This window comes from Typopeltis vanoorti, chromosome 5, assembly GCF_054136105.1.
Source record: "Typopeltis vanoorti isolate ZY-2024b chromosome 5, IOZ_Tvanoo_1.0, whole genome shotgun sequence".
NCBI lineage: Eukaryota > Metazoa > Arthropoda > Arachnida > Uropygi > Thelyphonidae > Typopeltis > Typopeltis vanoorti.
The window spans coordinates 121,521,172-121,593,260 of record NC_143553.1 but is presented as its reverse complement, the minus strand read 5'-3'; the positions used below and the strand labels follow the sequence as shown (position 1 = coordinate 121,593,260).

The window sequence follows — 72,089 nt, the reverse complement described above, 5'->3', positions numbered from 1 at the left end:
CCGGCCCGGTTGGCCGAGTGGTTAGCGTATCCGCTCTACAGCCAAAAGGCTGCGGTTCGAATCCTGCCATGGGCATGGATGTTTGTGATCATTTGTGAAAATACTAGTGGTGGTGATCGGCAGTAGATAGCGTTGGTGTAGATGATGGACGTAGTTGTTGCTGGATTGAATGGTTTAGACGGAAAGTTGTGGAATAAGTGTCCTCCATCGATGAGTCTTTGGACTCCCTGGAGGGATTATGTAATAATAATTTAAAGAGGATAAAACGAGATCAAATCCCTAGTAATCACTCAGGTTTTTAAACCTGCACTTCAAACATTGATTGTAGAACTAGCATTGTTAGATAGTGATAAGAGTATTAGGTGTTCATGATAGCAGCTGCTGCCACGAAATGGCTGTATTTTTTTTTAATTTCCAAAACTCCAAAATTAAATAATAATTAAGTTTTGTGTGTGTTTCTTTTAAAAGCAGCAACCAGAGGAGTTTCACTGATAAGAGCAATTTACTCTTAAAACTTCTACATTTGAATTTCATTTTCATAAAAATCGTATTCCAAAATATTCCAGAGAAGATAAGCAGGTAAATCAAGTAAAGAAATCTTTAACGATGACAATCCTCAAATTTTAATACATTGTCATGCATAGTATGAAAGTTGGAGTTATCAAGAAAGCTGAAACATGCTAATGTAAAAACTCACAACAACAGTGTTTCTGAGTCATTTAGTTTCTTGTAAAATTCAATGTGCTGAAGTCTTTAGAGATTCAATAACATTTCCAGCAACTCCACTTTAGTAAAGCAGTGGCAAGGAAACATTTTTGGGATTTTAGGACCTCAATCGAAAAGTAAAGGATTTAGAATAAAACAATGTGTTCACACTTTTAACCAGAAAAGCCAATTTTGAAGAATATAATGGCTAGGTTTTAAAAAATACTGATTATATTAACAATTTTACCCCAAGGATAACATAGGTTTTTGGAAACATAAATTCCTTAATACAGTAAAAAGTTAATAATAACATAGTCATATGTTATCATTAACTATATATATATATATATATATATAGACATTCTCCCTCTTTGTAACCTGTCGCATGTTCGCTGCAGAAAAGAAAATTTCGTTGTAAAAAATGCCTTGACTGATATTGCAGCGTATATTTGATAATTTATTTAAATCTCCCCGATCAAATTTGGTAACGTGGATTTCATTTCACGAAGTACTTTATTACTCATTTTATGAGTTACAAGAAACGAGCCTGCCATTCTATGTTTCGTCAATATAATTGTGTTGTCTGTCTTATGGTTTTTCGTAGCGAGAAAATTCCCTCATGAGCAATAAAAATAATGGCACCATTCGATAGTTTACTCCAATGTCGTATATCTCCAATGTCGTATCGTTGTGAAACAAAAAATAATTGCAGCTGTTAAAGTGGTACAGGAATAAAAACAAAGATAGCAAAAGCAATATATTTTGTGTACGTATCCATGTGTATGTATTAGTATGTGTATGTATTTAAATACCTTAAAATAATTTAAACCAATAAAAATAATATAATATAAATATATTAATCTAACATACATAAAAATAATGTAGGAATAATAATAATAATTTTGAAACTACTAATAAATTTGTTTTATGATTATCGGATTTAAATACACCGAAATATTTTTATAATACACATGCACAACCCATAACATAACACAAGTTCAAATTTGAACCTTAAGCCAGTCCTTATAAGGACTTATAAGGGTCAAATAAAAAAAAACAAAATTAGGAAAGAGATAGAGTCGAAGAGTCCTTTTTAGGACTTCCAGGGTAACAAATGACAATGCTGTAGCCAATGAAGTTATCGTTACCCAGCCATGACTAGAGCTTTTAGCTCAATAACACCCCATCCATATAGATTTTCCTCATTCAGATGAGGATAAAGAGTCAAGGACTCAGTCCATCGTCCAGTTCTTTTAAGAACTTAAGAACTTCAAGTAAAACATAAAAAGTATCCTGAATGTGTTGTGTTTTTTTCATATATTTTTATTTTTTTCATAAAAGCTGGCAAATGGCAATTGATTGGGAAACATAATCGAAAAAAAAAATAATTCTAAAAGCATGTCATATTATTTGTAAATGACTCCTCTTTATATTTCATCGAAATACTTATTTTCTTGCAAACTATCATTTTAACGTTTTCCTTTTTCCAGTTTATCTAAAAGGAAGATCATAACGTGATTAGGCAGTCACTGATAATTTTAGTAAGCATTTTGTTTGGTTTTACATTATTGTGCATTGTGATTTCGAAAAATCACAATGATTTGTTAAATATGTTTCAAAAAACCTGCCAAATTTAGGCATTTTTCTTTTCTTTCTTTTCTTTTTCTGTAAAATAACAATTTACTCTTATGACGACAGGCATGATTTTAGATCTCAAATAATCAATATTTTAATGAAATTACTTTTTATTTTATTTTTTGATGAACCTAGTCCTTTGATGATTTTCTCTTTGGATGAATTGAGAATTTTTGAAGAAAATCGATATTCAGAGAATTTGGATAAAATGAAATGATTTCTGAGAATTTTGATGTATTGCTTTTTTTCCATTAATATGTTCTCCATTTTTTTCTCTTCTTTTCTCTCTTTTGTTATATATTGATGTGTGATGAATTGAGTTTTTAGGTTAATTTCCATACGATTAACTTCTTTTGATGACGTTTTTATGTGAATGTTCTACGTACAACATTCCTAACTCCTTAGTTAACTGATATTTTATTTTTAGTTTGTTCCAAAACTCAAGAAAGGGAGGATTGGAAAATTGTTTAAAACTACTAGAAAGCTAGAGGAGAAGACGATCGATTCAAAACGATGCTATCTTTTGAAAAATCAACAAAGATTTTCAGAGAGTAGAGAAATTCAGGAAGACAAAGTTTTTCTTACACTTCTCAGGAAAGTTCTTTTAAATAAGCATTAAAATAAATCTAAGACGTCTTTACGAATAAAATAATTTAAAGTCGCAATGCAATCTTGAAAGAAAATTAAACAAAGTAAGGGGGGGGGGAATACTAAAAATACGTTTAACTATATATTTTGGTACTAAAATTTGATGTTTCCCCATATCAAGTTTTCATTCATCAAGTCATAAACTCTTGAACTACGTTTTGCAGTTGAGGAGATGAATTTACTTGGTTTTATTTTAAAAAAATGGAAATAAACTTATAAACGACTTTGGTTTAAACAAATAATCAAACGTCTTTTATTTTCCAAAGCAAGTATATAAAGTTCCTTTAGCCATAATGTTTCAAAAAGAGGCAGGCAGTTTATCTCCATTCTTCAAACCTTGATCGAATGTGAACCCAGATTATCCATTAATGAAAGCTTTTCAGGACGTTCCATCCCTGTAGTGGTTCTCAATGAGATCTGCAAAGTACCCCTCTACAGCTACAATCACTTCTTGATTCGAAGAAAAGCGCTGACCAGCGAAGAAGAGTTTTAGATTTGGGAAGAGATAGAAGTTATAAGGAGACAAATCTGCGGAACAAGGTGGATGTTCCAGCAATTCATCGTGCAGATCCCTTAATTTTCCCATTACCAAAAGACCCTTTTGAGCAGGTGCATTGTCCTGTTGAAAGATGATTTTTTTCTTCTGCAAACCGGGTCTTTTCTCACGAATGTTTTCGTCTAGTCTTGTTAAATGATCGCAGTAATATTCACCTGCTATTGTTTTAACCTTTTCAAGATAAGTAATAAACAAATGCCTTTTGCATCCCAAAACACCGATGGCTTGACCGTTCCTGCTGAAAGAACCGACTTTGTCTCCTTATGGTGAACAACCGGTTTCTGTCCACTACTTCTGACTCCTGTTTGGATTCTGGTGTGTAATGGTGAATACTAGTCTCATTCATAGTTATAAATCGACGCGCAATATCAGTTTTATTCTTGTTAAAACGCTCCAAGCACTGTTCAGAGATTTTCATGCGAGAGTGCGTTTTTGATCTGCTGTGAGCTAGCTTTTGCGAAAAGCATTTTCATTTAAAATTCTTCATGCAAAATATATCGAACACGTTCTTTTTAAATGCCTACAGTCTCAGCAATATCGCGCACTTTGACTCGCCGGTCATCTAATATCATATCGTGTATCTGATCAATGATTTCTGGTGTTGTTACACTTTTTGGACGTCCTTCACGTGTATCATCTTCAAGTCTGGTATAGCGACATTTAAACTCGGTAGCCCATTTCTTAATTGTCGAGAACGAAGAAGAAGGGTGTCCATAAACTTTCATGAACTTGGAGTGAATTTCGCTTGACGTTAAACCTTATTTTAGGAAGAATTCTATAACCGATCGATACTCAGTTTTATCCATTTCAAGAGATACAGGCAAAAATTTTGCTTCAGACAGCTGTATAAAACAAACTACTTTATACAATGACTTGCAAGTTCACATAGATTCTTACTACAGATGCATCAACGTAGAAGAACAAAATCTTGCCGATAGTGTTGCCATCTATGGCAGAGACCGAGATCGTTTCAAATCACCCTGGTATGCATCTTACTGGAGTTTTGGAAACAATCATAAGAAGATGCCAATACTTTTTCATTCATCTCTTGATGGGAAAAGTGCCTTTTTACTGTAGGAATTCAGCAACAATATCATATCAATTTTTAATTCTGTTAGAAATCATCACGTTATTCCTGATTACTGTTTAAGTTATTTCTAATCAAAAAGTCTATTATACTACAGTTATTAAGAATAACGTATACAGATGGTATCTGCAAACGTAACAGTAGTGCGGCTTCCAAAGGTCAATTAAGAAAATTGGGTTCTCTTTTCCGACAAGTAACATAAATATGACGTGTTATTATTTAATGTTATGAAATTTCGGTTTCATCCTATGGAAGATCAGAGATAAAATGCTTTTCAAACAAGAACAGAAAGATGTCCATGATGTACTCATCAGTATTCATACTGCGTTGTTTTATTATCGAAGACTTCAATAAAATAAAGCAGCACGAACACTGTTTTGTGGTATTAAAATGTAGACTTTTTCCAAGGTGTGTGTGTGTGTGTGTGTGTGTGTGTGTGTGTGTGTGTGTGTGTGTGTGTGTGTGTGTGTGTGTGTGTGTGTGTGTGTGTGTGTGTGTGTGTGTGTGTGTGTGTGTGTGTGTGTGTGTGTGTGTGTGTGTGTGTGAGAGAGAGAGAGAGAGAGAGAGAGAGAGAGAGAGAGAGAGAGAGGAGCCTGTGGTAGTAATCATTCCGCATTGAGTGGGAAAATGAAATATTAAGGGTGACTTGGAAATAATGTCTGGAATGTTATCGAAGTTGCTTTTGAACATAAGACAATAAAAAAGTGATAGTTTAACCTGTGAGTTTGGAATTCAATGGAGTATATGCTAATAGTAAATAATGGAAGGCTTCTAAGGATATTTTACATACAAATGTTTGTTTGTTATGAGAAAAAAAAAGAAATTAAAGTGAATACCGAAATGATGTTATGTGGATTTCTATAGTGACACTATATTTAATTACGATGTCATTTATGGTTACTGATGACGAATTGTAAGATAAAAGTACAGGAGTACACTTCGGGCACTGCAAGATTACCAAATAGGCAGAGTAGGCACCGGCCTATTTGCCCTCGCCGTTTAGGGACCCTGCGACAAGGAATATTGATTTGATCTTGAAAGAAAATTATAATTAAGCTTTCTTAAATTGTTTCAAAAGATATAAAAATGAATCAATTCAAAGAAACGAAAACTTTCCTTTAAAGACTATAGAGAAAATATTGTTAATACATTAATACCGTATTAATATTGTATTAATGTAAGATAAAACTAAATATAATTTATTACTCCCACATATTTCGCTCAATATATCAAGAGCTTCTCTCAAGGAGAAGCAGAAAAACTGGTAACAACATTTAAATTCTGAATACAAGAACGAGTAATAGCATGCATATAATATCATGTATCGGTCGCAGCTATCCAGTAGAAGGAAACTCTATTAGAGTTCAGAGACGTTGGAATAGATTTTTGTATTAAATAATGAATTTAAAATAATAAGTAAATAAAAACATAAACATTTATAAACAATTAACATCAATTTCTTCAAAAAAAAACAACAACATAGAAATAGGCATACAGTAAGGTTTCACACGATTCAAAAACTAGACAATCTGCAGTGCAGCATCTTGGTAGAGTTCCAATCAACTCTGTATCTAGTGTGAATGGCATGAGAAGCAAGGCCTGACCCTTCCGAATCCAAAATTCCTATATAATCTTGATGTTCTTCGATTCTAATAGTATCATAACGGTCACTCTATTCAACGTTGCAAAGATTACAAGAACAGGGTATTTGATAAACCCCAGGCAAAGACAAAGGCGATAATGTATCTTTGATAGGTAATAAGAAAGATGAAAACTTTCTGGCTGGGTTGAAGTTGGTGTACAAATTATATCTGCGAAAGATCCTTGCTATTTGATAAAATGTTCCTTTTCGGTAGGGTATGCGGATCCTTTTAACATCAAATTGCAATCTATAAGAGAGATGATAATTATCAAATATTTTCTGTATCAAGGTCTCGCTATATCCAGTAAGTAACAGAATAAGTTTTATTTTATTTAATTCATCTAATAGAAGAGATGCGAAAGAACAACGTCTTTCTCATACATATGGTATTCCTTTCATATCAAGCCATGTCTTCTTAAGATTTTCTTTGTTAATATTTTTCATTAAATTTAATCCTACCCTATTATCCTTTGAGCTAGATACGCTTTTCAATACTGCATCATTTAAGTATTTTTCAAAATCCCATCCAGAAACTATTCCATTGACAGAATCGAGTATACTCCTCAAGTGTTCATAATTTCCTTCTCTGTCATTCAGCATGTGACTACCTTTTACTGCTTTCCATGTCAGTACAGCTTGATCACTCTCATTAACCAGAGGCAGAACAGTCATGTCTGTAATTTAGCTTCAACATTATTTGACCTCGAGTTCCTTCTGTTACTTGCCACTTGAATAAGTTATCTCAAAACTTCTAAATAAATTCGGCTTCATTTTTTCGTAAAATTTCACTGCTATTCACTCACTTTTCGAATAAATAATGTCTCTTGAAGATTATTCTTTTATCACCATTCAGCTTGTTTTAGCAATGTATGTCATCATCATCATCACTAGAAAATGATCCACTAAGTTTTTTAAAGCACAATATTGCATAATTGATCTTATATTGATCTTATTAGAATCTACTTCTCACCAGGTAGCTTCAAACTCACTGCTGCATGGACAGTTGTCACAAATAATACATTCCCAGCTCTCTCCCCTAAATGGACTCAAATCAATCGATATCTCCTCCTCCCCCATCCCACCGTCATCTCATAACTTGGCAATGCTATCTAAAATACTAGCAATTACACTCGATACAAGTTAATATATAGATCACACCAATTCCTCAAATGTGAGGAATTGGTGAGATCGATCAAACACGCATTCACTAAGGGAACAAACTCTTTGTTACCGACACTCCTGGCATTTTTGTACAGATACAATATGTTACGAAAGAACATATTTTAAAGCCCTTTAACCTCATATTTCACTAAAGTGTAATAATTTGTTCTTTTCGTTTCAGGATATATAATAAGAGTTGCCAGTTGTCATATGGGCGTCCAAGTTTAAAACTGGGCATCCTTAGACAACACAACCCAAGACCAGGAAGACCGTCCACACTGATCATACCCACAACCATGGATACAATGCATGCCATGATCCTTGATGATAGACGAATACCATCCAAAAACATTGAAAAAGACTCTGAGGATACATAGGAACCGTGGAGACATTATCCATTAATATCTAAAGACGCAGAAGCTCTCAACAAAGTGAGTGCCCAAATCTTTTAATGCCAAACAAAAGAAAGAAGGTGTGCTCAAGAGATTTGGGGTCCTTTTGAGAAATCAGGTGCAAATGTTTGGCTCTTATTTTGACGGTTGCTGAAACATGGCTACATCTCTATGACCCAGGGACCAAACAATAGTCAGTGGAGTGGAGACAGAAAAGTTCTCCGCGGTTAAAGAAGTTCTGTACCTCAAAAATCAGCAGGGAAGGTTCTTGCCATTGCCATTTGGGATATGGATATGTAATCCTTAGCAAGTACCTTAAAAAAAGGTGAAACTGTTATAGAAGCAGTTTATTCAACGGCTCTGATGGAATTGAAGGAGGTGGCGAAGGAAAAACTCCCCGGGAAACTAAGCAGAGACATGTTGCAGGACAACATGCCTCTATTTAGTTTCAGGGTAAGAAGGTGAGTTTCAGGACAACTTATCTGCTTACACTGCTCATGAAACCCAAAATACAATACACGACCTGGACGTTCATCTGCGTCACTTACCCTATTCGCTAGACCCGGCCATATCTGACTATTTCCTAGTTCTAAATTTAAAGCAACACTTGGAAGGAACATAATTTACCACAGATGATGTAGTCATATCAAGGGAAGATGTTTTTCTCAGAAAACTACAAATGATTCAGCATCGTTGTAATAAGTGAATAACACGTCTTGGGGAATATGAGGAATAATGTGTAAGTTACATGATTCTACATTAATTCCTTAATGGAGATTATCACTTTTTAGCACGCCCTCGTACCTCCAGGTTTTATTCTATATTCACCACTCTAGTCTGCATGACAAAGGTGTATAATTGGCTTTTTTCTATTTGTATATATCGTAATTATCATAATGATCCTTTCATTATAATCACTCTCTGATAGTCTCTTTTATGGGTAGATTCTCCTCATCCCTCTCATCATGATCTAGCTTCCCTGCCGCTCTGTATTAGGTCTCACATCAAAAAATTATTTCTCCAGACTACTGATATCGAACACATTCGCGTGCTAGCCGTCCCTCTAGTTTGTATAAATCCATAATTCTCTACACATCCAAAAACTCGCAACCATTCTTTTTACATGGAATATCCATCGAATTATTTACCATCGTAGTCCTTCGTACTTCAGTGTTATCATATCGTAGTAAGAGGACAGTGATTTTCACTCTTATATATGAGTAGTGATATGAAAAGACCGCTTCGTCCAGCAATCTTTTCATATAACTAAATATTGCTGGACGAAACGGGAGTGAATATTATACTGTTACCAAGATATGATAAAACTGAATTAAGAAGAAGAAAAAGAGTTAAGTAGATTATTATATGCAGTAAAATCACGTTATGTATATTACATAACGTGATTCTTATGGGAATTTTACATTCCGTAAAAGCGAATTGAAGAATAATTTATTTTTAAGAATATTAATTATGCATGAATCCTATACATAAATCAGTGAACATTTCTGTAAAATTCGAAATAAGTTATCAAGAGTAGTAATCAAAAAATAAATAATATTTAACACATAACACATCAAAAAATTCATTTTTTATTTAATTTATTAATAATTCAATTGCAATTTTTCTCTCATCAGTCACTGTCCACATAACTCAATTTAGTTATTAATGACTACTTTCTTTGTTTTAAACCAAAACGCAACACTATGTAGTATTTATTCAGAATCATTTAATTTTAACACGTGTGGAAAAATGTAAATGTAGATGACTGTAGTCATAATATGGAATCAATGCAATGCTACATTGAAATACAAGAAAATTAAAACACTTGATACTACATAGAATCATTTGCTTTTAACAGGACTAAGGATAAACTGTCTTTAACAATATCATAACCATATTGTGACAATTATTCGGTAAATCGTAGATTTATTTTAATATTTAATACCATAATGTTTAGGAACTAGGAGATAAATGAAAATCAGAGAACAATATCGCTCTGAGAATCATATTCTCAAATGTACACAAGACACTTGAATTATACTGTTACCTTATTTTTCGAAAATTTGAGAGTTCAGAATAAACAATAATCGTTAGTCAAATGATAACACAATTGAATTTATTATAGCGAAAACATGGCCAGAATAAAAAAAAAAATCTTTGTATTGTAAAACTGCCGCTACCATCAAATTGGACAGCATGTAGACGAAAGAAGGGAAATGGTCCACATCAACATTGTGTTTAGAAGTTAAGAAAGAGATGAACTGAATGCCAAAAAGAACATGTCAAAGATAAGTGACGCACGAAAGATATTTCACACTTTATTTTGTATGCAGTTACGTGATTTGATTTTATTTAGTATACGACAAGAAAATGAAGTTGCCATAGCAACGCAATGGAAAGAAGCCGAATAGACGACCATAATTAACTTCAAGAAAACATTTTTGATGTGGTTCCTACCCACCAAATGTTATTAGTAAACTTATAGTACATTTCTACCGTAGGTGGGCTAAGGATTGTTTTCCCATTTTTATCAGTATTGTATAATTTTGTAATTTTTCTTTATTTTTACCTAAATACATTTTATATTTAAAACATAGTAATTTTATAAATTAAAGATACCTAGAAATTATATACATGGTTTAATCCTTTATCCAAGTGTAAGCAAATAAAGTTTGCGCCTGAAGTATATTCAGGATTGGGGCAACTCATGGTTAAGGTGGAATGACTTCACATCACTTGCCTTAGTATCCCATAATGCAAAGTACATCTGCTGGCGTACATGTATAATGCTATGCATTATAGGAAGGGTCACTACCCAGACCGGTTTGACCTTTATTGAGGTCTCTCCAGTGGTGATGCCAAGGTCGAAGTAATGCAGAAGGCATAACTGAAGAGACCTCAATAAAAGTAAACCGGTATTCTGTAAAAGTTTCTTAAAGTTTGGGAGGTTTTTGTGTTTCTGGATTATTTTTCTATTTCGGAAAGATTCCAGCTTACTGTCAGATTTATGAGAGGGTTCATCTCGAAACAGTTCGGTCTCCTTGTTCAAAAATCTGTATGAAAGCTAAACGTTGACCTGCGAATAATCAGAAAACTTACATTTCTTTCTCTATAAACTTAATATGTTTATAAATTAATTAATAAAAAATAATTAAATTAATTAACAACTAAAATTAACTAAATTAATTAATAATTAAATTCACGAATAATTAACAAAGAACCTAAATGTTTCCTTTCATGGGAAACATGTGTTCAGTTCGCGTTGAGAATGCGAACAACCTTTATCAGGGTTTTCAATTGAAGGTGCGTTAGCCGGTCTCATATGCAGGTAGCAGGGTTTGTTCTCCCAGAAACTCGAATTTTTCATCTCGCGAATAGACAAACCGTCCCCGTGAACACACCTATCTATAGATGTAAATACTTATTTTTAGGAAAGCAAGAAAACGGTAAACAATCATGTTCTTAATTGTTATTTCATATTAAAATGCGACTTTTGTTTCTATTATTATAGGTGTTGAACAGAAGGTGTTTTATAATTAAAAAAATTGTTAATACAAATATTTTTGAAGGTACGTTAGTTGGTCTCATGTGAAGGTAGCAGGTTTTTTTTCTCCCAGAAACTCGGGTTTTTCATCTCGCAAACAGACAAACCATGAACACACTTATCTGTAGACGTAAACATTAAAGCGCAATAAAATAGATTGTGCATTATGTTGTTGATAAAACAACTTAAGATATAACAACTTAAGTTGATAAAACAACTTAAGCATTCAGAGAAGACGAAAATCTTCTCTGAATGCTTAAGGTTAAGGTTATGGTTTTAATCGATGTTATGGTTATCATAACATCGATTAAAAGGCGGAATAATTAAACTTGTAATCCAATATTAGCTTGGTCAAAGGCATGTTAGAGCATTATAACTTCCTAAATCCTAAGCGCAAGCTTAGGAATTAGGAAGTTCTAATGCTCTAACCAATAATCTGTGTAAACCAATAATCGTCAGAACTCCAAGATTTCCTAATCCTTTTAGATATAATTCCTGAAATTAACATCGTTAGCAACTATAATATTTGAATTTGTATATTCAGTTACTTACAAAGATTTTCCATTTACTTCTGTCAATCCAATGTTGCCGCTCAGCATCCCTTTTTTATATCTTTGCATTAAACAATATCCCTTACTTCCCTGTTTACTTTTTTAAAGCATCCTGAACATAACTGAAGTCACGCAACTGGTTTTCTTGACCTCATTAAGTGCATTAAGTGCATTATATTTGAATGTAAGGCATTGAGAAATATATTAAAATTAATCACATTAAAACTATATTCTGAGGGGCACGTCCTCATATCTCCCTACTGCTGAAGTAACACTCCTTTAAACTACTTGTTGTCTGTCAACCACTTTTCTAGTACGCAGTCGCCATGGCGTTCTTTTAATCAGAATCATATGAAGAACAATCAAAAGCTGTGCTAAATCTAAATGATTCATATCATACCAATTACCATTTTATTTTTCAATCAGATATTCTTTAAAATTTAACAACATAAAAAATAGTTTGCCCATGCTATTTTCTACTTGGCTTACTAAGCAGCCTCCCATCAGCGATATGCTGAATGCATATAATGTATATCCAAATCAATCTAATTTAATGTGCTAAAAGTACTAATAAACTAATTGGCCTCAAAAATATACATAGCTGTCTCAAGAGCAACATGAACCACAAGTTCTGAAAATTCTAAATGAATAAATATTGGCCTATAATTCTCGATTTTATGTCAATGTCTCAAACACGAACTCCTTATTGTTTTCTGCTATGGTGTTTACAAACACGCAAACTTTTATACTACTAGCACACACTCCTGTCTTATTTGTTGCAAAAATATCTCTAACTTACACAAATGGGACATTGGGACGGCAAAAAGGGGAAGGGGTTATCTCATATTCTGTATTCATGAAAAAGTAAAACGATAAAAAAGTTTTACTTTGCTCAATATGTATGGTGATAAAACGTTGGTAATTACTGTTTTGATTTCGTACGTGCTGAAGAAAATTTTGGTTCATAAATTTTATTTATCAATGTCGACAAGCAGTCATTTCCCCGAAAATTTGGCACATGCATAAGCAGTATGTAATATTGCAATATGATAAGCAATATGACTTCACTTGCTGCAATATTATCGCTTTCACTATCACCATCACGTCTCACCATAAAGGAGCTGATGTTTATAACTGAAGCCAGAGTCTTTTCAGCATCCTTATGTTTCTGGCTATGTCGCATCTACTTCCATGCGCAACGAGATGATGGACATTACAATGTTGGTATACCACTATTGTTCTATCACTACCCAGCTTGTCCAGTTTAATAAATTTGAATTCTTTCTGAAGATCGTCATTAAAAATTCAGTTTTTAATGACGATATTCCCTTAGTAAACTCATGATGTTTATTGGAAAGTAGAGATTCACTGCCAGTCTATTTCTAAATGCCAGCTCTAACCATTTTTTTCGCAATCTTCACCATCACCACCACTCCTGAGATACTCGTTGGTCAATAGTTGGATCTATTGGTCTTTGCACAACCCTTGTGCAATGGGATTACCATAAATTTATTTTTCATTTCTATGAAATTCCCTGTCCTGAAACTCAAATTATATAGCCTAGTGAAAGCCAATTCCGCTGAACTCTGGTTTAGCACTCGTGCTGATATCCCATCAGTCCCTATTCCTGAATTCATTCAGTTTGTGCAACAACTCTAGTACCTCCTCATCATACAGCTAAGTTTCTTCATCAAGTGAAGAGATTCAATGAACTCAACGTTACATAAACAAGGTTGATAGCTTTTAGCAAAATGAGCACTCATTATTTGCATAGCTTCATCTACATCTGTCACCGTCACACCATCTGCATTCAGTACAGTCATTCTTTCATATTCATACTTTCTTTTACTTGCAGTATATCAACAGAATTTTGTGGGTTGTCTTTAGCTTGCAGAGCCAGTTTCTTTTCATACTCTGACTTAGCTTTCAGTACAACACTTGAGACTCTTCTAGCCTACTGCTTCTTATAATTTTCATAAAGGAAATCAAACTTATGCATACGATATTCCTTCCATATCATAATTTTCTTACGAATCGCTTGCGTGATAATATCACACATCTTATGCCTACAATCTTAGGTCCCAACATATTTCCCATGGCAATTCTGACCCTATTTATTCTTTGAACCCACAGGACATATTCTAATATTGCATAAATGGTGTCCAGCAAACGACACCATTGCACTGAACTCCGAATACTCCTCAGAGGGTCATCATTTCTTGCTTTGTATTCCAATATAGTTCAGCATGTCACTTTTTCTTAATGGAACATTCATAAACTTAGTCACTTCGCAAGTGAGTACCGCATGAGCACTCTCACCAACCAGAGGCAGAATAGTTAAGATTTTAACTGAAATTTCCTCTGACACTATACTAAAATGTAAGGCTTTTTGACCTCGAGTTCCTTCTGTCACATGCTGCTTGAGGAAGTTGTCTTCCTACAGCTCAATAGTTTCAGTTTCATTCTTCTCATGAGATTTTACTGCTACCCAATCAACGTTTGAATAATTAAAGTCTACCATTATTATTACTATTTTTGCGTTCATCGTCTTTATTTGGTGATGGATTTTTTTCATTGCTAGCAATCGATCTATCATTATCACACCCTACTATATATTTCATCTTGTTAGATTCCACCTCACACCAGATGGTTTCCAACTTACTGCCACGTGATGTACTGTTAATAGTAACACTACAGTCATAGGTCTCAACACAAACGGGATTCAGGTCATCCGATATCATTATCAGCATGCCCCCCCTCCTCTCTAACTTTCCTAAAATACTGAACCCTTTACACTCGACACCAGTTAGTATGTCTGAATCTGACAGCCAGGTCTAATTAATGCCTAAATCTGAGGTCCCAACATATCGACCAAGGCAACAAAGTCTATCCGTTTGTTTCTAATACTCCTAGCATTATGTATAAACATAATACTCTACCTGCATATTCTTTTGTATACTATTGTCTGCAGACAAACCGACACAGTCGAATAACTTGCAGATCTCTGTTCTTCTAGTGCCTTATATATATAGTGCCTTATATATATAGGCATCTTTGTACACGTTTGATGGCCCCTAACCGGACGAACACAAATTCCATATCGTTCTCTATTCGTCAACATTTCGATGAAAAAGCCCATTCCCGTCATTAACACAGTTAATGACGGAAATGTTTTATCAGAATTAAAACTAGTGTTCTTTTACCTGAAATTAAAATAAAAATAACTTTAGAGCTCTAATGTTAATAGAATAAAGTGTTCAGCAAACGTATTGAATATAATTGATTCAAGTATATGAATTCAACGATTTTTTCACATGTATAATTCTCTCTCTCTCTCTCTCTCTTATTTTCTCCTTTCTTTTCTTTTGAGAGATGAATGAAGGCAATATTCAGATACACATTTTGTTTTTAAATTTATGAATTGACATTGTAGGTCTTGTTAGTCCATCGTAAGGGAACGGAGGCGCCACCTATTCTCTGCATCGGTATAAGAAAATTTATCTGGCATCGATCAGCAGAAACCTGCAAACTCGGAAACAATGCAATTTAGCTTAATAGTTTGTCAGAATTACCAAAGTATCTGCTATGGGTACAGGATTTAGAAATTTTCAATGACATTTAGAATTATTTCCACTTTATTTCATAAATGTGATAGCAGATAAATTCCGTTAATTTTGGAAAACAAATTTTTGCGCCAGTACACTTAACAGCTAAAGATTAAGCCGTGTATAACAAACAAATTAATGTTAGTTTCATGTGGATGGCTGCGATTTAATAATTTCGTTTCATTAACAGGACAGATCTTAAATAGAAATAACAAAGCTAATTACTGGTGGCAAGCATCCAAAGGAATCCTTTTGCACCATCTACAGATTCATCAATGTCAAATTTTTAAATTGATATGAATGGGAGTTTTTCTGTACTAAAGAAAATGCAATCTTTCAATACAAATATTGAAATATGAAGGAAAACATTCATTATTTATAAAGAAATACCCAACATACTTTGAAAGATTTCTGTTTACTTTGTCCTTTGCACACACCATTGGTTCATAAACTGGTATTGGCTTTATAAGTGTGTTTATTTCGATTGTCAGGACTTTCAAAATTATGTTTTTGTTTTTAATATCTTTTGCACTTAAGTTCATCTTCTTCTCACTTACTCCATATATTAGATTTTCAAAATGTAATAGATAAATAAAATAATCTTCAAAGTACTGTTGTTTTCTAAAACATTTGGATGGAAAATATCTTATTGTTAGTATTTTGTTGATATAATAAAGCTGTTGTCTAAACGTATTAATGTACTTATTAGTTTTCTCCTATTGGGAATGGAACGAAGAACAGAAATTCACTTGAAATATTATTTTGTATGCAGAAAAACCAAAATTACAGTAGTTTATTATACATCATATCTTCATTGCATCTTCTACAAGATGAACTTATGTTGTGGTAAATCATTTTCATTAAGAGTGGTTATTACAAGAGAATTCCGATACCTATGGAAAATATGATGTAATTTAAATTAAAGATATTATGTAAACTTAAACATTATTTTTTCATTCTTTAGAATAGGACTGTCTCATTTCATACTTCTTCAGGTTCATCAAAATTTCATAAGCTTTCTCTTAAAGGTTTTCGAGGACATTCCTAACTTGTGGTCTAAGTACAATTTGTTGTTCTAATTACTAAATTGAATATTTAATTTGATATTGTAATCATGGGTGAATTAGTCCCAATGCTATAATATCCTAAATAAATGGATCTTTCATGAATCAATCGTTTGACATAGGATTAGCTATTGCTAGCAAATGGAATCTCTAAAGTTTCTAAAGGTACTATTTATTCCAGTGATCTACATATAATGACACCGATTAGGTAAACTGCAAACGATAGTACTGGTTTTGTTTGCTAAGTGGCTGCTCTCATTCAACCTAGTTATCAAGGCTTAATATCGTGTCATCGAAAAATGAATTCAGTATTATTGGTTTACAAAAATATTGTAGTGTGAATGAAGGATTTAAAATAAAGTCGATAAAGATGACATCAGTGATCATAAAGTCAGCGTGGATGATATTCGCTGTGAATCTCTTCTATTAATGTAAAATCTTTGTAGCAAATACACCTTCTATTTGCACCTCATTGAAAGATGCCCATATATTCTTCATATATCAACGTTATTTCTGAAGAACTGTCATCAAATTAGTTGTAATTAAATTTAATAAAATTACTGATTAGAAATAAATACAATTATATAAATACCAGTGTTTGTTGCTTTATTTATCCACATATGGAAATTTGCACCTTGGGAGTTATTGCAACAAAGTTCTCATGGTCTTGCTCACTTGACTAATAGAAGACTGTTCACCACGTTTGGGTTCAGGATTTGAAACCCTGTAATTTTCTCTCTTTTACCCAGTAAATTAAAAATTCATTAATCATAATAATTTTATAAATTTGACATCTGATGACATATAAACAAGAACTGATGAAAAGGAAAACGTACGTATTATATAATGGAGTTAAATAATCGCATATATTTCTTCCATGAAATATACACTCGATAACATCGATAAATACAAACATAATGTGCAGAAAATGCAGAGAATCTCATATTACGGATATGTAATAGTCTTTTTGCAAAGATGAGAAAAAAAAATAATTGTAACTCTTCCTGCGATCACAATGTTCACTAAAATGATTGTGGTATGTCATTTTGTAGCAGCAAATCACAGCCTAGAGAAATCATACCAAACCACATATTAAAAAACACATCAAAAATAATATACCAAATAAAGAGCAAATTATGAAAATATTTTGCATATATATGCAAAATAAAAAACGTATTTCGACTTCAAATAAGTTCAATATGCAAAACCTTTTTTCTACAAAGTGCATTATCCACACAGCATAGCTGGGATCGGCCATGAAACTTGTCACTTCTATAAAGAACTAGAAATACTACACGGCAATATACTGCAAAAAAGATAAATAAATTTGGAATGTTGCAAAACAATAGCTGTTACGGATAGGACTCATAAATAAAAACATGTTATTCTGGCCGAATAAGAAGAAGTTAAAGAGAGCAAACAAACACCGTTATTATTACTGCATATCGTTCGGACGTAAAAATGTGGCAGTGTTTATAAAAGAAAAGACGAATCATATTTTCTAACAAATTTCCATCGGTACATTTAAAATTAAATACGCATCTGCATTCTTTGGAAAAAGATGACAGCTGACGGCATAGTAGGGATGGGGACTCAGATCTCATGTGTGTGTGTGTGTGTGTGTGTGTGTGAGAAAGCAGGGGCGCGCCAGTAGTGTCCGGCGCCTGCGTGCAAAACTTTAGTTGGCGCCCCTAACCCCCCCCCCCCCCCAATAAAAAATCACTTTATTAAAACGTATCAGCGAGTTAAAATGAAATACGAAATATATTAATTATACGTTTATTGAACAAAAAGCAGAAATCACAAAACAAAATGTATAAAAAACAATAAACATACAAGAAGGGTACAAGAACAAAAAAACAATTTGATAAAAAAATAAAAAATAAAATAAATAATAGTAACTTACAAGTATATAAAATAGGAACATATTAAACATTATTGGGTAAAGAAATAGTTAAATAAATATTTAAACAGAAAGAAAAATCCCTTAGTGAATTGAACTTTTCGTTTTCATTAATGAAAATTCTCGAATAATATCATGTATATCAAGTTGATCCAAAATATCTGACTCTATTGATATAATATCAAGATTTTAAAGTCTGTCTTGTGCCAGTTCATATCCATCACATATGCCAGTCTTAAAATGATTCTAACTTTCCAAGTGTGTGCGTGGTAAAGTTTAGTATGCACACACTTTACTAAGTATAAGTAAAAAAATAGTAAATCCAATTGCTAGGTTGCATATTTTCATTAAGCCACTTAAGTTGCCTTCAAATGGTTTTTTAATTACTACTTACTATAGATACAAAATAGATTGTTAATACAGCAATGCTATTCTCACCTGACAACATTCTTATTAAACAATTAGTCTTGCTCACTCTTGCAATAATTTTTTGAAGATGAATTTCGTAAAACGTACGTAACATACGGGACGATCCTGTATTTTATGGGACGTTTGGGATCCCTAGTCTTCTACCGCTGTGGAGCGCAAGTATTTTTTAATAATTTTAAGTTTAGAAAAGGACTGTTCCGCAGATGCTACAGACAGCTGTAATGACAAAAGAATGCGAGGAGCACTTGTAAAGTTTGGATAAACTGTGGTTAAGTCATTTGAATAAATATATTGACTTATCTGATGTATATCCTTTTTAAAATTAGAAATAAATGGCTGACAGTGTAAAATTTCTTCGCATGAATCGTCTGTGTCAATGTCTGATTGATTCTGATGTGTTAATTTTTGTCGTAACCTTTTACAACAAGATATTAAATATTCTTTATTCCGTGAAGTACTTAACAAATACAAAAACTGAAATGAAATCATATGTTCTTTTAATAAACTAAATCTCTCCTTCAAAGATTTTAATATTTGATCTATTATGCAGAGAGAAAAAATTACTTTAAATGAAATTTCAGGATCTACTATATTTTCATTTTCGTGTGTCGTAATCAAATTGTGTTTTCTTTTTACGTCGCCTTAGTGATCTACTACTGCAAAGTACATATTCTGCGTCAAATTTTGCTGCAATTAATTTTTGCTTCCTACAATTTCTTTGAAAGTTTCATCAGACCTATAATCATTTAAAAATTGATTTAGATCATTCAATGCATCTAAAGTAACTTAGAGATTCAGAGATGAAGTCTGCAGTATTTTGCTGACAAAATTCACTTTATTTAAAATATCATATTAAATCTTTGGCGCCTTTACTATCCTGGCATTTGTGTGCGTCGCACACATAATTAGAATAAGTTAAATTAGAACAAGTTAAAAACAATCAGATATGAAGAAGGAAGAGATTTTAATACAGTAATTTCAGATAAACGAGCAGTTGTAGGTAAACTCATTATAAAAGAAAGATGCGTTTAGAGCCTAGGGTAAAAATAGTGTAGGCAAAACAATTCACTTTAATATATTTTAAAACTTAATTATCGATTTAAACTGTCACGGTTTTCTTCAGTTATGAGTAAGTATAGAGAAACTTGAATGGCTCTTCTCCGTTATCTCACACATCCAGTAATCACCATAAATGTTCAAATGTTGTTTGTTTGGTTTACTGTTTATTATATGAATTTGCACTCTCCTTTTTTTTTATTATGAAACGATAGTAGGCCGTCTGTAGTCCACTTTCAAGAAATAAGGTGAGCAAAATATTTTAAAAAATTGTCTGATTTTAAACTGTTTATTCTAAAAATTGATTAGTGTCCTAAGAAACTCCGGTAATTTTTCTTATTTAAAAATAAATTTTTACTCTCGATTAATAAAGTATAAACCAAACAAACAACATTTGGATATATATAAAGTATAAACCAAACAAACAACATTTGGATATATATGGTGATTACTGGATGAGTTCTAACCTATTTTGATGAATAAACTCTTCATGGGATACGGAAATTGCAGATCTTTCATAATTTGGCTATTGTACATTTTCCTTCTTCAGACTATTTCACTTTTCACTAATGATATAATCAGGAATGAAAGTAAAAGAAAGTGACGTACTTTATTGAGATGCATCCTAAAGCAGAAAGAATGAAATAATACACACACCATTTCAAGCAGATAACCTTTTATCAGAGCAGCAACATATTTACAATGCAAGCAAAATCTGAATGCGGAAAAGTTGCTTTTATCAGCAGCTAAAACCGCTGGGCAGAGCACATTTGATGTTCTCTAGATTTTACTGGAAAAACTGCTCGGATACTGAAAGAAAAGTTGTACTACTATAAGATCAGATATCAAGTTTGTGATTTTTAAATTGCCTAAGTATTTAAAGTAACAACTAACACTTTAAGAATGTTTAAAAATAATAAACATACGAAGAATTGGAGCAATAAAAATTAACCAAATAAGATCATAATCCAAATTTCATATAAATAAATCGCCAGTTACATGTCCTTAGAAATAATACAATGTTTTCTATTATCAAGTACATTTCATTTACATTATGTTTTGTTATGAAATATAAAAATAGATTTAAATTATTATATAGTGCAGGAAGTTTTTACATAAGTTTTGAAATATTTCCAAAAATACCTTTTATAAAATTTAAAAATAATTCCATACCCCAATTAAGATAACATTTTTTTAAATATAAGCGTATTGTAAAAGAATGTTTATTTATTAAAAGAAAACAAGTTCCTTTTATTTTCTTATGGAGCGGGAGGATTATTTTGCGAGAAAAACTATAAAATATAACACAACCAATTCAAAAACAGAAGGTAAACAGAATCGTAATTGTGATAGGTACTAACGACTTAAGTAGCGTGAGTTCAGTATCGGAGAGAAGACATGAAAGATTTGTTGGAAGAGGCGAGAGTGAAGGATGAGAAACTGAAAATAGTAAGTATATTACATCGATATGATAAAAATAAATTAAGAAGGTATTCGATGTGTAGGCTGTGTAGAAGGAACGGATGCAAGAGTAGAAAAGCTCAGAAGCTTGTGGGTTTGAAAGGAAATTAGGAGATGGCTAACAACTTTAGTCATCTAATTTTAAAGGAGAATCAGGAAATTGAAGTCCGAAAAGATTGAACAAATGAGTCTCTTCATGAGAGTAAATTCAGTTGGTCAGCTGTAATATGTTCAAATTGACTAACAGGAGAAGAGAAAAATCTGAAATTTAAAAATTCGATTTACCAGAAATCCAGATTCTATTGCACTTCACTGAGTAATATTATCAGGCGATATGACAGAAATGAGCGAAGAAGAGAAGTTAAAACAAAAAAATAAGTGTAGTTTTATTAGATATTTCATTAGATATAGTTAATGCGAATTATCATTAGTAGTAAATTGTGAAAGAGGCAGTTGATATTTATAAAGCTATAAGATATTGATAAATATTTTGTCTGATCGCAATGGTGCTAAAACATTGACAAACCGATGCTACCATCTTTTAAATACTCAGTCTGAGGGTTCATGGTTTGGGGTTGATTTTTTATTATTTTAATAATCATTTTAATTATACTTGCAAGCACATATAATGGATATGAAATGCATTTTGGAGTAGTATTATATTTTTAATGGAATATCTTTTAAATCCTTTTTAAAATGTTTGATATTCTCTTGCGACTTTGGAACAAGTATCCTGCTAAAGTAATACTTCCCTTTAGATTCGAGAAGTAACTTTCTAATGATTCAATTAGTCATTTTATACAGGCATCAATATTTAACTAAGCATTCCTATGTTCTGGAAAAAAATCTTAAACTACGGAAATACCGCTTTATATATTTTACTAATTCTAAATCATCTCGCTTGTTCTCAATATGAAGAATGCCTGCAAACCATCTTAATTTTGAGAAAACATCTGGCAACATACGCTTTTGCTTCTAACAAAGGTAACACATAATTACTATTGGTTTATTGGAATAAACCTGTGGCAATTATTTTTGGTTTCCTTATGACCGTCTCAAGCAATATCATAGTGTATGTTCGGAGAACTAAAGTAAATATTTATGAAGCGAGAGACCTTACTATCTTAATTCAGACCTTACTATCTTAATTCAGACCTTACTATCTTAAATTTTTATTAAACCTTTTAAAATATTCTTAAAGTGTTATCCTGTTTGACAGCACTAATGTCAATCTCAGTAACAGCAGCAATTTTCGTATCGTGCTATACTTCATCGCGTGAGCATACTCTTCGACGGTACGGTGCACAAGTAAATATTAATGACTTTATTAACTCTGTTAAATCAGAAATAATTGGGACTGCAATATATGAAGCTACTGGACGATAGTTAAGATGCGTTTATTAATACAGGATTAAAAGTACTTCGAATGTTAATCATTATGGAGTGTGCACACACGTTTCATCTGTGTGCTTTCTAATTAGAAAGGAATATTAACAAAAGGGTAATCTCAAAGGATATCTTACTGTGTTAAAGCCGTCGTTTATTTAATTAAGAAAGGAAGTGATTAATAGCGAATTATGAAACAATTAATAAGAATCTGAAAATCCATTTTAACTGTTTATGTAAGTCTACGCTTCACTTAAGTCAATTAGCGAAATATAGTTTTGAGAGCTAAACTAGTTTTTGATTCCATTTTATTAGAGAAACAGAATAACGGAAACATAAAAGTAAGTAAGTTATTCGTACCTCGATCGTAAATAAAATATACGATAGAGGTAGGAAGGTAAGTGAATATGAAATGCAGAAAGGCTTAAGGTTTAATTAGTTTTTCAATATGAACATGGGAATAAGTCGGAAAGTCATTTTGAGAGATGTCTTACAAACCGGAAAAATATCATGACGATTTGACAAATTATACCTTAAATCTATATATCGCCTTTGTTACTACATATCGCCGTTTCAAATATCTGTTTGACACAAAAAGGCGAAATTATTTCTAAAGGTAGGAAATATTGTGTAAATACATGAAGGCCTTGCTTGTATTTAATATTTTGAGCAAAAATCAGTTTAGAATATTTTCATTGAAATCAATAACATTTCCAACTGGTCACTACGCGTCTGCTGGAATGTGTGAAATATTCGTTTAATATCTGAAAATTAATTTTTATTCCGACAGAGAACACCTTTCGATCCGAAACTCGATCTATAGTATTTCAATAAGGCATACAACATGGATAAAAATAAGAAACGCGGTTCATTGTACACTGTTCAACTGTAAAAATTCTTATCATAACTTTCTGAAATGCTTCATTGGAATGTGGAGATATCATCATTTTATTTTTATATGAAAAGAAAGAAAGATAAATCTGGTTTTCATTTTGTGCTCTTATTATATTCATTCTATCATCTCTTCTGTTCATTTTATGTATCTTCTGTTCATTCCATCATCGTCTCTACTCATTTTCATTTTCTATTCTGCAGTTTGCTTTTTTCCTTTGGAAAATACGTAAATATATATTCTTAAAGTCTTAATTAATTTGTTCATAATTCTTTCTAAATCGAGATACACCAATCTTTGCGAAATCGATTAATTGTCTTCAGTGAGTCAAGGTGGGTCCAAAAGCGAGTGTTATAAACTTAGAGATCTGCTGTGCATTCAACATGATGTAGTGTACATCGAAGGTAATTAATTAGCTGATGTGACTACAGTCGGAAAAAGTTGAATGTTGAATATTGTATGGCCTTTTCCGTGATTTTGAGAAAGTTGATATGCGAACAATACGACGATAGTGCGATGATTAATTTTATCACTCATTTTAAGAAGGAACTAAATGTAGGACTGCAGGTTGGTAGAGTAAATTTATATAAAAATATTCTCAAGATAATTTAATTAATTTTTTGCTAACTGGAAGAATTCATCATGATTTATTGGTACAAAATGTGTTTTTCTGGTCCTGATGTGAAAATATGGTTTTTAATTTCGTTTTGATGAAAGACCAGAAGAGACATGCATAGAGCTGAAGTTGAGGAAAGTAATTTGACGTGTCCATCTTCGAGAAAGTAATTTGACGTGTCCATCTTCGAGAAAGTAATTTGACGTAGTTATCAACGATGTCTTTGAAGAAAACAGTATCTTTCTGAGGTTTTATCGCTCTAAAATTATTTTTGGATTTACTCATTTTTTAATGAGGATGAACAGCAAATACTGTAATTCGAAAAGCAACTAATTCAAGATATGTTGATTGTGTAAGAGAATACCCTTCTCACAAAAAGTGAGAAGGATTTTATTTTTACAAGGGCAAACGGCTTTACAATTTTGAAACTAATTGCTTTTAAAGGCTAAGAGATTAGTTCTTTTAGGAGACATCGTCTAACATTTATTAGCCCTTCTAAGGCTAATAAATTAACTTTTTTTCATTGGACCACTTTGAATGTCATTAGGTTTCCTTCTGACAGCACACAACACTCTGTTTGGAGATTAACGTTAATTCACAGGATTAATTATCCAATTTACAGAATGTTTATTTACATAACCTTCATGGTCAAGAACGTTTTAACTTTTACGTGTAAAATTTCCGTTGCTTTGATAAGCCGAATATGACGTGTGGATATAAAAATTTGTCTGTCCTGTTTTGGGATAGATGTCAAATGATAATATCTGTCGCGATGGGCAAATAAAAAGATGCTGTGTATCAGTAATCTCTATGAGCTGGAAGTTTGGGTTAGAGAATGGATTATGTAGTGCCGCCCTTCAAACTATGTTACAGAAGCCAAATATTTCTAGTATATAGACGTTGTAATATATAGGGCACAGTCAAAAAGTACTGTGCCCTACAGTAAATTAGAAATACTATGATTTGAAGCTCAGAAACTTTGGATGCTATCCCCTCCATCAAAAACAGTATATATAGTAAGCTAGCAATATATACATAATTATCTGACAAGAGTGTAGTGACTTTAGTATCCTCGGCTGTAACATACCATAATTCCAAACTTTGTATTTCTGACCAATAGTCTGACTTTTCTTCTCTCTTCCTTGAAGCCTTTACTTCATGAGTGTACAATATCCCACTGCGAATGGCGTTACATTATTATTATTACATCAATAATGCAATAATGCTTCGAGGAGAAGTGGTCTGAGAGAACTGAAATAGTATTGAGATAACGCATCTATCATAGATAACACATTTATCATAGAAGCCGGTGGCTTAAGATACGACACTTCCGTTTCTATATTTCTCACAATCCGACTTATACTGATATTGTGAGGCACAAAGCAGGCTTTCCCAGTAAACTTGGAACAGACTTTAAGGTGGTGTAATTACAAGTTAATTACTTGTAATTACAGTGATATCTACAGGCGCGGTCTAGCTCTTCAGTTAACTGATGAGATTGGCTGGTGCCATTGCAAGTTTTAGGCATACAGTCCTGCTTTACAAATTATGCAGGAATTATTCCAAACGTGGAAAGGAGAACTCGCAATGGAAAAGCAATAAAAATGAGTGAGGGGATCTCTATAGAGATGAACGGATAAAGTGCTAATGAGCAAAATGGTATTTCGAATGCTAATCTCCTTCCACATACCGAAATCAAATTGGATGAGCTCACTCTCTATCTCTGTCCTTTATTCGACTTATACAGCGGTGCATTATTTATTTATTTATTTATTTATTTTTATAATAATCCCTATTGTACATATTAATACATAAGTTAGCCAATATTATACGATTTCACAAATTCCCAAAAATCATTAATGCTTCATGTTACGTATAAATATCAAATCTTGTTTATTTTATTCAATGGTCCGTGATTATTCTTTGTTTTTTCCCTCAATAACTGGCGCAGAAACCGTATATTTTGGAAACGCAAATGCAATTCGTCAAATAGATGGTATAATCCAACCTGGAGAGGTCTATTCGCATGTTATTTTGTTTTTTCCCCTTTTCTTATTGTTTATTCTATTCCGTTTTAGTATCTGTCAGATATCACGAAAATTTATTCCTGTTCATATTTTATTTATTTCTTTTATTTATTTATTTCTGTTTTATTGCTTTTGAGTTTTGAGAATATACTTCCTTTATATAATGTTTTCTGAATCTGTAATTTCAAAAGTTGAATTCAAGTAATCGGAAGGTAGTTCTTTCAGAATTTTAGTAACAAGTTCTTTTTCTTCTCTCGTGCTTTTTTATCTTTGGCACTTTCTCTTTGCTGTAAATAAACATTATGCTTTAGTTTTTATATATGAGTTTAAAATATTGATTAACCTCTGAAGTTATTTTGGCCCCTCTAAAAAGTATTATTGTTTAAAATAATGTATTCTGATTCAGATTCATATTTGACACGTAAATCGACCTGGGAGCATCATACTGACAACGTGTGTCGCATTGTGTTATGTGCAAATCTCTTCTTAGGGAGGTTTTTCCTTTTCCAAAGAGATGAAAATCTGGTTGCGAGCTTGCCCGGTGTGTGATTCGGAATCTCCAAATTGTAACGTGTATCCATTCGCGTATGCTATTGGCAGTTTGTATTTGTTCCTCAGTTTAATTCGTCTGGTTCTTTTATGAGTAGCAGATACCATGAGCATAACGGACAAAGATGCAAAACCTTGCAGATCTCTCAAAATAAAATCCTTGGACCTGTAAGAGATAACATAACCTAACATAAGAGATGAATAGAGAAAACATAGTCATAAATGTACGAAACTATGTTGTATGTATCTATAGATCACTACTACTACTACTACTACTACTATTAACTGACGGAAACAGAGCTCTAAGGTTGAAATGGATTGGACATATGGAAGGAATAAGTGAGGAGAAAATGGCTAAACAAGCAATCAGGATAATTCCTAATGTAAGCGATCTAGAAAAAGACAATGTCAGCGTTGGAAGGATAACAACGAAAAAAGAACGAGTGCAGATGAAAATCCTGGACTGGGTTGGAAGAGTTCAAGATAGAAAAAAGTGGTAGGATTTGTACTTCAGAAAAGAAACCCTACATGAACCTACATGGAGAAGCGGGAAAGATAAATATGAAGACGTCTTTTCTAATTAAAACGCCGTAATGGAGAAGCCTGTAATGGAGTTGCTTGGGCGCCTGAATCGCTGCTCGTTTTGTGCATCTATCTTGTTGTTTCCGTGGTTTGTTTCGTATATTTTTTCAAAAGCGATTAACTGCTACCTTGTTGAAACAGAAGGTATCTTGTACTTACTCTCGTATTAGAAACACCCCACACCACACTAATCCTTTACTTCACCGGATTAACGTAAAGAGGAACGAAGCATTTTTTTTCTTTTATGCTCTTATCTTTTAAAATTAATATATCGTATCAAACAGAATGAACCGTACCACTTCTCTGATCCAAAAGGTTGGATTAGAGAAGCGATTTTAACGTACTGTATCAGTTAAGAATGGGAGCAATTCATAAGAACTTAAACATGATGAAGGATATTTTCTCAAACAGTATACAGAACAAACGTAAAAATTAAAACTTACATATAAATATAATATATATATATTTATATATATATATTTATATATATATATATATATATATATATATATATATATATATATATATATATATATATATATATATATATATATATATATATATATATATGTATATGTATATATATATATGTATATATATATATATATATATATATATATATATTTAGATAATATATATATATTATCTAAATTCCCTTAGAGTTGAGTTAAACTTACTCGGAGGAAACACATCAAAAGTTTTGCAACTTATACAGTAGCAGCAAGAGTAAAGGAAGGCTACTTTAAACGGTTCGATACTATTCAAGTAAACAAACTAGACAAGCTGCATGATGTGTGCGTCCTTTGCAGGGATGCATGTCACGTGTATACGTCAAGTTGGAAGGCATTCGGAAACTTATTACACACAACTCGCCTACTTTGGCAGTTCATGTTTTCCGTAAATTTGAAAGGAGCGCACGTGAAAGCAGTTTTCAGTTCTTTTTCTTCTTAGTAATACTAGAAAAATATAAATCTCAATAAACTTCATACACACAAAGATTAGCTACTGCTCTGAAAATAAACTTTTGGGAACAGAGAGGCGTCGCTGTCATGAAAATCGTATGTATAGAAACACAGCAGATGCCCATAACACATTTTTCTCGAAATTTTAGAGATGTTGAGGTATATTTATGACTACCGAACGATTTATTTTTAAGTAACTCTTTTATTTTGAGTTAATTTAATATTTATTATAAAATCAAATGCCATGTAGGAGACTGATAATGTGAGAAAATCTTTATTTGATGTTAAACACGAAATAAGTGCCTGAACAAAGCTCCATCTTTTGGTTACGCAGCGAAGTCACAATTTTTTAAATAAAGCTCTTTATATCTCTGGACTATATAAAGATATGGTTCAAGAGGGATGTGTTATTAAAATGCGCATACATTCAGATTAATTCACACATCATACGTTTCTCTAGTTTGGGAAGGTAAATAACATAAAAATAATACTGAGAGTTATCATGAATTAGTAATCAGAGCGAGAGCCCTATCTTTTTAAATTATGTATTAAAAAGTTCCCTAGGTTCTCTTGTTTGCTGACACCATCCCTCAGTTGTTTTATTTACATGTTTTGCAATCGCGTTTTGAAAAATGTCTTTTACATTGCTTATCTTCTGGTTGTTTTTCCGTACATATCTAAAGCGATTCTTTTGCAAGATTTTATGCTGAAGTTTGCACGATGTCGCACCAATTCGATGAACTTTCTGTCCGGTTTTATAAACCCCATATGTTGTAGGTACAATTGATGATTTCCGATCGTAAGCTCTCTAAATGCGTGTTTTGACAAAAGTACTGTTTTTTTTCTGATTTAGAAATTATGCTAAATTAAATATCTGAGTGGTAGAGTATTTGTCTCCCTTATTATATGGTAATAACTATCATAACTATTGAAACATAATGAAAATTCTACAGGTGGAGGCAGGCTCAAGTTCATTTCTGGATTGTCATAACCAATAATAATACTACTAATAATAATGACAGTGGTAAGAGTAGTAGACTGATATACCTCCATAGAATAAAGCCTCTGTGGCTCGGTCGCTATCAACGAGGCTGTTTGGTTAAAAAGGCCTGATTTCGAATCCCATCGAGGATGCGAAGAATAATTTATAAGGACTTTTCAAATGAATGTGATTTATCCGGTCTCATATGTAAGTGGCAGGGTTATTCCTCAGGGAAACTGGGGTTTTCATATAATCCAGATATCATTTTAGATATCCATCTCTGCATCCTCCCTCGGCTAGATAGGTAATATAAGAGTAGCATTATAATATTATAATAATATTATAATCATAGTAATATTAGAGAAGGTAACTTCTAATCCACATGGTTGCAGATCAAGGCCAAATTAGGGGTTGATAATAAAGCTATTCTTCCTATTTGTTAAAGTATTTCTCAGCTTTCCAAATTAAGCTTTGCGTTGTCATTACTAACATTATCACCCGAACCCTGAATTTCATTTTCCTGTTTACTAATCTAATAGTGAATGTAGACAGGAAATCAAAGTTCTAATCTAGATTTCCATCCTCAACGGTTTCCTGAAGCAACCAGTAGAATTAATAGATTGAAGTTTCATTAATTAAAAATTCAAAATGTTACACTTGGAAAGTTAATTTGGTTAACTGATCTTCTAACCATATTAATCAATTCAAGTAATTTCGAAGTCATTATATATATTCTTTTGAATATATTCAAAATATATTTGAATTTGAATTTGAATTTGAATATATTTGAATATATATATATTCTTTATTCTTTTGAATATATATATATATATATTCAAAAGAATAAAGTTAGTAGCGTGTTTGAAAACAAAAAGCGAGCTTGAGTTCCAAACAAACGTATACTACGCGCTGTCGCGAGTGCGCCAATACAGAACAGAGGCAAGGTGTGCGTCAGAGAGATTGAAACTTAGGCTGTTGTTGATATGAGAAGAATCTAGAGAAATTTCTCTAGATTCGACAATCTTTCTTTCGAGCTCATCATAGCACACATGGATGTTAGAAGTTTGAGTCCAGTTCACAATGTGTTGGCGGCCTTCGTCTGAGTTAACTGAAAAGAGAACGTGGCTAGAGAGAGCGCTGGCTCTAGTCCTGTTATAGGAGATATCTCTACGGTATTCTTCCAAACGTAGAAGGATGGATTTAGCAATCTGGCCATAGTATGGCTCTGATCACTATTCTTAATATTTACCCATAATGCAAAGCACATCTCCTGGAGGAAATGTATGATGCTATGTATTAAAAGCAAGGGGCCATTACCCAAACCGTCTTCGACATTTGTTGAGGTCTCATCAGTGGGAGCCAGGCTAGAAAAATTCCAAGATTTTAGTAATACAGAGCTTATAAGTCAAGTTACTATAAGGTGTTTTAACCTTATTAAATAAAAATCTCAGGAGGAGAGATAGATGTAGAAAGTATGTTACCTTGGGTATAATAAATGTTAAAGATACCAAGCTATTTTAAACCTGGTTGTCTGTTTGCTTACTTGGGAAATGGAGTAAAACCAGGTTTAAAATAGCTTGGTATCTTTAACATTTATTATACCCAAGGTAACATACTTTCTACATCTATCTCTCCTCCTGAGATTTTTATTTAATAAGGTTAAAACACCTTATGGTAACTTGTTCTGGTAAAATACTTATAAGCTCTGTATTACTAAAATCTTGGAAATTTTCTAGCCGGGCTCCCACTGATGGGCTCTGGCTTTGAGAGGCTCTGCTTGGTGATAGGTTTTGCCTGTCTCTGAGTTGGGCCACCGCTGAGATTATGGCTTTGGCTGGTGGTGGGGTGAGCCTGCCACTGGGTAGAGCCAACGCTGATAAGTTCTTCTCGGTGACGGGGTGAGCCTGGCATTGAGTGGAACAACGCTGAGTTGGTTGGTCTTTCGGCCACTATGGAGTGGTCTAGGGATCGTCCTAATTTTTAGAGAGAGGTCTTTACTTAAATACACCTCAATAAAGGTCGAAACCGGTCTGGGTAGTGGCCCCTTGCCTTTAATACAAAACATCATACATCCCCTTCTTAGAGATGTGTTTTGGCATTAAGGGTAAATATTAAGATTAGTGATCAGAGCTTATTCCACCTTTACCACGAGTTGCCTTGGTCTTGCACTTCCTGTAGGATCAGTTAGACTTGCAATACTTGCATACTTGCAGGCGCAAACTTGACCTAGTCTGTTTGCTTACTTGGGAAATATATATATATTTCCCAAGTAAGGGAAATATATATTAAAAATATATTAATAATTATTAATAATATATTAATAATTAAAAATTTATAAAATGTCTATATATTATGCCGAGTTGCTATTGATATCATTTTAATTACAAGGATCACAAATCATTTAGATCACAAAAATTTGGTAACAGCTAATCCTCCCCTTCCCTAAATAAAACTAGGGAACACCAAGTCATCTTCGAAATAGTTTTTCCTTATGTACTTTAATTTCATTTTAATGATATTTTAATTTTAATTGTATGTTCTTCAAATGGATCATCTCCGACACAATCCTCTTCTGCATCTACACACAACGTGTATATTAATTTTTTTTCTGGTTTTTCATTAATAATGGAATTCCATTGTTTTACATATCTGCTTAAAAGAGACTGATTATGTTAATAGGTGCACCGTCTTCTATTTTAAAATGTTAGAAACCATAGATAGAGCCCTTTTCTTGTAAATATGGCGAATGCTTTATGATTGAGGTTTTTGAGTTTGCATATTTTTGTGTTTTATATTATTATGAATTCATTTCGAATAATTCGTATATTATTAGTCATACAGATTTTTTAATAATAAGCTGTCATGCAGTTCCATGACATCTTAATTATGTTCAAGAAATACATATTCAGGTATTTTTTAAGTTTCAAAGTGAGTGGTATAATCACTTTTATAACTCATCTCGAAAATTTAGCAAAATGAATTCATAAAACATCTCATGTTTATAATACAACACGAATGGTGGTTGTGGATTGATTAAAAGGATGTTGTAAAATGAAAGTTCTTCGACGTTAAGAAGAGTACGAAAAGGCAAACGGATCAAACTGCATACGTTTGCTTTCTTTTCTGCAAGAACCACCGAACCATAGCAGTTTGATACGGGCACATAGCGAAAGTAATAATAAAAAAAAAGATACGCGAGGTTAAGCTGTAAAATGTTTATTTGAGGAAACAGCATTACCCACACCCTGAGTTCGCTATTAAGATATGTCAAGATAGATAAGACAACCTCCTGCTACGTCTTTCTTCTAAGTTAGATGTCAACAGTTAGCTTCCATATCAAACAGTTTTGACTGTCATCGGTCGCCAACATCAACGGGTCTTGTAAACAATCTTCAAAAGACATGCTGAATTTCGGGCGATGCTCTTAGTTTCAATACTTCTACATCCCTTCTTAAACAATACGCAAGTTAATTATCTTTGGGCTTTTTTGCTCTTTATACAGATCGCTTTACATAGGTGGTTAAAATATACATTTTTACAAAAAATTTCAGGTGAATTCCTACTGTAAAAAGTCGATGTTTTTAGATAATTTATTTTGGCAACATCGAATTTTTACAGTATCCTAATGAATACTAAAATTCAGAAAACTGGCTACGAGAGTATTACGCATAAGTTTCAAAATAGACTCTTTCCACTTGGAAAAAAAATGAAGTACATGCAGATGCAAAATTATACGAATTTATATTCTTCTGACACAAAAATATACTCACCGCAGTTTAATACCTTAACCATTCTGAAATGACGTTCGTTCAAAATTTTAGAAGAAAGTGTTGTACTCCTTTTTTTTTTTTAATCTTTTCAGACAGCAACATTTTCCACCCAATTTCTATAATGTTTTTTCTACTACACGGATTTATTCTTATATTTAAACCTAGCAGCTTGCCAAAGATGAAACACATGAAAAGTACTCGGCCGTTGCAAGCACAAATGTATGAAGTTGTAATTTTGTGATACACAATTCATATTAATAGCATGTTTGATTCAATCAAATTAAGTATTTAATCCATGTTAGCATATATTTCTTGAAGTAAACATGCTCTTGGAATAAACGCACTATGCAGAGAATGAAATGCAAGCAGAGTGAAGAAAACCTACTGATTAATAAATTCGATGGCGATTCATTCAGAACCGCCAACGAACGCAGTTCCATTTTCTAAGTTACATTTTTTTTCTTTTTTTCCTTTTTTTTTATTTTTTTTTAGAGAGAGAGAGAGAGAGAGAGAGAAAGAGAGAGAGAGAGATTCTATAATTTTCTTGCAAACGGAACAGTCAGCGTTTTATTCTTTCTTTAACGATATGTGGAAGAAAGGATGACTTCGTTCGTTCTTGTGACAAGGCATCATCATTAATTTTTTATTTTTCATCGACGTTTCATGTTACCATATCCTATCCCCAATTTTAGAACAGGAACTGTCTTGCATGACGAAGTTTTCGCTTCAGACGATGGAAGCAAGTCTTTTTATTTCAGGTTTTCCTCCCACAAAAGAAAACAAAAATGATACATATATATTAGAACATTTATTCATTTCATTGTCCTTCACGGAACATCGTCGATAAGTCTAAATAAATAAAACTAATGTTGGTGTTAAGGATAAAATACAACTTTTCCTTTAAAAGATCTTTGATCTCTAAATGATAGCAGAGATATAAGTCTCTTTAGAGACCGCTATCTCCGGGTAAAATACATATCGCAAAGAAATAAGGTCCACGTATTCATATTCTAAAAAGAACGAATAGCTCAGTCGGTATCGACAATATTTCTCCCCGTTTTGGATAAACCTGGGTTTGAATCCTGTGATCTATTCACAAATTACACTGTCTTATGTGGAGAAAATGGGGATTTTATTCCTAAAATGTAAGGAAAAAACCTTCAATTAACAGAGTGTCATCATAGCCTCAATTCAACTCTGTTTGTTATATAGCATTTACATTACTAGAGTACCCGTAATGCAGACGATTGGTAAACCTGATATAGAATCCCTTCTGAATAAAAGAGAATGTGTCGCGAAATCCTTTTAAATAAATCCTTATAAAACCACAAACAAGTCAACTTGCATTTAACACGGCTTATGTCGTAACTTTTGAAGTTACTCTTCAAAGCTGACAAGTATGTCACAACTCCACAGCAGAAGAAGAAGACAGATCCCACGACAAACAAATTCCATAGATCCATAAATCTCAAAGAATAGCCAAAAATAAGGCAAACACGAAAGTGTGTTCCTTCTTTCTTTATGTCAGGTTGACCGCATCTGTCACATATAAATGATAGTAAAATAAATCAGCAGCATAACATTTTTGGTTAGCAGATATTTCTAATCTTTAACTACTAAGAAGCAAAAGATCTCCGTTCTGTAATTTTAAAGATGACAACAAATTTCTCATGTTTGTTGAAACTTGAGGAATAAAAATTATTAACTGGATTGATTACTTTTCGATAAATATGATATTGGTTTTAATTGGTAGTTTCCACTTGGTTGGGTTATGTAATTTATGTGTTCTTTTTTTTAATGAAATCGATAAAATTCTCTGCCTTTAATTATATTGAGTTAACATTAATTTATTGATTAATGGATTACGTTAAATCTGAAGTTTCCAGTGTATGAATGATGAAGCATCGCAAAAAAAATATTTTTCTGGTTTTTTACCATGTACTTTCGTTTAGCATGGCGATCGATTTTATCCAACGTTTAACTAAAATTCGGCACAAAACTCCTCAAAGATGTCTTAAATTGGATTCATTTATGCACATTGAAACACATATTTCAATTAGTGAAAGTGTAGTAATCCAATCTATTTTCGTACATATATAATGTGAGATACTGTTATGTTAATTCTGTTTCCTTAGAAAATGGCTAAATATTAAAATAAATTTACACTAAGACAGATGCAAGAATCAAGTGCATTAAATCTTCTTACGTTCACCATTTTGGATGCGTTCACACAACCAAACAATCAAATCTTTAAAACTGAGTTAGTTGTTATAAATCTTAATACTGAAATTGAAAGACAATTATTATTACTTTATATGGTTAAAGACAAGCTAGAACCAGGTAAAATAGAAAATATGAAAAAAGAAATGGAAAGACTTGAAATACACATTCTAGGCATTAGTGACACGAGATGGGAGGGACAGGTTGATTTCTGGAGTGGAGAATTTCGGATAATATATTCAGAACAAAAGAAGGACGAGTCAGGAGTTGCAATAATGCTTCATAAAAAAGTTGGAAAGTTAATCACTACAATAATTAACCATAGTGACAGAATCATGGCGATAAGCATTCAAAATGAACCAGTAAACCTCAATATTATAATGGTCTACATGCCAACATCACGACATACCGATGAAGAAATAAAAGAAATTTGTGAACAAATAGAAGAAATCTGGAGCAACTTTAAAGACAGAGACAATATAATAATAATAGGAGATTGGAATGCTATAGCGGGAGAAGAGAGCAATGATAATTCAGGATGGTTTAGTCTAGGACGTAGGAACGAAAGAGGAAAGCAATTAATAGAATTTTGTATACAAATACAGTTAGTTATAGCAAATACACTATTTCAAGCTCCACAAAAAGAAGAAGATACACCTGGAAAGTGGCTGGGGATTCAAATAGATATCAAATAGATTATATATTGATAAAGAAAAGATACAGAAACAAAATAAAAAATTGCAAAATCTATCCAGGTGCCGACATTAAGTAATGACTATAACTTTGTCTTAATGAAAACAGAACTGAAACATAGGAAACAAATCCAAAGATACAAACCAATAAGATGGAACCTTGAAAAATTAAAAAGTAAAGAAGTAAAGAGAGGATACCAGGAGGCAATTAACCTAATATTCCAGAAAACATAAATAGTCAGACTAATATTGAAAACCAATGGAATATGATTAAAGAGTTAGTTACAAATTCATCAAATCAATTATTGAAAAATGCAGAAAAAGAAAAAAGAAAACATTGGATAACAGATGAAAAACTTTGTCTTATGGATGAAAGAAGAAAATATAAAAATGCTGTTAAAGAAGATGTCGCCAAATATAAATATCTTAAAAATCAAATTACAAGAAAATGTAGACAAGCCAAGGAAGAATACCTGGAAGAACAGTGTAATAACATAGATGAATTATTTAAAAAAGAAAACATAGAGAAAGCCTATAAAGAAATTAACAATCTGACTTTCAAATTTAATAAGAACAGCAAAAACAATGTCATCAAAGATGAAAATGGAAAATTACTAATAGAATCTGAGGATATATTAATGGAATGGAAGAATTATATTGAAAATCTCTATAATGGCAACGAACTTGATGTTGATATCAGCATAGAAAATCAAAATGAAGTTAATCTAGGACCCCAATAATGCGAGAAGAATTTGATAAAGTACTGTCCGAAATGAGTAATGGAAAAAGTCCAGGTGTAGATAATATTCCTATAGAACTGCTACAAAATATAGATGATGAGACAAAAACCTTAATGTATCAATTAATAGCCCAAATCTATGATAGAGGAGAAATACCAAAGGAGTTTATGAAATCAATCATAATACCAATAGCAAAAAAGAATAACGCAAACGAATGCAGCCAATGTAGAACAATAGCTTTAATCCCACATGTTAGCAAAATTCTGCTAAAAATTATTCAAAATAGAATTTATTCAAAAATAGATTGTCTATTGGATGAAGACCAATTTGGATTCAGAAAGAATAAAGGAACAAGAGAGGCAATACTCTGTTTAAGAACAATAATAGAGAGAAGATTAGACCTTAGTCAAAATACTTACATTTGCTTCCTTGATTTAGGAAGCAAATGTAAGTGAACCAGCAAATACTCCTAAATTGTCTAACTAATATCGGCATAGATTTGAGGGATAGGAAAATAATTTGTCACATTTACAAATATCAAAATGGACGGATTAAAATCAATGATAAGGAGAAGTTAATAAATATCAGGAGTGGAGTAAGATAAGGAGGTATACTTTCACCACTTTTATTTAATTTATATATTGAAAAGGTCATTCAGGAAACTAAATAGTGGCATAAAGATAAATGGTGAGCAAGTCATGTGTATGAGATTTGCTGATGACATAGCCCTTGTAGCAGAAAACAGAAGAACGTTAAAAACAATGCTAGAATTACTAAATAATGACCTTGAAAAATATAAAATGAAAATCAACACAGATAAGACTAAAATCTTTGTTAGAGACAAAATCCCTATCAATACAGAGCATATAGACATCAGCGGGAAACAAATAAAACAAGCGAAAAGCTTTAAATATTTAGGAAGCCTAGTAACAGAAGATGGCAGAACAAGAGAAGACATAAGATCAAGAATAAGCAATGCAAAAGCCCAATTCTCTAAAATGAAAAGCATTTTAACAGGAAATCTCAACCTACAATTGAAAAAAAAATTAATAAAGACATTGATATGGAGCATTACACTATATGAATGTGAAACCCGGATTCTAAGCAGAGATGTAAGAAGATTGGAGGCCTTTGAAATGTGCTGCTGGCGCCACATGAACAAAATAAAATGGACAGAAAAAAAATCAAACAAACAAGTCCTGAGAGAGATAACCGAAACAAGAACTCTAATTAAATCGATCAAAATTAGAAGGGATAGGTGGTTTGGACATATACTTCGACATGATGGACTTGTGAAAAGAATAACTGAAGGCAAAATAGAGGGGAAAAGAAGAAGAAGCAGACCAAGTCAAAGATAACACGGGTTTCAGGAGTTACGAGGAGGTTAAGAAGAAAGCCAATGACAGAGCGGAATGGAGGAAGTTGCTACTGAGCTACCAGTCCCAAGGCTGATGCAACTGATGATGATGATGATGGCTAAAGACAGTGTGATCAGATGTAAATTGTTTCTCCTCGTTTCTTTAGACATTTGGAGATTTCTTAATAATGATGGCTGCATGTATTGTTCCAAGATCACCAAATCAAAAATTAACTAAATAAATGTTCTGCTGATGAGTTTTCACGTACACACACTTCCAATACTATTTAATTTTTTTGTTAGATTATATAATAAAACATCTTTCTATCATGTTTTTTAAGCTTGCTGATGATACTTAAAACTATTTATTAGCAGTAGTCTGTGTGTGTGTGTGTGTGTGTGTGTGTGTATTTCTCTCTCTTACTTCGTTTTATCTCAAGAGTCAGTCTTGTATTACATCTTCTTCCTTTTATTCCACGCACAAAGATTCATTCACATCCGACTGAAAGGCTTAATTATGTTCAGATTTGGTTTCATATATATATATATATCCGATTCGCTCTGTGATTGGCAGAGTCTTTGCTATTAGCACCAGTCACTAAATCCAATTATTCAGATAATCGTAATATATATAAAATAAGTATGAAAATCATGCTAACGTACCTGCTAGGGTTTCTGTAGCGAAAAAAAATATATATATATATATTATTTTTTAATTAATGAGAAATATTTCTTAACGACTTGGGAGGGCTAAAGATAGCTCTGTAACAGGCCAGTAGGCCTAACACGTAGAAGAGAGAAGGAAATCTGAATGTCAGTATCTGTAGCATGATGGCACGTGATATCATTGTAAAAATACAATAATTAGATTAAAACATTTAGATTATAAGAATCGTAGCTTAATATGTATGTTGAAAATCTTAAAATCATTAAAATATTCGTAAACAAGTAAAATTGCTAAACACATTATAGCAGAAAGGATTCAAAATATCCGGAAAATAAAAACAGGAACCCCTAAAGGCTAGTTTTTTACATTCACACATTGCCTCATATTTTCATAAGGCAAGCATATTTAATAACTGTTATTAAAAAACGCCTTTTGAAAAAAAGGGAGCCAATGTTTGACAGGCATTGATCACACAAAAAAGACATTACTTGTCTTTCCAAGTCAAGGAGCAGCAAATAACATACAAGCCCAACATGATTGATGGCAATGTCAGCCACATCTGCAGAGAACAAACCGAAATGAATCGCACTGTTTGAAATTCAATACATGGAAAGACAGATAGTGGGAAACTTCGTATTCGATTTTTATAGAATTTTCATTTTAAAAATATGAAAGGAAGTCAACGAGACTTCTATAGAGTTTGCTTTCTTCGATAACGACTGCCGTAAATACGGCATTAAGGTGGTATTTTCAATAGGCAACCAAGGTACTCTTATGTGCAATGAAAAAAATTAAACATAACAAAACAAATAAAAAAATAAAATAAAATAAAATCGATGCAGAAACCGATTCAACGAGAATGTTTCAATATCTACCGTTCATTTTTTTAATCTTCGGGCACAATGATCTATCTCATGCTATTAGATATTTGATAAGGGCTGCTTGTTTCAGTAATAAAATAGATAGAATCACAGAAAGCCAAGATTCGATCATAACTTTTGACTGATTTTATCACATTGGATGTTGATTTCCGTCTTCTGTAACACACACACACACACACACACACACACACACAGTTGATGCGTTTCGTTATTTTTAAATACAAATTTTACTTCCTAAATATTCTCAAACATCTCATGAATTATTATTAGAGCCATTCTTAACTAAAGAATACTAATAAGTAATCTTTGAACTCCTTTTTAACTGCGATGGTCATTATCTAAATAAATCAACTGATCCACAATTAACTGCTTCTAATTATAAGTCTTAAATTATTTGCACTGAAATTACCAGTTAAGGTCCATTATTGATAAGTTCTTGAAGAGAGAGAGAGAGGGAGAGAGAGAGAGAGAGAGAGAGAGAGAGAGAGAGAGAGAGAGAGAGAGAGAGAGAGAGAGAATACAAAGATTAGTTAATAACATTAATTACAACATACATAATTACAGGAATTATTTCAATACTCACTAATCAACTCTCTACTACTCTTACTTTATTAGCACATTATAATTAGCTGAGATAACAATGTAGTATTCACCAAATGCTATAAACTAATTTAAACAGAAGTATTGTGAATTTTTTTAAACAAAATCACATCTATAAGGCGTCAATCTATCCCCCCCCCTGACAACACATCAAACGTTATCACCACTTTCCCATTTTATATCATTTCTTATTTAATATAAATATGTAGGCGGCCTACAACACAAGTTTAAGAGAGCAGTTTCTCAAACAATCGCTAGATCTTAGGGACTGATATGATTTATATATTGCTCTCGGTTCAATGAAGTAAAGTAGTTGCTAACATCTAAAATGCAGAACTCATTCAGTAACAAAGTAAATTACTCTTGACCATGACAGGTTTTGACCTTTTCTTTAATCCATACGATGAAATCATATGAATAGAAATGTTTCAATTAACTGAAAATCGGTGATTTGCATATATCCTTTGTTGGTTCCTATGTTAAGAACTGCACAGTTTGCATTTCTGAAACACGGATGCATTTACGAAACAGTTTAGAACTTTTCATAAAATTATTAAATTAAAAAAAAAGAAAAGAAAATAAGTTGAATTTAATTTGAGGCGTAGCATTGGACTGTGGGCTTCTAAAGTTGATTATCTTGAGTTAACAATTACAACGAGAGAGAAAATCATTTGGAAAAAGCCGCAATAATTGCACACCGATCTACCCCAAAATTTACCCAATCGTCCCACTCTTTTTGTTTTAAGTTTTTGACAACTAGTCAGCAGATACCTCTTTCCAATGAAAACACAACACCAATGCCAGCCGTAAATACCTCTTTCCTTATCGACGCTCTTATTCAATTCTATCACATGACTATAAAATCGTGCTTCGGATTCCTATAAATAATGCATGCACCAAATTGTACAAATCTCACGTTGGTTCTGAATTAAGCACTTTGTCTTAAAATAATCATGGATATACAACGAGTTTCCACCATTGAAGACTTTCAAATTAAAACAACGCACTTTCTTATTCATCTACTTATAGTGATATAAATAAATATATGTTAATATTGTGTGTAGATCAACGGTAAAAACAATACAAAAACTAGACACCAAACAATGTACTTTTCTCAAGATATTTCAGATCTTTAATAAGGAGGATGGTGGTCGTAAACAAATGCATCGAAAATTGTCTACCATTAAAAACTTTTACATAGATCTATACTGCAATGGGAGAATATATCCACTCAACCAGCCATACTCCTCAAACATAGAAAAACTGAAAACATCAACAGAATCCGACTTTGTTAATTTGTATTTTATACAAAATTTTCTGAACATTATTACAAAGTTTCTCTTCTTATTTGCTTTTAATATAACCGATGTTTTCTATATCAACGTGTACTAATTAGGGATAAATTAATTACACTTATGAATCTTAGGTAATTGTTATTTTATGTATATAAAATAATCAACCACTAATTTTAGAAGTTTTCTGTGGCCTATTTTTCTAGAATCAGAACTGATCGATTGAACTTTCTTGTATGCACACACCTTTATTATGTTGAGTACATTAAGCTGCAGTTAGCGTTTCACAACAGCAGCAGAGGAGTAACCACTACAATTAGCTTTGATTTTACTTTTTAAAACTTTTGTACACGATAATGAAATTTCAGGACGACAATTCGAAAACTTTCTAACAATAAGTAACACGTGCTAAATGTACCATTCTTGTGTTGCTGCGCTATTCGTCTGTTCAATTGTCTACGTAATAGTAGACAATTGAACAGACATTTGTAAGAAGAATTTCAAAGCATAGAAATTGAGTACCGTTAATTATTATTATTATTATTATTATTATTATTATTATTATTATTATTATTATTATTATTATTATTATTCCTGATACCTCCAAGGAGTCCGAAGACTCATCGTGGGAGGACATCTTCAACTATCGCTACACCTTAACTCTACTACGAATCAACGCCATCTACCGCCCACCTCCAACACCACCACAACTAGTAATTTTTGTCTGTAAATTGCGTGTGTTCTGAAGTTGTTAATGAATAACAACTGTTGCTTAATTTATGAATTGCAAATTAACTATTCTTGCATTTAATTAGATGTTCGAGGAAATAGATATGATTACTAATTAAGCATCATGGGAGAAGAACTCACTGATTTTCGTAATTAAAATTGCTTTCTCAAAGTAATAATGGGGTATTTTTAACATGATACCTGAGCTCGAATTTAATGAATGCTTGTAGTTGGGAAATTTTCGGAGGTTAGTATACATCAGCTGGTTTGCGAAATGTTATTTAATTAAGTTTCCTAAGTTATGTGATTATACAAATATTCCTTTGCTTTCACAAATCAGAGATTTCTTTCAAACTGCTAAAGGCGATCAAATTTTCTTTCAAGTTTGTCGTTTCATTCAAGTTGATGGGTTGTTATGCACTTTGTTGTTTGATGTTCGTCGTGATGAGGTGGAAGGCAAAGATTTATGAAGTGATTAAAATTTCTTTGTCAGCTGTTAATTAAAGAGCATTACTGAAAATAGATTACGCCTAAGAGATAAACTTTGGGCAAGATGAACAAAAACCAGAAAACACACCGGACCAGATAAACAATAAATGAATCTCTCTCTCTCTCTCTCTCTCTCTCTCTCTCTCTCTCCCTCTGTATTAGTTTCGCTTTCTATGATCAGATAACGCACCTGATGGAAATCAGTGATCTTGAAATAGTTTTCTCAGGTCACTTCAAATCTAAATGTACACCTGAGACTCTATGGAGCAGTTGTATTCGTGTAGTGTTCATCTGAGCATGCAGAATAACGGAAAAATTTGTTTATAGTTTCTAATAGAATCAACCATCCATGTAGCAACACCATGACACCGACCGAAACTAAATTATTATTTTTCTACATAAAAAGGGAAAAAAGATGCCTGCTGAATGTGACATCATGGAAGTGTTTCTTGCAGCAATATGATAGATAGTTGATGACTGAACTTTGTGGACGAGTTATATAAAAATGTGACAAACTTTGTTTAAACGTTTAAGGCACTATCTTCCACGACGGAAGCGATGGAGAACAAAAACGACCTTATTAAAATTTTAACGGAAAAATTTTCTTCATACACATAATGCTAGTTAAAGAGAAATTAAAATTCTCTGATCTCATTATTTCCTTCAGGAAAAACTCTCATATTTTTTTCTTAGAAACATTCTGGGATTTACTTAGAAAAATAAATAAATAAGACAAAAAGTAATTTGGTATTATTAATTACATAATACTTAATAATTGGTCAAAAATATTGCCTACGGTATTACTTTATTTCGTATTAAAAAATAATTTAATTATAAAGAAAAATATCTTATAAATAAAGAAATTAGAACTTACTTGAATATTGCTGCTTGTTTTTCAACGGAGATTTTATGTGATTTTGTGCTGGCATATACGGTTAAAACCGGACGTCATTAATTATTAACCGACACCTGTTTTGTGGAAAAATAATCAGTTTTTCGTTGTTTATTTTTAATTTTACAAGAAAGGATAATTTTTTTTTCTGTCATCTCTATAGCATCTTTCCAAAATCGTTCATTAGAGATGAAATGTGTTTTTGTTTCAACTCACGATGAATGTTCATCAGCTCGTTACCTTATTAATTGAGGCACTTGACCCAATTTATTTCGCGCAGGAACCGAAAAAAATTAGAAAGAATATTAGCTGGAAATAATTTCCAATTATTTCAATTTACCCTTTCTGCATCTGCACGGTCGGCTTGTCAGGAGTAAAATGACCTCCTGTTTCTATAATACACTTATTTGTGTCAACTAGATAAATACAGATCGCTAGTTTGGGTAGTTTGGGTCAATAAATTAATGTGTTTTGAATAACTAAAAAACACGATAAAAACCGTTATTTTTATAATATTTTATACGAAATTTAATTTTCTAAACAAAACATTTTGTCTATAGGAAACCAGAATCAGGTATGGAAGACCACATATGCAACACCTTCTATTCTCAGAAGTAAAATATATCAAACATTAATTTCAGCATTCGCATAGCCTTTATTATTTTTGTTTCGATTATTTTCTGAGCCTAAATATTTGATGATTTTTGTATGCGATTAATTATAAGGGGAGTCTTCTGTTCCTGCAATATTCATCTGCTCAACCAACACACTTTTGAGTTATTGTTAGGAATTCCAAATCATAAAAATTTATTAAATTTCTCTTTAAGGAATAGAGATATAAAAATTGCCGCATGCCGCACATCAGTTTGATTGAAAATTACTACTGTTCTCTATTAATACTCCTCTTTATTTTCTATTGCATTCTTTACTTTATCTCACTTACTTTACTTTAAAAATATTACTTTTTTAGATCTGAATAATATTTGTTTGCAAATATTATTCAGATATCTTTATGGGCAATATGTTTGCATCTAAGTATCCATTAGGCGAAACGTGATCCACGAATTCCAAACAAAATACAGAAATAAGTAACAATTTTCTAGCGTGTCGTGCATACTGAAGACCTGAATTCTGATTTCACAAATGATGGTGTTTATTTTGAAAGCACTTTTATTTATTTCAGCTAGTGCTTCTCTGGTAACGCCTTAGAAAGGCATTTTGAATTTTATTGGAATAATGATTAAATAAATGTATGTTTTACTTTGTGATCAGAGTTAAAATTGGAAGTCGTGTTCGATACTTAAATATTACGACAAATTGCTTTATATTAAAATTAAGAAATCGTAGAATGAACAGATGAGGACTTGTCTCATCCTTTTTCATTTATCTAAATTGGATGGTTCATCAACAGAGCATATAAATCACTAAGGAGTTTCCTTGTTTGTTTTGCATTAACAATATTACGCTATGAAGCAAGTATAATTTTATATCTGAATTTTCCTTCAGAAAACTTCTTCAGAAGTTTTCTGAAGGAAAATTAACCCGCGAACTTCCGTAACCTTCAGTCAACTCAACTTGTAAAGGGTCTTCTTCACGTCTGGTAGCATTTGAACTCTGATCTTTCGGAACAAAGCGATAATGCATCGATTTATTAAATTAGTTAGGTTAAATTAGTTAGATCTAGTAAATTAGTTAGATCTAGTAAATTAGTTAGGTTAGTCAGTCTAACTGCAACAACGACTATGAATTTACAAAATATTTTTTTGAATATCCATTCTCAATAAATAATTATTTCTCAGTTCTCATATTAGAAATTGGAAATTTGCCTGTAACAAGCATTCGTTACAATGGCTTTTTTCAAACTGTTGTGAACTCTCATTGTAATAGGAACCAGCTCTGCATTATCCAGGATGGCACCAGGATTCTTAAATAATTCAAGAGTCAACACGTGTTCTCAAGTGCTTGACTCACAAATACGCGACTCATACATCCCTTAGTTAAAAATGTTATTTCAGTAACGGAAAACTTCTGGTCATACGTAAATATCATGCATGGTCATACGTAAATTTTTTCCGAAACAAGATTCCGTCATTAGCAACGCACAACATATGTTACGTTTGTGTCTACAATTCAAATTGTCTTAAACAATTGTGTAGAGAAACAACTTTGTCATGGCAGCATGAATAATTTAGAATTTCTCTAATTTTCCTGATTTCAAATTCAAAGTCCAGCTCTGCATTATCAAACATGTAACATGCGATGTCAGTGCTTCAGGCGCATTCGCTTAGCATTCAATTTTGTTATTGATTTATAATTAACATATTCCGCTCTACCATAAAACCGCATTTAAATGAAAATGTATTGTCCGGGAGGAATGTGAAACTCGGAATCAACAATGCAATATGCTCCTTCGTAATCAGAGAATAATTATTATGAAATCGCAAGCTCGGATTTAATTGAAATTCTACAAGAGTCTAAATGAGCGCATTTTACTTTACAATCAACAATCCTTGCCGAAAGTCTTTTATGCAATTGCTCATCGCAGATCTCAACGGATTTATATTAGTTTTGTTTTGTTAAATACATAAACTATTTTTTACATAAAGCACATAAATTGTCTTTAAAATCTGTCCGTCCTTCAACGAATTGATGAAGGTATATTTGGTGGATGGTATATCCACCAAACCTAATATTTTTATACAATTCAGTCTGCTGGCAAACATAGTGGTGCCCTCACCTCTGCAGATGGAAACATCAAATACTTGAAGGAATTCGCGAATATATATATATAGCACAGCTAATGCAAATTCACAATTTGTTGATTATTACAAAAAAAAATCAACTGCACTACAAATATTATTATTATTATTATTATTATTATTATTATTATTATTATTATTATTATTATTATTATTATTATTATTATTAGAGAGACCTTCAGGGAGTCAGAGACTCATCGTCGGAGGCCACATACTACACAAATCAGCTATCATACTTATTCTTGAATTCATTCAGAGTGCTTGCACTCACAACATCCAATGGCAACCATTCCAATCACGCACCACCCTCTGAGAGAAAAATCTAGCCCTTACACCCCTCTTGGCGGCCTTCATTCTCAGCTTCCAAGGATGTCCTCTCGTTATTTGTCCACCCTTCATAAATTGAAAAATTCCATCAATTGAAATCCTGTATGACCTTTTCAGCAGTTTGTAAGTCTAAATCATATCACTCCTCTTTCTCCTGTTTCCTAGTATCTGCAGTCTACAAATTCTCAATCTGTCTTCATAATCGGTATTCCACAATCCTGATATCATTTTTAACACTCTCCTTTGCACTCTTTCCGATATATCAGAATCACAACGGAAACCAGACCTGTGCACAGTAGTCCAAGTAACGAATTATCAAGGTCTTGTAAAGAGGCAAAATAACATCCTTATCGTTACATGTGAACGTTCGTTTCAGCATTGCAATTATCTTTTGAGTTGTATTTGCAATCTTTGCCACATGGCCCCTAAACTTCAACTTCCTATCTATTAACACTCTAAGATCCCTAGCCTCATCAGTTTCTTCTACCCCCAATCCCACCAATATAATACGACATTGTATATGTTATCATGCCCAAGGGAATGACATTACATTTACTACCATTGAACTGATACCCATATTCAAATGCTAACAATTCCAGTCTATTCAAATCATTCTGCAAAGACTGCATATCAGCAGCATTCCTGATTACCCTCGGTATCTTTGTATCATCAGCAAATAACTGTATTTCGCTTGTCAAACCTTTCCCAATATCATTAATGTACAGATTGATTAACAGTGAACCAAGCACTGATCCTTGTGGTACACCACTTGCTGTTTTTTATTTTTATTTTTTTATTTTTTTTTTATTAATCTTTGTATTGGTTATGGACAGTACTACCCTTTCATCACGTCCAGACTTGATATAGGCCTAAACCTTTACAAGTGTTTTACGCATTGCCTGTTCTAGTTATCATTGTAGTCATTCTCTGGTCGCAACGCCATGCTACCAGTGTGCCCTGTACGGCTCTCAAGGAAAGAAATTTTATATTCTTCTTCGTAAGCCCAAGCTGTTTTAAGTCCTTATAACTACCTGCATTCCATACGCCATGCAGCGAGATGGTGGAGCTGGTAAACCTCGGAGTTGTCTCATGCTCCTCCTGTATCTTACTAACTAGATCTTGGTTATTTTTATAATAATTTACTTTATTATTATGGCTATAGGCTAGTGGGCGCTCTGTTCCCACCACCTGGGCATCAACGACCCAAACGTCACCATCTCTTTTAAAAACTAAGTCTGGCTTATACAAACCCGGGGATGTCCTATAATGTGGTTCCACCGCAGTCTCCCAACTTTTGTTCTTAAAGCGGTTGTTCTGAATGGAGACCACGGCATCATACCTCCTCACGCGGACCCCCATGGGTGCGGAAGCAAGACTGGGCTATATGAGACAATGTCTCACCTAGATCCCCCGTATAACACTTTTTGATATATGTGTCAGTCAGCCATCTCTTATCCATGATAATATTGTATAACCGAAATCCATTTTCTCCAATTTATGCAGCAGTCTGTCATGTTGTATTCTGTCAAGAAACCTTAGCAAAATCCAAAAGTATCATGGTGTATCCATTCCCCTTGTCTAGTTGAATGGTAACATTGTTATAGAATGTGAGCAAGTTGCTAAAACATAACCTTCCCTTAGTAAACCCATGTTGTTCATTGCAAAGTAGAGATACACTGTCCACCCATTTCTGAATGCTGGCCCTAATTTTTCCAAAGTCTTCACCACCACACCTGAGATACTAATTGGTCGATAGTTTGATACATCGGTCTTTGCACCACCCTTATGCAATGGAATTATCATGCATTCCTTCCATTCCTGCGGAATCTTCCGTGTTCTTAGACTCATATTAAACATCCTGGTCAAAGGAATGAGAATGATCAATTGAGCTGAACACTCTTTTAGCACACGTGCGGATATTCCATCAGTCCCTATTGCTGAAATCTTATTCAGTTTGTGCTACAGCTCAGTAAATGCATTTTCATTCTTCTCATGAGATTCAACTGCTATCCAATCAATATTTGGATAATTCAAGTCTCCCATTATGAATACTCCTTTCCCGCTCAGCTTTTCTATTTGGTGATGCATTTCTTCATCACCAGCAGCCGATCCACCAGATCTGTAACAACACCCCACTATGTAATTTGTGTTGTTAGACTCCACTTCACAACAGATGGCTTCAAACTAACTGCCACATAAAATATTGTTAATAGTATTACTACAATCATAGGTCCCAACTTAACTGGATTTAAGTCATGAAATATTAATAGAAGCACCCCCACCTCCTCTTCTATCCACTCTATCCTTCCTAAAAATACTGTACCCATGACATTCGATACCAGTTAATAGGTCTTCTTCTGATAACCAGGTCTCACTAATTCCTACAATCTGAAGTATCGCAACATATTGACCAAGGCAACAAATTCTTCCCCTTTGTTTCTGATACTCCTAGGATTGGTGTACAGACATAATAATCTACCTACATGTTCTTTAGTATTCTCTTGTTTGCAATCTGCCTGACTCAATTGGACAATTTGCAGATCTCTATTCTTCTGTAATGCCTTAAGCATATAGACATCTTTGCACACATATGATTGGTCCGAACCGGACGAACCCAAACCCGAAATCGTTCTCGCCTCTTCAACATTCTCATGACAAAGTCCATTCCAGTCATTAACAGCCTTATATATATTCATAAGAAGATGGGAACGTTTTAAAGAAATTTATACACGGATATATTTTGCCATATGATTATAATAAATTTATAGTTACTATAGCGAAGGGTTATTAATCAGGTCTTGGATATGAAATGTTTGCTATTAGTGGAATTAATTAGTTAATTTCTGTAGTCTTTAAACATAATTTTGTAACATTTTTGAAATAGATATAGTCGGGACTTAAATCATTCTCCTTCTGCCATAGTCACAATATATATGCCTTCTAGTCACTGAACTCTACTATAAAATCGCTCCGTTCACACACACACACACACACACACACACACACACACACACACACACACACACACACACACACACACACACACACACACACACACACACACACACACACACACACACACACACACACACACACACACACACACACACACACACACACACACACACACACACACTGTAAATAACCTATTAGTACCTGTCATTTTTGTTCGTTTTTATCTAACATGAAAGCTTTTAATCACCGATGGTGTGACGCATATTTACCTACTTAGGGACATATTGTAACTCCTACAACTTAATATGACATCTTCCTGGTTAAAGAAGATACTTGACAGAAACGGAAAGTTGTATTTCTATCAGACTTCAATCGAGTAGAAAAGTTTTTCTTTCACTTTTAAATATTGTCCACTCAGGTTAGCTCTGCTATCCCATTCTCTTCTTTACTCCAGTTCTTCCATATAAATTCTCTTAAAGGAAAAATTCTTAGTCGTCTAGACTTCTCTCAAGGTACTGAGAACTGTCTCTCCATTATTCAGTGGATATCAAGAAAGAGAAATCTACTCGCTGTAGATGTTTGTTTTATTACCTGCGTTTCAAGGAATCAAAGGGATTTTCTTTCAAGGAATTTCATTTCTTGAAATAAGCTTACTTGGAAAAATAAAATTCACATTTAATGTTGGAGTGCTTTATAACAAGTTTTTCAGGACTAACGTTTTATAGCAAGAAGGAGAATTCTACATTCCCTACCTGGCATCTGATTTTTATGCGAAAACTTCCTGTGGATGATATTGTTTTTGAACGTCTTTGTTGTTATAAAAATTCTGATAGATATCCAAAATTGCATCATTTTAAATTGCTGGTTTATGTTATTATATTTGAAACTACTTTGATGGCAGCATTTATTCTGCCATTATAACACTTTCTTATTTCAATACAAATAAGAGAAGCGGCGAAATATCGAGTTGAAAAACAGCTTCCAGACAGAAGTAAAGAGAAGAGAATAACGGCACTCTGATAATAGATTTCTGCACATTATTTACATAGATTGATGCTGGGTTGATGAATGAGGATGACACTATAATAATACTGATTGTGATGTCATATATTTGGACAAAATAAATCGAATAAGTTGTTTTCTGTTGGTGTCAGTTTGAACCAGGAAGTTAGGAGACTGAAGATTTTGGGATTCTGTCGATCAAAAAACATTGCAAAAGTTGTAAAGGCTACGACAAAGTGCTATGATAAGGCGAAGAACACTGACGACAAGAAATAAGGAGGTGATAGATCAATTGTGGCAGTGATCTGGACTTACTGGATCTTTTAATCTAGAAATCTGAGTGATGAAGAAACATTAAAAAGAATCCATGGGCAACACATTCAAATTGATGAGAAGAGTTTCTCAAACAGACAATGTAATGCATTACAAAAGAGGTATATTATTCTATTTTCAAGATCATAAACCATGAAGAATATTAATGTTGCCTTAAAGAGGATTTTTTAAAAAGTTAGATTACAAAATCATTCTGTATTCTACAAAGGAGTTTTACATCCTTCATTGGTGTATCATCCCGTGATAGGAAAAGGTGTCGAAGTATTCTAGTATTATTATGTATTATTTTAGTATTATTATAATGTGCTATATCATTCCACACTATATGGAATGATATAGCACATTACGAAAGGCGAGACGTTTTTATTACTGAAATAAAAACTTAATAAAATAATAATAAAAACTAATTTAAATCAGCTTACAATGTGACAAAACACATCAGTCAGTTTCGTATATATATAGGAAACATTATATAATATGCTTAACAATAAATGAGGAACACTAAAAATAATACAAGTAGATACGACAAGTCTGATGTTTACAATATTTAGTATATTTTGCACTATATTTTCAGGATGCCATATAAAAGAGAGCTGCTCTGAATATACGGACATCAATCTTTTCACATCGGTAAGTAGTGTGGCCATCGTAGAATGACTATGTACGTTTGTAAAATTTCGTATTCAGAAGCTTTACTGAAAGTTTTTGAACAACTTCAATTCTGTTATTACAAAACGAACACTTCCTAGAATGAAATACCGTTCTAGTAATTCTTGAATTCCCAATGTTTTTATAGAGATATGATCAAATGATTGCGTACAAGAATTTCATTTTCTCTCTTATTTCTTGTGTTGCAGTTATCCATTGCTGTTCCGGATACAATAACTTCTGCTTCACTTGATACATCAATAAATGCACCTGCAACATATTGCTAACATTTACGAACTCGAACTGTTTTCTTTGGCGCGTAATTAAATTCCATTAGTGACTTTCTTCATTGCACCTGTAAGCACTGAACTCAAATCTATTTCATCTTTCCAAGACGATGATAATATCTTCGAGGAATAAACAAAGAGACAAACTCACGATACTTTTCCGCCACAGCTCAAGATGCACAGTAACACCTGCTGGCTATCTTTAACTGACATCAAAGAATGATGTTTCTTCCCACCTGGTGATTACACGTTGAGCCGTTCTGTTCGCTTTATGGATGTTATCTGCGGGATTAATAGAGGAAATCCCAATTGATGATCTCTTGATAAATACTCAAGTCTTCTTGTTTCCTTAGGATACTGACATACAACGTCTTGAGTAATTTATAGTTAATTTATAGCGATCTATTGCATTTTATGTATGTATTATTGTTACATTAAATTGACGATAAATATTGGATTTAATTCTATATTAAGGTGCCTTATTATTCAATAAAACCTACTTCCTAATAAGTATTTGAACTGTCCAACATCAGCGTCTGTCTGAAATCGTGGTGTACTATCGTTTATTGATGATGCTACCACTGAAAGAAAGATAGGAAAAAAAACACTCGAAGCTGGATATGGATTGTGAACCTCTCGATTGTGGGTAAAATTAATGCTTCCACTTTATATTTATTTGTTATTTTTCCATAGCCGAATAGTTACACCATCCATCGTAACATGTGAAAATATACATAAAACTCTTCACCTTTCTATTTATAACTGATCAGATGTTATAGATTGAAGCATATGTTTACTCCCTTTTAATCGGCAGACAGATTCCAGAAGTTGAGGTGCTTATCTAAACCTGCGAAGACTGCTGTTAATAACCGAGTGCTGCTATTATTGAATATCTGTCTCATGGTTGACTTCTGCTACTCGTTAGAATGCTATTCATTGTAGTGTTAAACCTACAAGAATAATGACGCGGTGGTGTGTCTCAGTAGATTTCTTCACCACTCTTCACCACTAAACAGTGATCTCGGTTCAGAAGATGAATCACTTAACGATATTCGTGATTCACCTAATGGCGTAAACAAACATTTATACATAGTGATGGGATTAGATTCATCGACTAGAAATGTATGATTGGAAAGTAGAAGCACTGAATACTTTACCATTTATACATCAGTTGTAGTATTTTCTGCACTGAATACTTTACCATTTAAACATCAGTTGTAGTATTTTCTGCACTGAAAACGAACATTGGACATCATGGGCCTTCCCAGAAATACTGTGACTGGAATACACACAAATTCCTTCATATTAAAAACACTATCTGCGAATAATATAATGGCTTGATAAATGCGTTTCATAAGTGAGAATTGTGTAAATGTTGCTAACTTTGAACACGTTACATAATGCAACAAATGCAGAAATTCCAAAGTAGGCCCTGCCTACGCTATTCAAACCTTTTTTTATGATGTTTTCTTTCTGTCTGCTTTAGCTTTAGCGATCACTTAAAGTAGGTTTCTTTAAATGATCTGATATGACAGGAAATGCTGATTGAATGAATATGCCACGAGCGATTTAGTTTGGCCGATGAGCTTCGTTTGAAAGTCCTGCGTTCGAGTTCTATATAAGACTAGAAGAATATTTATCAGGCTTTTCAAGTGAAGGGAAGTCAACCCTTCTCATATGGGGGTGACAGAATTTTTTCCCAGAAACTCGTGTTTTCCATCCCGCAAACAGAAAAACTTCAACCAGAACACACGCAATTTATATACAAAATACACTCGTTGGCATACAGCTTACCACTTATCCCGGAAATTCATGGTTATGAAATCCACGGAATCATGGACAGTTATGGGGCTCAAAAGGGCCCATTAAGAATTGAAGAAGAAGCAGACGAGTGAATAGGTCACATGGTAATTTCAGATGTGAAATTCGGGTGTAATTAATTCCGAAGTGCTCACTATAGTTTAAAATTGATTATTCCTGTGATGTGATATCACAGTCTTATTTTTATCCACTCGGATTTTTCCTCTTCTTTTGAACTTGTGACCCTGGATATACTGATGCCAAATTAAACTGACATCAAGTAAATGTAAAAAAAAACATAATATGAAGCAAGGAATAAAGGCAAGGAATATTTTGTAATTGCCTGTATGTTTTATACAACGACAGCAAGGAATTTGACTTAGTATTCATTGCCTTCTGGCGAGTAGTTTTGATTTAGCTCTCATCCTGCGAGATGTGGTTTAGATTTGAATGTTCCCAATGAGCTGTTATCAAGTTCCATGTTGCTCACATCTAGAAAAGATTCTATCAGAACATCATCTACTCAGCCATCTGATTTAGTAAGACGTGATGTAATCATTTTCAAAGACATTATCTAAGCTTTCCTTAGATCATGTCTTTAAAACTACAATCTCCAGCTATATAAAAAAGAATATTAATCATATAATACCTATGTCCTATAAGAACAGAATCCTGTAGTAAACGAGATAGATATAAAAGCTGAATAAAATAATTTATAATTATAACCCTTTGTTTGAAATACAAGTTCAATTAAGTTTTCAGCAAAAAATCGACACTACTCTCTTGTCGACCAACTGGAAGTATAAATAAAGTCCATTTTTAAGCAGTGGCACTATCATCTAGTGATAAAACCAATAAGCTGAGGTGCATTTGGTCACCTGTACGTTATCAATCATTTCTTTTTAATTCGTTCTGTTGCTTTGATTGCAACCGAACTCCCTTTCGACTGCATAATCTGTTGGTTGTAATTTAAATTTCGTGTCGCAGTTAGCATCTGAATTCCACCTGTCCAAATATGATTTCAGAATTTGTGCGTTCCAATTAATTCTTTGACTTTACCTTCCAGCCCTACTAATGTGTTGATCTTTCTCGAAATCGTCAAGTATAAATGTTCTTGCTGTTCGTCGTATTTTCGAAGGAACGGCAGAGTAACTAAATCTCGAGATTTAATTGCTTTGAGAGAGAAATTACGCCTGAGTAGGTACTGTCCCAGATAAGTCAGATTAATAAATAGTCCAATATGCTTTGAAACCTTTCAACAGTAATTCCCTGATAGAGTCAAAAGTTTAACACTTCAGATTTGAAGCAATTATATTTTTCATTTTTGTATCTGATGTTTCGTATTGATTGATGGATGACAAAGTGAAACTTAACAGCGCTTATTTTTTTAACTACTATTTTTAACAGTTGGTGATTGTGAGCTGAGATATTATGAAACTGTTTTTCTCTTTCTTAAGCTGTTAGAGAAATATCCATAAATCAGGATAATAAAGTGTGTATAAATTAACTGATTCGATCAGTGACCTTTGACAACTAAGAAACTTGGCTTTATCCTATAGTATAATCCTTCATCATATATCATAATTTAAATGACATCGCCATCGTGTTAGCACTTGTTCATCCGTTAGTACTGAAAATGATAAAAAAATGGATAAGCTTTGATTAATCTCCCCTTTCAGCTGAGATTATTCAATATCTCCGTATTTTCTTTAAATTGAAATTAAAGACTACAGGTATTTACCAAACTATACAGTTTATTAAGAATACAAGTATTACAAGTGATAATACTACATAATACAATAGTGATGCCCCCCCACACACACACCTAGTATTATAGTAATAATAACACAAGTAATAATATAAGGCAGTACAAGTAATACTACAGGTAGTACACTGCTTAGGAAGAATTTAACGAACACCCACCATGAACAAGATGCATCAGCCATGTAACGAGTCACATGTTTCTAGCCGGTATAAATTGGAGGGATATAATGCTTCCAGGTTAGTAAAACTGGCTGCAAGGAGGGAACTGACAGAGCTTGAAAGAGGCATTGTGATAGGATGACAAGTTCTGTTCGGCAAATTGTTGACAAATTGAGAAATCCCAGATCAACAATCAGTGATACCATACTGAGATTTGAAGCAGCGCAGGGAGTCGGCTGCAAGATGTACCCCTCACTGTACCACCTCAACATTCACCAAATGTGACCATAGAGTGCTATGAATGATAATATGTAAAACGTTCGTCGGCCCACACGTAGATTGCGGAGTTCCGGTTATCCACTGGAAAAACGAATATTCACAGAAACATTCAGAACAGAAGCTCACAACCTGAGTTTCCATGTTAGGATTGCAATAGGTATCAACTAGTCGTAAAACGTGTGGGAAATGCACAATTATGCCTCCTAACACAAATATACAAATACCAGCTTTCTAATTAAAAGTTGGTTGGTATGTGTGAAAGATGACGTAATTAGTATACACTATGCTTCATGATACTGATCAAGGTAATTATTACTGTAACTTTGCAATTTTATGTCACCATTAGGCTACGTTGTTCTTCGTGTGTCACCTGAGTAGATAAAATGGGTTGCTCAACACTCCATACTATGGTAATAGATCAATAAAGTTGGTATTGGTCAGACCACTGCCCTTGCATCTCCCTAAAAGTCTCTTCTTGGTAGGCGATCATTCATTGGTTTGGATTCAGTTGCAACAGCCTATGGATCATAAATCTTTGGTTCATTAATAGCACATTTCAATTCCTGCGCGTGATCATTGGCTGAAAAAAAATAAAAGAGAAAATAAACAAAAATAGTGTTTCAGTGAAATATTCTTAAATATTGATTACGCGAATCATCTGTGGAATGTACACTGAGACCACTTGAGAGTAGAAACAGTCACCGAATTAGAAACCTCTATGCGATATGCAGATGTATGTAAACGTTTTCACTTACGAAACGTATAATGCAAAATACCTGGTCATGTGCATCACCTTGTGTTCTAGGCAACTATTTAAGAATCCCTCAGGTCGGTAATTGACAATAATGTTAATCAAAATAGGAAAACAAACGATCTTTTGGAGTTCAATAAAAGAAACGATTTTGAAAACAGTCGAGTTGACTTGTTTCTCCAAATACGATATATCTCGAGTGTTCAATCAGTGGAAAAATAATCGACCTTGTAGGGAACGAGATCGTCATGATCTGAGATAGCTCGTACGAAGAAACAGAACGTCCCGTGGTCCACAGTTGAGAGAAGCATTTAATGTAGGCTGTTATTATCTAAAGAAATTAAGGAGTGTCAGATGTGGATTAAGATTCAAATGATATGCACGCACCTAAACGTTTTTCTCAAATGAATCTAATAAAAATAACAAAGATACTTTTGATATTTTACAATCATTCATTTTTATAACTAATCCACACACGAAACGTCACAATATCTGCAGTACGTATAGCAGATCAGTGGCGTGTGTGGGCAGTATTTTGATCGTTCGCCAAAAGAAGTTAAAAAAATTGAACAGTGTTCTCGTTGTTCAGAAGATTTGCGACCTTTTAATTGTAACTGTTGCCTTTTTAGTACACTGAAAGCCTGCATGACTTTCTACTCAATATCAGAAAAGCAGCTATCTGATGTTTGTTGTTACGAGATGCGCTTCCTGTTTGGAAAGAGCCAGAAGACATACAGACCTAGAAAAAGTCAACTGATTGAATAACGTGGGAGAAAGCTTTTCTTTAGTGAACTCATTCATTATTATCATGTTTCAGTTTTCGGCCATGATGAAACTGGATTTTTTTTTTATAGGATATTAAACTGACACGGTAGCAGTTACTTCGTGACTGTTAGCCACAAAAGATCGTATACTTATAATGCATCCCTATGAACAGTGGGGTAAGATTGTTTTTGTCTATTTTTATTAAATCTTATTTTCTTGGTATTTTACCTATTTTTTGCATACTCCGAAAATCTGGCTGTATAGACCAAATATGGTACTTTTTTCAAACCATCTCTGGTATTCTGATAAGTGGGCTTTCACTGGGTGATGAAATTCATCTACCACCTAAAGGCAATCATATACATCCATCCTCAAAGTGGGATTCGAATTTTCAGCTTATTGATATGTGAGAAGATATGCCAGCCAGGCTGGAGAGCTAACTAAACGACAAGAGATTCATCGATCATTGGTACTGTAGATTATTACACAAACACTTCATCAGACTTATTTCTTACCTGTAAATTTCCAAGCAAGGAAACTTGTTTCTTGGAAATGTACTGTGATTTTTCTCAAAAACTTTTCTGATACAAAATTTAAGAAATCTCCACCCAAAAAAGTCATGTGGCACTATCGTGTTCTGTAAGCGGTAGTCTCATTTATTCGCCAAGCAGTTAATACGAGGGTGGTCGGACAGGTTCTTCGCCTCGACCATAGATGGCAACACTATCGTCAAAAAAAAATTTTTTTTTTCAAAGTTGGTACATACCAACCTTTCAAAGTCTGTCATAAGCATCCATGCGAAATTGCATATGACAGTCATTCTATCAAGTAGTTTGTTTTATACATCTGTCTGAAGCAAACGTGTTGTCTGTATCCCTTGAAATGGATAAAACGGATTATCGATAGGTTATAGAATTCTAGAAGGTTTAATGCCAAAAGAAATGCATTCGAAGTTCATAAAATTTTATAAACACTCTTCTCCTTCGTTTTCGACGGAGAGGCATTTTAAAAGAACGTGTAGGATATATTTTGCATGAAGAATTGCAAATGAAAAAGCTTTGCGTAAGATGGATGCCGCGCTTTCTCACAGTAGATCAAAAACGCACTGGCATGAAATCTCTAAACAGGGCTTGGAGCGTTTTAACGAGAATAAAACTGATCTTGCGTCGATTTATTACTATGAATGACACCTTGATTCACTATTACACGCCAGAACCCAAACAGCGGAGAAAAGCCTGTTGTTCAGCGCAAAAGAAGACATGTTGGTTCCATCAGCAGAAAGGTGATGGCATCAGTGTTTGGGGAATGCTAAAGGCATTTTGTTTATTAATTATATTGAAAACTATAAAACGATAACCGGGAAATATAATTCCGATCTTTTAACGAAACTAGATGAAAACATTCGTGAGAAATGACCCAGTTTGCAGAAGAAAAAAAAATCATCTTTCAACAGGACAATGCACCTGCCCAAAAAGGTCTTTCGGCAATGTGAAAATTAAGGGATCTGCACTATGAATTGTTGGAACATCCACCTTATTCCCAAGATTTGGCTCCCTCTGACTTCTGTCTCTTCCAAAAGTAAAACTCTTCCTCGCTGGTCAGCGTTTTTCTTCGAAACAAGAGGTGATTGCAGCTGTAGATGGGTATTTTGCAGATTTTACTGAGAACCACTACAGGGACCGGATAATGGCGCTGGAGCATCGCTGGAATAAATGTATTACTCGTAACGGAGAATATGTTGAAAAACAAAAATAATTTTGAAATTATAAATTCGTTTTTTCATTGTTAGGCTAAGAACATTTCAAACCCATCCTCGTAATTCTATTTTCGTATGTGTATAAACACAAACACATAAATTATATCAACAGCCTGGTTGGCCGATTGGTTAGTGTATCCGCTCTCCAGCATGGATGTTTTAGATCGTCAGATTTGTAAAAATACTAGTGGTGTTGGTTGGCAGTAGATGGCCTTGGTGTAGATAGATGATGGTAGTTGCGGTTCATTGTAGTTGTTGAATTGAGTGGTGGAGAGAGAGAGAGAGAGAGAGAGAGAGAGAGAGAGAGAGAGAGAGAGTTGTAGAGTAGTTGCCCTCCCTCGATGAGTCTTTGGACTCCCTAGAGGTGTCAAGTAATAATAATATTTAAATGATCAAACTTTAAGCCGTTGTGCATTTTTATATTTAATCAGATAAAGGATAATAAGTAGATATGTATAAACCAAATTAAATTATAAAATCGAAAAAATGTAATGAAGAATTGAGAAGATAATTGCAATAAATTCTTTCATTAATAGTGTAGGAACGCATATATTTGTATAATATACGATCTTGAATAAAAAAAGGAAAATAGAAATAGCAGCGAGTATGAAAGGCAAAACTGTAAACCGTGGGGAAAAATGTCTATTTTATTTATTTTTTTTTTTTCAAGTTACACTTTTAGATTAGTAATGAGTGTTTTTATAACATTCTTCTCTAAGATGCGTATATATTTCTAAATGAAAGAACATGGATTGTTTTACTGAAAACAACCTTTCTAAAATCGCATTAACTGTAATTGTAGAGAAGATTTAACGTACCTGCATCTGAGCGTTATACCCGAAGTGCTTCTAAATGCAGCTTCTCATTTTTCATTAATGCACGCTCTTTAATGAAATTTCTTAAACCAGGAAGTTTGTTTCAAACTCCTGCGAAGTAATTTCTCTACATTTGTTCTTACAGACGTGATTTAATGTTTACACAAACAAGAGCAGCTATTCAATACCCTGATGCATCTATCCAGATGTTGCATTTGCCACCATTATCTAGTGAGTGAATACATGCCTCACACGTGTTCTTATGCCAGTGCTATTTTTTGTGTTTTTGTATATATATATATATATATATATATATATATATATATATATATATATAATATATATATATATATACCGACAAGAGTGGTACTGTACTTGATTCTACTTATGAATATTGTTAAATTGAAAGAAATCTATTTTCTCTAGCAATGTTTAGCCGAAAAAGTTGACTTTTTTGCAGACTAAACTTCCATAATGACATATAGGTTCCGGAAAAGCGACTAATTTTATTGTTAGATTTGTTTTTAAATTAAATTCTCCCATTCAAACTGGTTCATTCCTTGCATTTTTCAAATGCTAAATGCAACAACAGATAAGAAAGCCTATTGGCAACCTAACCATCCTATCTATAGAACAACTCAAATTAGTGTCTGATTTGTAGACTTTAAATCATCACTTAATGACTCAAACTAGGCTGTGTAACAGGGATAATCTTTATGGAGGTATATCATTACTTGAAAACAGAAATAAAGTATTGTATTATGTATACCGTTACAGCCCAAAACATTGTTTTACTAGGTTAGGGCACTTGAATCATTTATGAAAATTTGGATCTAGTACTGTGGAATAAGGAGATTTTCTCCCCTCAGGTATAGCATTATGTGATTACAGACATTTCAATACAGATGTTTTGGAAACAACCACGTGATATGTCATAAATTCATAAAATCAGCTTACTATGCTTCAATTTGTAGCAGGTCCAAATCATATCTAAAAAGAGTAATTCATAATTACAGTAAAATCATCCGACGTCCCTATGTACCTTCAAACTGTTCGAGCTTTAGAGTGGAATTCAGATTTAATTAATGACATCATTTAACTTCCGTCATGAGTAATTAAAATTCTCTTTAATTAAACAGATCTTCCAACGATTAATATTAAATACCTTTTCAAAAGGTGTAGCATCTATTAGCTTGGTTTTTTCATCCGCCACTTGATATGTAATATTTTGTGGTTATGTGGATTTTAAGGAAACTGGGCTGTGAAAGATAACGAAAATGCCGTTGAGAGAAATTTCACTATTATTTCAAACTGAATTTGCTTACCAAATTTAGTCTGAAATGACAGAATTGGGCAAAATGATTTGAAAAGATAAAATGCAATAACTTCGTTCTCGTTTGTCGGAATTTTTATGTTTAGGATTTTGCTGCAAAGATTTTTAGTGTAGTCTCCAGTTTGGTTTTAAGCGCGCCATTTCAGTAAAATAATTATAAAAATTAATTTCGTAATAATACAAAACTTAGTGATCAATGACAATACATAAGCATTCCGCAGTGAATGACTGGTCACGATTTCAGCTTTTGTGTCAGTACGTCATTTTATAATGATGATATTGAGAAACGAGGCTTATATGAATGTCTCTAAATATTTCCATACGATTTATGTTACTCAATAAACGGGCTTATTAACAAAGAAAAATATATTTACACGTGATGATATGTACATCACAACTATTGGTGGAATTCGAACACATTCTCGATGTAGGTCTCTGTTGAAGGTCACATTACACCACCCCTCTTCCATGAAGTAGAGTCCAATTATGTCATGGCCGACAGCCACACACCATGCGTTAATGCTGTGAAGCGGTTTACCTTAGACAGTTTGCTCTACCAACTCCGTGTGAACGAAAATAATGCTCAGCAATAAACGTCTTTTCTTCCAACGTCAACACCATTGCTACAGCTAAATGTAATAGCGTAGATTCCACATCTGCTTTTCTATTAATGTGCATGCAGTTCCGTACTTTTGTTTTGCGTCATATGCAAATCACTGTCACCTTTGTGACAGTGATTTGCTTTGAATACTTTTGTTGTGAAAGGTTTTCGTATTATATGGTCAGATAACATGAGTTAAACGAAGATGATTTTACAACATTTTTATTTATTCAGTGTGCCTGTCAACTGAGCTTAGAATAATAATTATATATTTATAACCCACCTCATTCAAATGAACAGATCTTATTGCTGGAAACCTCTCCGTTCTCTGTTCTTCACATGAAAAAATATTGTAATTGCAACTTCAGTGAATATGTTGGGTATGACCTCTCCATGCTCCTATATGTGTGCACGTTATTTAGGAATTTTGAGTGTAAACATCCTACATAGAACCTCTAGAATATTAGGATAGCATGTTTCTTATTCCGTAAACTATTACAGTCCGCCTCGTGTTTACTTCAGAGGCTGCGATTTTAAACTCAGCCATAAGGCGGAGATATCTGGATGCGTTAGATTCTTATGATTTCGTGAGTTTATAAGGCGTGCCTTTTTCATTATTACCTTAAAACCAACTATTGCTGTTTTCAGGATATTCCACTTATAACTAATGCTATATTACATTGTTTTTAGTCTCACTTTCTTCGTACGCAAGTGTTAAAACGTGATTGTTTGTTTATCCTGCGTAATAGGCACAAGTTTTGTATTCTATGTATCTTAAAGATTATTGCTGAAAGCATAGTAAGATGGTTAAATTTCTACAATTTTTCACAACACTAATTACATATTTTTGCTTTTGATTTGTGTTTTCACACTTGAAGTGCGACCATTTGTTCCTGCAAACCTTTTACACCGAAAATGTGGAAAGCTCTACAGGAAAATATTCAGATGTAAATAAATTTGAGCGTTCAAAGACAACAACTGACGAAGAATTGATCTGAAATGAATAATGTTTTTTAATCCTTATCAGAATATTTTCTAATATGTTATATGAAAAACATGAAAGAATATATTAATATTTCGCATTTTTAGATGAATTAGGAATATTGTTTATTTCAATCATTATTATATTATAGTTATCAATGTGTTCTAAATATTTTTGACAAAGAAATTAAAAGATATTCAACTTCAGAATATTTATTGTGCATACAAGAAATTTCTTTCTCTAGGAAAATAATGGGCTCTGAAGTAATTTATCATAAGCATTATATTTTATATTTGGACGTTTCTACATTCTCGGTAAAACATTAATCGAGTGCAGCATTATCAAAACTACCACTGATTCCTAACAGTTTGCTTGTGCGATTCGATAATATCTAGCTCGGATTCTTTTTCTTACATTTTAGAAACGGCATAAGTTTTCTTTCAAGAGTTTATTGTAGCTTACTAACTTATTCTCTAAAACTAACGCTAATGCGATCAATTTTGTTCCTTCGCCGAGCTATAAATTATAGTTCTCCGTCGAGGCTGTGCCTGCAGTTCAATCTGCAACTCTATATTTAGCAAGATATTCCTGTCGACTTAACACGCTCCACATGAATCCTTCACTTTAGACGTTGACTTCATTCCTGAAGGCGATTGGGCAACATCTTGTTAACTTGTTTCACAAACTTCCCATCCAATTAGTTTACAATTTTTATTTTTCTTCCCACTGCACACACATATTTGAAGCTAGCGGTATAAAATCACACACACACACAGTTTGTTTGTTTGTTTGTTAACGATGTTATACAAAGCCTATTTGTTACGATCTGATGCTGAAAGCTCAAAATAGGAGAAATAGGACAAAGGAGAAATACGTAAATTTACTGTATTCATAGATAACGAAGAATTTGGAATAATTATAAAATTTAGATGTTTCAACTGATAAATAAAAATAACTTTTAATGCTGATAAACAATGTTAAAAATACGAATAGAATAAAATAAAAGAGACACCAAATTTGAGTATAACAAAGTGTTTATATTAGAAATTATGCCTGTTTTTCTGGTATAATAATAATGCAACATTAGATCGGCTGGAGAAAGACAATATAAATTATTGTAGTTTTAAACTGGAAGAAGTTTTCCAGAATGTTTTTCTGACAGTTCTCATGAACTTGACATTCGCAAGGATCATGAGAGCAGCATTTTTAACATGAAAATCAGACAAATTGAGAGCAAAACTAACTCATCTACAATAATATATCTGTTTGAGTTTAAGAATACTGTATAAAAGTTGTCTGCCTTACTATAGCCTCGAATTATTCAAAATCATCGATAAGCACTAACTCAATTATTGATTGCAACTAAGAATGGAAGCAGCTGCCTACCTATTTCCTAACGTTTGTGAGATATAAGAGAGTATTTGATATATTATTTGGAGAATAATTGCATCAGAGGACTTTCCACTCACCACAATATTGAATGGGACAGGAGCTCGATGTCGTAAACAGAAAACAACTTCAGCGTCCATTAAAGAAGCTACAAAGGTAATCCACTCATACGGCACTTTCAACATAAACTAAGAAATGAAACCATTTTAAGTAACTAATTATATCTTTTTTCTGCAGACAGAAACATTTATGAAGCTATCAACATTTATCAAATGATTGATCAAAAGAAACTGTTCAATTTAATCAAAAATCTGAATTTTTCTAAAGAATATTATTTACGTCTTAGATATCATCTTGAGAAATGGAATTTTTTCTACAGAATATTTTTCTATAAACTATCGGGCTCACCTGCAGAAAATGTACCAGCTTCCACGCTCTACGTGTTTCAATTTTACTTGTATTTTAATGTAATGGTTCTACACATTCGTTGTTTAGTTATGTAATGATTCCTATTTAGCGCTTGTTGTATATTTGTGTGTTCATCTTTAACCCTGGCGAAAACACTAGCTTAAATGGCGAAATTACTAGGTTTATTAAATCATTATCATGACCTGTAAACGTAGTGTTAGTTATTTGTTCATTAGATATATTTAATGTTAATCTGTAGTTTAATTTACTTGACTATATTATATTTTCTTATACGTATATAACTTTATAAAATTTAAATTTTTTAAAAATATATTTAAGAAATTATTTTAGTATGCAACTATTTTAATTGAATATTTTAAGAAGAATATCTCAGGTTGCATATTGCCTTATGCATTTTATTCAGGTTCATTGTTAACGAATAATGCGCCTCAAGCGGCAATCTCTGTAAATGTTACTAAATACGAGTGTCTGTAATTTTTTGTATTACATTTGACAAATGAATCGTATTGTTCATTTTTTAATCAACTAACTAATAACTAGTGATGCTCATTGTTTCCAATTTTGTTGATTTAGCGCACTTCAATAAAAAAAAATCTCGAATAGTCAAAAATAAATGATGAGTAAACAACAGAAATGAAGCAATGTTTTTCGATGATAGCAGTGTACAAGATTCTTATTTAATTTCTGTGCCTGAAAGAAAGGAGTCGGTCTCTTGAGCTAAAACATCTTATACTTGTGTGTTCTTTTGACATCTCTGAGCTGTTTCTCAGGGGATATCGTGTTATCAACACTCGAGTCTCTTGTTGTCTTCAGTCAGCATTTGCTTGGCTCTTCATGCAACAGATCTAAAAGCGACACCGAGACTAGTATTTCTTTTTCTTTTCTGTAACCTACGTTTCTGAAGAGGAACCTTCAATGACGAGAGACAACAGGGGAGAAATGCAACACAGATAAATGACGTATGTTTCAGTTTCTTTTGTTGGATAACACAGGATTCAACTTTAATGGATTTTGTTTTCCTTACTAAAAGCATACATTACCAACGAAACGTGCAGTTAATGTATGCTTTTAGTGTGTGAAAATAGGATATGATTGTGTGCAGATACATCTCGTTTGTCATTAGGGTAGCGCATGTACTGTAAAGTTGTTTAAAAAGTACAGTTAGTTCCAAAACATGCAACCGGACAGTTCACGTTAATGACCTCAAACATGACCATAATCGATTAGCTCCTTATTCTGTATCTACCTTTATCATAAGGAATAGCGGACTGTTTACTGTTAATAATAAATTATAATTTTAATCCAAATATTCTAGTTTCTTTTCCTTTAGTTTATAATTATTTATCAAATATCTGCCCTGTAATGCAATTCCATGAGAAATATTGAATGGAAGAAACTAAATAGCAAGTTAGGAAATGTACGTACAAATAAACACCTTAGAAATAGTGCTACTTATAAACAAAAAAGAGGATTAGTGCTGAATTGAGTGAGATTAATATCCTGTGAGAGCTATTTAAACTGCCGATGTCCACGAATAATTCCACTATGTAACACTAAAGCAATAAAAAATGTAAGTTCCATCTTAAAATTGTAAATATTGTTCTACTTTAACAAAAAAATAAATTGATCGATAGTTTTCCTTATAAATTTTAACTATTACTAAATATAAAATTAAACTGAACGCGCGTGTATACGACATGTTCCTGAAAGAAAATCAATCAGACATTCTTACAACTACAAAGATGGCGGAAAACACGGACGGTATCAACGATGCTTTTTAACGGATTTTTACTGACGATCTGGCGTCAGTTAAATTCTTTCTAAGAATTTTCAAAAGCCATCAAAAAGGCAATCTCTTTGAAGCGTCCTCAGGAACCTTTTATCCCAAACGGGATGATTTCGAAGCTGTTTTTAGTTCTTATCTGATGGCACTTAAATTCTGTTTGGTGTACAAAAAGCTTCAAATCTTTTCAAAGGAAGAAGTTCTTGGGAATTGAAGTTTGCTGACTTTCCTCTGGCCACTTGCCAGGTCTGCGCGATATAATTTGTTTACTATGAAATTTCTGTTAATTCTGTTAATATAATCACACAAAAGCAGAATAACGTGCTTCTAGTAGCCGTAAACATAACAAAGAAACTGCATTTGGAAAGTGAGTAAGATATGAATAGAGAGAATTAGCTGATTGTTCTGATGACTGGAACTAAAATTATTTGGTGCGTTTTTAAACGAATGTTTTTTAAATTTACAGCTGCTTCAATATTTTTTTTTGTACACAGCACTTTTTTAATGTGATATTTATACATCTTATTAAGATTTTTGAGTATTTCAATAATAAATTCACTCATTCAAATAATTGGAAATCTTGTTAGAATTTTGGATGCTATGCAGCCTTGTGGTGCCTTGAATAATACCAGATCGCCAGAAGAAAGATTGTTATAGGTTAGATTTATTTGCGAAATAGAGGAAATCGTTCCCTTTATTCTACAGTTTTTCTTGCTGTATCTATTTCTGGTGCAGAGAAGTAAGGTTTTGTCTTCTTGACAACTCCACTGCATACCAGTTCAAACAACAATACGAGTGTCAAGGTTTCAGGTCACGAAATCTCGCTGAAATGGGTATTTTCAGTTATCGTAATTTTTTTAGTTGAACACGCAGTTCATGTAAGAAAGTGATGGTCCGTCACTTTTATCAATGTCCTTCAACCAGAATTATTCTTAGTGTTTGCAGTAAGAATCCTACAACGTACCTTGGCTCTCTGCCGGTGTGTGTTTTTATATCTAGAATAGCGTGTTTCATGCAAATTTATAAAGTTAGGGGTAGATAGGATGGAAGAAATATGCTTGATCTAAAAGATAACCAATTACCTTGTTTATTTTGATTCGTGGCGGTAAAGAGATGATTAGTAAGATATAAACGGTAATTCAGTTTCTTTCACATTCTTTCTACCAAATTCAATTAGCTTCCGAATTCGAATGAAGTTTTTAATGCAAGAAAGTGTATGTCAAAGGCAGTTTGCATGTGATAGCTTGGCTTTGAATTCACTTAGGGAATAAAGCCCAATGAAATGATGACCCACCCATACTCACCAAGATCGTAGCACTCCATTTAAGTATTATCGTAATTACAGGCAGAACAGGAAAGTTGCTAGAATAAAAATAAATAAATTCAACTACATTATGATTATTATTCAAAAATGGAGAGAGTCTGTGTAGCTCAGTAGAAGTGGCGTGTACACTTCCGTGTATTTTGTCACATCTGTGGGATGTGACAAAATACACGGAAGAGACACCAGAGCAGACATACTAGCAAAAATTAACAATTATTTAAAGGTAATTATCATAAACACTACACAAACCAAAAGCATAACAACACAGCAATGGAGGAAACTCGGCCTAATTGAAGAAGGAGAAGAAGAAGGAAAAATAAAACTTATACCGATAATGGAACCCCCGTAGTTAGTGGTAGACAATAATGATAACCCACTATCTGAACAAAAAGCATAATCCCAGACAAAGGTGCTGTTAAAGGCTCATTCGCCACAACGAGAGGAATAATGAAAACAAGATATCAAATCTAATAAAAAAATAAAATAAAAATTAAAAAATTAAAAAAAAATGTATATATGTATATAAAATAATTAAAATAAATAAATAAGTAAAAGTTTAAAAAAATAATGAAAATATTAATAATAATATATAGGTACACCTATATATAAGGGATAAGAATGTTATATATATGTATATCTAATTGTGTAAGAAAAAAAAAAGAAAAGTAAATAACAAATTACTCCTTAAGATAAGTCAATACTGCTTTAGTAATAAATGTGTAGATTGAGATATATTACCACAAATATGTATATGTTCTTGTATATACAGACACAAGGACGGTAGAAATGTCAATTGTAAGAAATGCAGATAACATAAGTTCATAACATGATAATAACCCAAAATGTTAATAGGATATATTATCCATTTATAGACCTGTAACTAATTATGCAATTCAGAAAACTTTGTATATAAGAAATTACAGATTTACCTCTTAAGTTAAGCAAACAATATAATGTTAAAGCAAGATGGAATTCTTTTTTGTAAAAATAAGAGTGCCTACAAAAAAATAAAATCTGCATGAGATATAGAGATACTACCAAAATATATGCATATATAAATGTAAATAAAAACATAAGCAATGTATGTATTTTAAGAATAAGATGTGCATTTAAATGAAGTTAATAAAATAGTCATCCAAAATATGTGAACAAAGATATAAAATGAAGATATATGTAAAACGAATTGTGCATATGGAAAATGACATATATTTGTATGTATATGTACATGTATATGAATATGTGTGTGTGGATGTATATGTATATATGTATGTATGTGTGTGTGTGTATGTATATATATATATATATATATATATATATATATATATAAACGAGAATAGACTGATCCGATAATGGAACTTATAAATAGACTGAAATCACTATGTAACATATACTAACAAAAATAACAGCTCAAACAATTCAATAGGACAATAAGGAAAATAGAAATTGAGCATGTGATGTTGTATCTTATTTAAACAGTGATTGTAAAACAGGTGTCATAAGTATATTGTAACGAGTAAATGAAAATGCCTAATAGAATTAGCAGCCTATGTACCAATTGTAAATAGCTGTATATATATTTATTTTTAAATGTACACAGCTGCTGTTGTTGATACAAATAAACTCAGTAGAAGTGGCGTTTGTGCTCTACAGCGCTTGACTGCACGAAGAAAGGATTTGGTGGTTCAAATCTAGTCGACGACTAGAGGAAATTTTCTAAGCCTTTTTTTGACCGGTTCCCGAGTTGGTCGATCTCTAGCACGGACTAGCGGGTTTTTTCTCCCTGAAATTCCGGTTTTTCGTCCCGTAACCTCAAGAAAATCGACCGTTGAACCCACACTATTCTCAGACATTAAAAATATTGTGTTAGCGTTAGGGACCACGAGATGGCAGCACTAGCTTGCCGTCTTCTTCACTGCGTGCCGATGAATTAGTGATAGCCTTGGGCCAGCTATCTCTCTGATTGGCTACCAGTGGAGATTGACCTGCCCACTCAGTCTCCAAAAGTTAGATAGAGTAAACGGCCCCGCCTACTCCCTATACGGGAACATATAAGCGTTAGCTGATTTTTATTTTTTTTTTTCAGAAATGGAATATTTTATAAATTGGATAACCATTATTTTAGGATACTCGAACTAAATAAATAAATTTTAATGCAAAATTTATTAAAATTAGCAGACATTTATTTATAATATATAAATATATATAAACATAAATTAACTAATATATGTAAATGAAATAAAATTTCTTAAAATATTTAATTATTTAAATTTAAAGATACTTGTAAATATATAAATACACCTTTTTATTTTCATGATCCGAAAAACTGAATTATGAATTACTATAATATTACTATAATACGATTAACAGTGGGTAGAATAATCAATCGACCGTGAGATGCGGTGATTGATTCATTCAATCCAATACCTTTGGAGGGTAATGGATTGCAATGCTGTAGCCAATGAAGTTCTAACTGAGGCTCGGCTATTGCTGTTACTCTCCTGTCATGATCAGAGCTTTAATTGCTCAATAACACCTTATCCCTACACTGTCCTCTACAGATAACGGGGAAGATGAAAAGCATTCTTGCTTCGCCCCTTTAAGCCAGTCCTTATCCTTATAAGGACTATAATACAATAATCGGGGTTTGTGAGATGCGGTGATTGATTCATTCAATCCAATACCCTTGGAGGGTAATGGATGGCAATGTTGTAGCCAATGAAGTTCTAACTGAGGCTCGGCAATTGCTGTTACCCTCCTGCCATGATCAGAGCTTTAATAGCTCAATAACACCTTATCCCTACACTGTCCTCTACAGATAACGGGGAAGATGAAAAGCATTCTTGCTTCGCCCCTTTAAGCCAGTCCTTATAAGGACTATAAGGCAATCTTTTCCAGAAGGAGGACAATCGACTGTGAGATGCGGTGATTAATTAATACCCTTGGAGGGTATTGGATGGCAACGCTGCAGCCAATGAAGTTCTAACTGAGGCTCGGCTATTGCTGTTACCCTCTTGCCATGATCAGAGCTTTAATAGCTCAATAACACCTTATCTCTACACTGTCCTCTACAGATAAAACGGAGAAGATGAAAGCATTCTTGCTGCCCCCCTTTAAGCCAGTCCTTATAAGGACTTAAGGCGATCTTTACCGGTATAACGGCAAAAGGTAGGCAAGATTGCGGCTCGCGTTTTGATTAGTGTGATATTTTTGAATTTTCTAATGATATATATATATATATATATATATATATATATATATATATATATATATATATATATATATATATATATATATATATATATATATATATATATATATATATATATATATATATATATATATATATATATATATATATAAGCGTTTTCGTTTTGTGAAATATAATTGCTATTGCTTCGCGCATTTAGCTGTATTCCTTTTCCCAATTAGCAGGTTGCAACAAGACTTAATTTGCTAGTAGACAAACTCGGTCTATAGGACGCTTGCTCGCAGGCTTCAAGTCCTGCGGGATTATATACTGCTAGTAGTCCATCTAGGTCTACAGGATACTTTGCTGGCAGGCTCCTAGCCCTGCCGGATTATTTATACTGCTATCAACCAATTTCTGCTGGCAGGAAATCGCCACTTTGACATGGAAATCATCAAAGAGCAGATTCAGTCCTTAATAAGGAGCAGTCCCTAGAGGTACCAGCCAGGATTTATAAAACAATATATTCACTCTAATGATCAGGATGGAGAGGAGGAGGAGAATGAGATTTCACAAGATGAACTCATTGCTTCTCTGTCACCAAAATCCCCCTGTCAAAACGTCTCTCAAGGGGAGCACTCTAACAAAAGAAGAAGAACTATAGAAGACCAAATGGATGAAGACATACCAACATCAAATGTCCCGATAAACACAGAAAAGGTTCCACCTGTTATTCTAAGGGACAAGGACAAATGGACCACTGTCATATCAGCCTTTAGGGAAAATAAAATCTCGTATTCCTGGGCTAAAAATCAAGATGGAAGAATCAAGATCTAGCCAGCCTCAGTCACTGAGTACCGAAGCTGACAAGATTAATGGATAAAAAAGTCTTCCATA

At 33.0% G+C, this 72,089-nt stretch overlaps 1 long non-coding RNA gene across 1 annotated transcript; it reads right to left on the bottom strand.

Moving 5' to 3' along the window:
- Positions 1-55,611: 55,611 nt before the first annotated feature.
- On the bottom strand, positions 55,612-62,514 carry LOC150106765 (uncharacterized). The gene is made up of 2 exons (XR_016548328.1): positions 62,382-62,514; positions 55,612-56,657 (listed from the first exon to the last, which is right to left on the bottom strand). It is a non-coding gene; the product is annotated as an uncharacterized LOC150106765 (long non-coding RNA).
- Between the last annotated feature and the right edge of the window lie 9,575 nt (positions 62,515-72,089).